This window comes from Haliotis rubra, unplaced genomic scaffold (assembly GCF_003918875.1).
Source record: "Haliotis rubra isolate DU_JTF1 unplaced genomic scaffold, ASM391887v1 Scf1960, whole genome shotgun sequence".
NCBI classification, from domain to species: Eukaryota; Metazoa; Mollusca; class Gastropoda; order Lepetellida; family Haliotidae; genus Haliotis; species Haliotis rubra.
This window is the reverse complement of record NW_025765959.1, coordinates 1-62,500: the sequence shown is the minus strand read 5'-3', so window position 1 is coordinate 62,500 and position 62,500 is coordinate 1. Positions and strand designations below refer to the sequence as shown.

General features: G+C 43.0%; 4 protein-coding genes across 4 annotated transcripts in view; 1 reads left to right on the top strand and 3 right to left on the bottom strand.

Annotated features, from left to right (window-relative positions):
• Nucleotides 1-15,903, bottom strand: part of LOC124274938 (endoglucanase 4-like) — a 19,693-nt gene extending 3,790 nt beyond the window's left edge. Inside the window, exons 1-10 of the mRNA XM_046710315.1 lie at nt 15,723-15,903; nt 15,050-15,323; nt 12,487-12,650; nt 11,810-12,014; nt 11,164-11,334; nt 5,983-6,167; nt 3,311-3,490; nt 3,003-3,115; nt 2,422-2,572; nt 562-709 (exon numbers count right to left, since the gene is read on the bottom strand). Of these exons, the coding sequence (XP_046566271.1) occupies nt 562-709; nt 2,422-2,572; nt 3,003-3,115; nt 3,311-3,490; nt 5,983-6,167; nt 11,164-11,334; nt 11,810-12,014; nt 12,487-12,650; nt 15,050-15,323; nt 15,723-15,896 (1,765 nt within the window). The 5' untranslated portion in view covers nt 15,897-15,903. The remainder of the gene's footprint in view (nt 1-561; nt 710-2,421; nt 2,573-3,002; nt 3,116-3,310; nt 3,491-5,982; nt 6,168-11,163; nt 11,335-11,809; nt 12,015-12,486; nt 12,651-15,049; nt 15,324-15,722) is intronic.
• Nucleotides 15,904-25,471: 9,568 nt separating this feature from the next.
• On the bottom strand, nt 25,472-35,203 carry LOC124274936 (endoglucanase 4-like). Its single transcript, XM_046710313.1, has 14 exons — nt 35,105-35,203; nt 34,391-34,572; nt 33,159-33,435; nt 32,375-32,535; nt 31,662-31,866; nt 31,218-31,388; nt 30,274-30,458; nt 29,195-29,354; nt 28,938-29,049; nt 28,671-28,821; nt 28,215-28,362; nt 27,710-27,875; nt 25,885-26,075; nt 25,472-25,560 (listed from the first exon to the last, which is right to left on the bottom strand). The coding sequence occupies exons 2-14, from the start codon at nt 34,565-34,567 to the stop codon at nt 25,505-25,507; spliced, it is 2,160 nt and encodes a 719-aa protein (XP_046566269.1). The 5' UTR covers nt 34,568-34,572; nt 35,105-35,203; the 3' UTR covers nt 25,472-25,504.
• Nucleotides 35,204-37,490: 2,287 nt separating this feature from the next.
• On the bottom strand, nt 37,491-49,074 carry LOC124274935 (endoglucanase 4-like). The gene is made up of 15 exons (XM_046710312.1): nt 48,995-49,074; nt 46,754-46,809; nt 45,251-45,448; nt 44,426-44,726; nt 43,801-43,961; nt 43,286-43,490; nt 42,882-43,052; nt 42,322-42,506; nt 40,570-40,729; nt 40,016-40,127; nt 39,744-39,894; nt 39,222-39,369; nt 38,340-38,505; nt 37,993-38,183; nt 37,491-37,591 (listed from the first exon to the last, which is right to left on the bottom strand). The coding sequence occupies exons 3-15, from the start codon at nt 45,422-45,424 to the stop codon at nt 37,539-37,541; spliced, it is 2,178 nt and encodes a 725-aa protein (XP_046566268.1). The 5' UTR covers nt 45,425-45,448; nt 46,754-46,809; nt 48,995-49,074; the 3' UTR covers nt 37,491-37,538.
• Nucleotides 47,630-57,045, top strand: LOC124274937 (endoglucanase E-4-like). The gene is given in 13 exon segments (XM_046710314.1): nt 47,630-47,684; nt 50,098-50,273; nt 50,815-51,022; nt 52,192-52,365; nt 52,939-53,126; nt 53,357-53,429; nt 53,432-53,515; nt 54,139-54,250; nt 54,501-54,651; nt 55,205-55,349; nt 55,992-56,163; nt 56,571-56,761; nt 56,942-57,045. Coding segments are annotated over 13 exon segments (1,779 nt in total). The 5' UTR covers nt 47,630-47,644; the 3' UTR covers nt 57,007-57,045.
• The last annotated feature ends 5,455 nt before the right edge of the window (nt 57,046-62,500 follow it).

Sequence of the window (62,500 nt, the reverse complement as noted above, 5' to 3'; positions counted from 1 at the left end):
AACAGTAGGAACCGTGACAATATGTAAAACAGTACGGAACAGACATGTATATACCATCCCAGTATGTAACTGTGTAACTATTTCACCGAAGAAAACAAACACAGAGCAAATCAAATATCCGAAGCTTTTGATTAAATTTTGAATTAAATTAAAGAATTTTAGATGTACTATGATGGATGACACATTTCTGACAGATTAGCCATTACGCACTCAATGTGAAAAACAACAGTATTGACAGATTTAACGCCGCACCTTCAGAAAGTTATTCAGGAATACTGTTGGATTAATTGGTTGGTTTGTTGTTCAACGTCTCTCTCAGGAACTTTCCAGCTGTATGGCGACGGTCTGTAAATAATGGCGTCTTAGCCACACAATCTACTGGTCAACAGTTGATATATCCAGCCTGACCACCGGATCCCGTTAGTCGCATCACGACAAGCATTGGTTTGCTGGCCATTAGTTTGAAGTCTGATCGTTTAGAGTAGAACCTTCTTAAAACATTTGACATGCTTAGACTCAGTATGGCTGTCAGTACGGATATTGCAGACAGTAATTACTTACACGCATATCTGAGCGATCCCCACTGCAGCCTCCACGCCAGACCTTTGGGCGTGTATCTGATGACTTGGTTGGGGAACCAGTAATGCTCGAATGTGTCTATCATGTCCTGCTTGTACTTGTCGTTCTTGGTGAACTTGTAAAACAGAACCTGTAACGAGAAGGATTTATGTACTGTAACTGTGTGAAACTCGGAGAAAAGGAAAGATAATAAAATTACATTCTTCCTTTTTCTGGACGACAATTCAAATGTTGGCATATGAAAAAAACAAGATTACCTTGCATATAAACGCATATGGACCGGATTGAACTCTATATATGGTAGGTTCAATGAGATTAATCCTTGCTTAGACCAATACCTAGGTCGCAGAGGAGTATTATGGATATAGGTGAGGTGAGGTGAAATTGGGTTTAACGTCGCGCTGGAGAATATTTCGCTCATATGACGACGTGCATGCGTGTGTATGTGTATGTGCGGCTGCTTGTACTAGCCCAGACTTAAGCTGGTTTTATAGTGCTAGCCCGGCCACGCTGATTTTCACTTTCATTTGTTCATGTTTTTGAGTTCGTTAGCATGGCATTAACTATGGTGGATGATTAGGGCCATCGCTTTCTCGCCTTAAAATTCGGAGGCGAGAAAGCGAGAAAGTGATATCACGAGACGAGAAAGCGATAACACGAGACGAGAAAGCGATAACAGGAGATGAAAAAAGCGATAGCGTGAGACGAGAAAGCGATAACGCAAGATGAGAAAGCGATAAAGCGAGACGACAAAAGCGATAACACGAGATGAGAAAGTGATACCATCACGCGGGAAAGCGAGAAAGCGATAGAGCAAGAAAGCGATAGAGCAAGAAAGCAATAGAGCGAGAAAGCGATAGAGCGATATACCATGGCAAGAAAGTGAGAGTGAGAAAGCGATAGAGCAAAAAAGCGATAAACCAAGGCGAGAAAGCGATAAAGCGAGAAAGCGATAGAGCAAGAAAGCGATAGAGTGAGAAAGCAATAGAGTGATATACCAAGGCGACAAAGTGATCGAGTGAGAAAGCGATAGAGGAAAAAGCGATAAACCAAGGCAAGAAAGTGATAGGGCGAGAAAGCGATAGAGCGAGAAAGCAATAGAGCGAGAAAGCGATAGAGCAAGAAGCGATAGAGCGATAGAGCGATAAAGCGATAGAGTGACAAAGCGATATACCAAGGTGAGAAAGTGATAGAGTGAGAAAGCGATAGAGCAAAAAAGCGATATACCAAGGTGAGAAAGCGGTAGAGCGAGAAAGTGATAGAGCGATAGAGCAAGAAAGCGATAGAGCGATAGAGCAAGAAAGCGATAGAGCAAGAAAGCGAGTCAGCCCCTATAATTAACAGTCTTCGTATTGTTGAGGAAACGTTCTTGTCTCTGGCATGGAAATGCCAGCAATTCATAAAGGTTCAGAGATATATGAACTGCACTCGACAAGACTAAAAGATTAAAACCCTCCCCACCCCCCACCAGATTTCGACCTGCACAGACAAGAGCGACTTTCAGGGCTTTTGTAATCAAATTCACTCTGGTTAGAACCTATGTTTCTGTGATAAAACAGAAACACTCGGAATTGAACTGACGCACACATAGTTAGATCCGAGTCCGTTTTACATCGACCACCGACGTCCGGTTAACTTTTGACTCGGGAAGAAGGCCTGTGAATTGTAGTTTGTAAATCCGTCTTGAGGAAGGCAGGTTAGAGTTAGCTTCCTTTTGTTAAATACTTCCTTTGACCATAGGCATCTTACATTTTGATCCTCACTCAAACAAGATAGAAAGCAGGAATGCATACATATGTCAGACATGCGCCCTGTCTCAAGTGCATGTAAAAAATAACGTACATTGTTGGCCGCCTGGTTGTCGTCCCAACTCATGCCCCACGCCTCGCCAGGTTGGTGATATTTCTCGGCCTCTGTCAGATATTTAGAATCTCCAGTCGCCTGATACAGCCATAGTCCGGCCCAGGCGAGCTCGTCCGTAGTGTTCGTGGACCTGCAGTTCAGAAATGTCATATCCACAATCATACAAAAACACAAGGCGTTTAAAATCCACAGTACTTCACAGGTATGTTAACACATTCTTCATTAGACTAATGCTTAGTCTCTGAATATATATATAAGTTCAATAGTAACAAACAAGTCCATTTAAACTGAAAAAGAGACCCAGGGAGACCAAAGATTCAGAACCTGGGGAAATCAAGATTTGCTTTATTTAGGGCTTTAGCATTGCAGAGAGGGCTAGGCAGTAGGGAAAATAATGAGGTTCAGGGACTGTGAGACAGACTAATTCTACATGTACGTTAACACATACTGTCGGTTGCCAATGTGGCTATTAAAAGACAACGAATAAAAATTGTATAAAGCAAATATTTCCAGCATTTCTAAAGCACGTCTCCCTGCCAATGCTTTAGTTTACAACTTACGGGTAGAACTTGGCGGCAGCACTGACACTCTGACTGTAGCGACCTTGGTGCTGCATCGCAAAGTCATATAGTTCCTTGGCATGAGCGAGGAGCTTCGTGGAGTAGGCGGGGATCTGTCCATATTTGCAACATAAGAATGGCTTTCTTATGACCTGTCCTGAAGACTTGTTGATACGCCTAGCAGTTTCACTTCCTACCACTTCAATAGTCTCTTCAGGAGATCCGGCCTATGTTATACATTTACACAAACGGCAAGTCTGTTTCATTTTTGTTTTGTGGTATTTGCATTTAGACCAACAATGGGAAACAGAAAAAGACATTAAATTACCTTTGTCCTCGAAAGCCATTGAGCCAGCAGCCATCGCAGCAGCAGTTTGTCCAGCTACGTCACTTCCGGGACTGCTTGCGGTTATTTTATAAGCGGGTCTGGCCATCGTCATATCTTCGGGTCTTCCCCAGTAGTTGTGATCAGCGTCTCCGTTACCGACCTTCAGAATGACGCACAAATGAAAATATGGTATACATGTTTCACAATTGAGTCCTCGATGAAATTTCTCCTTATTCAGAATGTGGTGTGAAGCCCACTTCTGGAGTCCACGCCGTGATATTGCTGGAATATTGCTAAAACGGCTTAAAACCATACTCACTCACTCACTCTTTATTTCAGAATGCATAGCTACAAAATAGCATTCGCTAACTACTCATTATATGTAAGTACATTATTGCTTGTTTAACGCTGTATTCTGATATATTCCAGTTGTATGCCGGTGGTTGGTAATTATACTACAGTCCGTTTGAGTAAGAAACGGACCGATGAATTGCAAATTTTATCATTGTACGAAATTGCCACATAAATATAAATAGTAAACATGTTTATCATTTACTAATACCCAACAGCTTTCTTATATTTGAAAATTTTCCAGACTCCACCACAAAAGTTGTTTAAGAAACTATCATCATTGAAAATGCAAAAGTTGTTATCTGTCGCGGTGGGGTGAAACCGCAGAAACGGAACAGCAACTATCTCGTCGTGCACAGGATACACATGCCTGACGAAAAATGAAGTTGAATGCTGACGTGAAACAGTTGATGATTAAAGTGTACGATTTTTTCCGTGCTGAAGCCGAAAGGGGCAAACCATTTTATGCAATTAATAAATTCCGTAAGCGGGCAGCAAAAGCTTTGGGAGTATCAGCAAGGGTGCTGACAAATGTTCTGGAACACAAACATTGTGAGGGTGATGCGAAGCAGGTAGGCTCGTGTCAAAATCACACCAATTAAAACATTTGGACAACTTTCAAAAGAACCTTGTAAGGCAGTCTATCAACAAGCTCTATTCTGGAAACAAATACATGTCGCCGAAAACTTTTAAAAAGCATTTGAAGCAAGAACACAACCTCAGAGTTTCAAAGTACAAACTCTGGCAACTCTTACACTCTTCCGGGTATCGTTATAAAAACCAAATTCCGGGGGAGAATAGGTCAGTACTCTGTGAACGCCCTGATATCGTTCGCTTGAGAAATAATTTTCTCAGGGTTATAAAGACAAAGTGCGAGGAAGGGTTCGAGCCAGTGTACTTGGACGAGACCTGGGTCAATGCCTCTCACACTGCCAGAAGTCAGTGGGTACCCGATGGGGGTGATAAGGGGTCACGTAGAAAGCTGCCTCTAGGGAAAGGAGAGAGACTAATCATTCTTCATGCTGGTTGCTCCAGCAAAGGCTTTCTCCCAGGCTGCTACTTGGTATTCAGGGCAAAGTCCACAGATAACAGAGACTACCATTCCGAGATGAATGGTGCGGTTTTCCTCGATTGGATTAAAACAAGTTGGTACCAGCTCTACCAGAGAAGTCTTTTATCGTAATGGACAATGCCCCATACCACAGCCGCAGGACTCCGACAGTAAAGCCCCGCACATCGAACAGTCGAAAAGGTGATATGATATCATGGCTCGACAAATTTCAGATCGCACTGTCTTCAAAGACAACGAAGCCTCAGCTATATGAGATCATAAAAACCCACAAAGGTGAACCTTTCTACAAAGTTGACAGTTACATAAAAAGTAAGGGTCACGATATTCTGCGACTTCCACCCTATCAATGTGACCTTAACCCCATTGAAATGATATGGGGTATTGTCAAAGGAGATGTTGCCAGATCAAACACAACTTTTAGATTACGTGACGTAGAGGTTTTGGTTAAAGAATCCCTTAACAAAATCACGACTGAAACTTGGCAAAACTGTGTCAACAAGGTAGCTAACGTCATTGTACAAGGTGACTGGTCTCGGGATGGCTTACAACAGGCAACTGTGGCACCACTTGTCATCCCTTTAAGTCGTGACTATGACACCACGACGGACGACGAACCGACAGGTCTCCCGGAATCGATTTTGAGATGTCCCCGGCCATGACTGGCTGTTCCGTTTCTGCGGTTTCACCCCGCCTCGACAGATAACAACTTTTGCGTTTTCAATGATGATAGTTTCTTAAACAACTTTTGTGGTGGAGTCCGGAAACTTTTCAAATATAAGAAAGCTGTTGGGTATTAGTAAATGATATACATGTGTACTATTTATATTTATATGGCAATTTTGTACAATGTAAGAATTTGCAATTCATCGGTCCGTTTTTTACTCAAACGGACTGTAGTCTGAACAGACACGGGAGTGATTGACATCATGGTCATCGATGAAAACCATTGGGACATCAGGATGCCGTCTATCAAGACACTGGACCTGACCACCCTATCAATTTAGCCGCCTCTTGCGACCATATAGGTTACTTTAGACCTATAGGAATTCCCATGGTAAACCACTTGCCTACTTGTTGAGTTTGGTAGCTTCTTAGCAGTTTGGGAAGTAAGGGTGTTATAGCTTGGTCTGCTGTTGTACATATGCTCTCAAAGGGACATTCGAAAAAATACACAGCCCCATCACATGGAATCGATCTCGAGGGGTTGAAAACGACCAGCGTCCACTGACCTGCACATACAACTCATTTTTCCCCGTGTGGCACTTCAGGAGGTAGTCGAGCGGCCACTTGATACAGTCGTACATGTAGTCCAGCTGACCGGACTTCTGGTAGGCGTCCTTCCACTGCAGCAGGCTCCAGGTCAGGATGGTGGTCGAGAAGGCCATGGGAAAGTTGAACTTGACATGATCTCCGGCTGAAAATATGGAACATTGAGAATATTGGGAATGAAATGAGTGAGTGACATTTGTAAATGACGATATGAACAGGCGAGGTTTCAAAGTGGTTTTATTGCAGGTATTGCAGGAAGGATGCACACACTAACAAATGTCGTTAGGCCTTTGTACTTTCGTGTTGATATGTACAGTACGTGGTACCCATACCCATGTTCTAGTTCTTGTGAGGTCCTGCCCATGTTTTGTCTTGTAGGCCTAAGGTGGAGAGTAGTAGTATATACAATGATAAGAAAAAGACGTATAGGTACACCTTGCTCAGAAGCTTCCATACAGGCTAGTTCTGCTACCAGCCTAGTAAAAATGAGTGTTTGCCCCAAACCCTTCGACAAGACCACTTTTTGGCTGCTCCCAATGCAGTGCACTCCCGATTAGAGCTATGTGGGTGCATGGATATAGAAACATGCCAGGAACCAAGCTCTCGCACGAAGCCTATACCGAGATCCGATCGGGTCGTTTGTCCCTTCGAAGCTTAAGAGGAAGTACCACTTATCGCAAGCCTGATACACGCGAATCCGAGGTGGTATAGACCCCGAAGCCCCAGACGACCTTAATAACTTCCGTCATGGCCAAGACTTCGAGGCCCTGGCAGAAGTATCGCCCCACGTTGCTTTCCCACCGAGAGAAACAAATCCTGAGCAATCGGGGCACACCTTCTACGAGCGCTACCAGATCCCCTTTCAAAGCTCTCGAACTCTACTTGGCTGTGCTTTCGCCCACTCAGTAGAAGCCGGCAAAATAGTCCATTTCGTCTACATCTACCCACCCAACCAATTTCGTCCCTCGGGCAAACTCCGGAATCATTCTCGCCACGACTGCTATCCGGGTCCCAAGGACAGACACAACTCGATGTACCACTGCCTTGCTTAATTTATCGAACTGCCTGCTCTCCTTCGACCCGACAACTCTATCGCAGTAAGTGTGGTGCCATCGATCACCGCGCCGACAGCAAGAAATGTGTTCTCTGAGAAAGAAAAGCGATAGATCACACACCTAGGAGCGACTCCCACTCGAGGTTCCAGAAGAGATCGTGGTCGACAGCTGCTTCGTGAATATAGAGAACCTGTACGACAATGCCTGCGCTTTCTGGAGCATACGGCGCCGCCTCACCAGCAAATTGCGGACCATTGTCCGTGGCAAGGAGAAAGAGTCTTGCATCTTCCGCAGCTATCGGGGAAAGCAGAGGTACTACAGGACGGGGCAATATTTGGTATACCCCATTGCCCAACTATGGTGGACCCAAGGATATGGAAGTAGCACCCTCCCATTGCAGCTTAACACAGAAAAGCCGCGACGTCCAAGAAGGAGTCTACTTGTGCAAAAAAGTTTGCTGTAGCGGTAGATACGAAGGGAAGAACCGGCTGTTGTTGCTACTCGATCCCCGACTGGGGAAACAATTCCAGCTCCACGGGCTACAAGATTTACAGAAACGATTCGGGCCGCCGGTGGAATAGAACGCCTACGGTTGGGAACCGTTTCTGTGCATGCTCGGCAAAATCTGCCCCTCGCCCATATCGAAAGAGAAAGATGATAGAGAAGTTGAATTGCTGCTTCCAGACCTTGGGCGAGAATAGGTTCTATGGGTCCTTCCAGACACCGCAGGGCTAGGGAGAGTAGACCCTCCGACAGCTCGCCTAGTATTTTTTGCAGATGCAGTCGCGGGCTGGGGGTTGCAAAGACTTGAATGGAGTCGCGGCACTTGTCTAGGCCCGTTATCGTATTCCAACTGCTGTTCGTGGAATTCGTGGTACGGAAAGTATACCCTACTGCAATACTTTTTTTCCCCCAAAACACTGCATTCCACTCTACTCCATATGGAAGGGATCCCCACGTTTGGTCTTGGGTGTTTCTACCATCTTGGTCGGTGTGTGGAGGGGGTGCACGAAGGGGGAAACTGGTTTGCTGTGCTTCCAGGTCTTGTAGACGACCTTCCAGAGAAAAACAGCGGCTAGCGAAAGGTAGGTCCATCTTTGGGCTGTTTCTAGCATCTGCCGCACCTTCTGGATATCCAGACGGGTCTCTTCTTGCTCCTCCTCGACGTTTTCTATTTCCTCTTCCTCGTCGTCCTTGTCCAGCATCGACAAGATGTCGACCAACAAATTCGTTGTTTGCTCCACACGAGCTGGCAACGTATTCGTTGTTTGCTCAACACGAGCCGACATCGCCACTGTTTGCTCCACACGAGCCTCTAGCCTCCCCAAGCGGTCGTAGAAGTCCTGGACGGTGGGCGCAGTCGGCTCTGCAGTAGGCAATACGCTGCTGGTAAACGGCTCGTTGGGGGGCAAGATGGCCGCAGGAAATGCTTAGCAATGCTTAGCAATGCTTAGCAAATGCTTGGCAAAACAAGCAAACTTCTAGGTTCTGTCTAGTGTGCCCCAGTTTGTCTAGTCTGCACCTAGTGTGCCCTAGTTTGCCTAGTCTGCACCTAGTGTGCCCTAGTTTCCCATATAGACAATTTTTTGTGAATGTAGATATATAGCACAACCAAATGCCTCCCAAAAGACAACTATCGCAAGACCAGGTGGAGGAGATTCACAAGATGCGTGGAAAAGTCCCAGCACAAGAAACTAGACAACGATTCGGCATCGGTTCCAATCGACTACGCAAAATATGGAATACGACCACGGAACTGTCTAGCGACACCACTGGAGAGGAAGCGTTGGCCCCCAGCACAGACGTATTGCCTGCAGCTATCTCGCCCGCTAGCGCAACGTCTACCAGCAGCGTATTGCCTGCGGCCATCTTGCCCCCCAGCGAGCCGTCTACCAGCAGCGTATTGTCTGCTGCAGAGCCGACTGCGCCCACCGTCCAGGACTACGACCGCTTGGGGAGGCTAGAGGCTCGTGTGGAGCAAACAGCAGCGATGTCGGCTCGTGTTGAGCAAACCACGAATACGTTGCCGGCTCGTGTGGAGCAAACCACGAATTTGTTGGTCGACATCTTGTCGATGCTGGACAAGGACGACGAGGAAGAGGAAATAGAAAACGTCGAGGAGGAGCAAGAAGAGACCCGTCTGGATATCCAGAAGGTGCGGCAGATGCTAGAAACAGCCCAAAGATGGACCTACCTTTCGCTAGCCGCTGTTTGTCTCTGGAAGGTCGTCTACAAGACCTGGAAGCACAGCAAACCAGTTTCCCCCTTCGTTCACCCCCTCCACACACCGACCAAGATGGTAGAAACACCAAGACCAAACGTGGGGATCCTTCCATATGGAGTGTGGAATGCAGTGTTTTTGGGAAAAAGCATTGTAGTAGGGTATACTTTCCGCACTACCTAATTCCACGAAAAGCAGTTGGAATAATTCGAAAACGGCTCAGACAAGTGCACGACTCCATCTCGTCCTTGCAACCCCAGCCCGCAACTGCATCTGCAAAAATACTAGGCGAGCTGTCGGAGGGTCTACTCTCGCTAGCCCTGTGGTGTCTGGAAGGACCCATAGAACCTATTCTCGCCCAAGGTCTGGAAGCAGCAATTCAACTTCTCTATCATCTTTCTCTTTCGATATGGGCGAGGGGCAGATTTTGCCGAGCATGCACAGAAACGGTTCCCAACCGTAGGCGTTCTATTCCACCGGCGGCCCGAATCGTTTCTCGTATCTTGTAGCCGTAGACTGGAATTGTTTCCCCAGTCGGGGGATCGAGTAGCAACAACAGCCGGTTCTTCCCTTCGTATCTCGCTACAGCAAACTTTTTGCACAAGTAGACTCCTTCTTGGACGTCCGCGGCTTTTCTGTGTTCGCTGCACGGAGGGGGTGCTACTTCCATATCCTTGGGTCCACCATAGTTGGGCAATGGGGTATGCCAAAAATATTGCCCCCGTCCCCTGTGGTACCTCTGCTTCCCCGATAGCTGCCGGAAGATGCAAGACTCTTTTCTCCTTGCACGGACAATGGTCCACCACTTGCTGGTGAGGAGCGCATACCGTATGCTCCAGAAAGCGCAGGCGTTGTCGTACAGGTTCTCTATATTCACGAAACAGCTGTCGACCACGATCTCTTCTGGAACCTCGAGTGGGAGTCGCTCCTAGGGTGTGTGTAGTCTATCGCTTTCTTTTCCCAGAGAACACATTTCTGCTTGCTGTCGACGCAGTGGTCGATGGCGCCACACTTCTGCACGAGTTGTCGGGTCCGAAGAGAGCAGGCAGTTCCGATAGAGTGGCAAGGCAGTCGGTGCATCGGTTGTGTCTGTCCTTGGGGCCCGGATAGCAGTCGTCGGCGAGAATGATTCGGAGTTTGCCCGCCGAGGGACGAAATTGGTTGGGTGGGTAGATGTAGACGAAATGGACTATTTTGCCGGCTTCTACTAGTGGGCGAAAGCACAGCAAGTAGAGTTCGAGAAACTGTTTGGCGATCTGGTAGCGCTTGTAGAAGGTGTGCCCCGATTGCTCCAGGATTTGTTTCTCTCGGTCGGAAAGCAACATGGGGCGACACTTCTGCAGCAGGGCCTCGAAGTCTTCGGCCATGATGGAAGTTGTCGTCGTCTGGGGCTCGGGGTCTATACCACCTCGGATTCGCATGTATCGGGCTTGCGATATGTGGTACTTCCTCTTCGCTTCCCGAAGGGACAAATGACCCGATCGGATCTCGGTATAGGCTTCGTGCGAGAGCTTGGTTCCTGGCATGTTTCTATATCCATGCACCCACATAGCTCTAATCGGGAGTGCACTGCATTGGGAGCAGCCAAAAAGTGGTCTTGTCGAAGGGTTTGGGGCAAACACTCATTTTTACTAGGCTGGTAGCAGAATTAGCCTGTATGGAAGCTTCTGAGCAAGGTGTACCTATACGTCTTTTTCTTATCATTGTATATACTACTCGGAGACATACCTCAAACCCATATTTCCATATAGTGGTCCACACTGTCATAACTATTCCCTAGTTTTTGTGACGTCCTGCTAATTTCTTCCCCGTCACTTAAGGTGGGGTCTTTCCCAATTTCCATCTTTGTACACAGTGGTGCTTACCGTCATACCACCCTCCAGTGAGGTCCTCCCCCTTATCCCCCTTGTCCCCCAGGGCGGAGTCTCCTCTCCAGGAGATCCTGTTGGATGGTGGGAGTTTCCCGGATCTCTGAGCCTCGTAGAACAGGATGGACAAGAACAAAACTTCATCATAGTTGTATTTGGTGCCTCCAGCTGTTAAAAGATACCATTGCATTCTCCTAGAAACACCATCCATCAGGTCAATAGTTCAAGTATCAATACATGAAAGAGGACATATATAAAGGCCGTCGAAAAAAAGTAAAGGGTAAGACAATTAAAGATGTAATAACATATCGACATAGACTTGGCAGTTATTTTGCTCCTAAGACTACGGCCATTTGTAAGGGGAGAAATAAGTGGCAAAGATTTCCTTTTGTTAAAACTATGCGTTGAAGAACAAGTTGCCCTTTGTAAGATTGGGTGTGGTGTGGTGTGGTATGTACACTGCCAGAGTAAGTGAGGGATTTACAGTTTCAGGTCTCATTCACCTCAGCATCACCTCAGTCATATAGCGACTACACAGCATTCTACATTCTCACATTTTCATGAATACATTAAACATATCATTTACTGTAAAACTTACCAACCTACTCTTGTGTTAATTGTACAAGACAGAATATGTACTGACTGTTCTTGATAGCTGGGTAGTTTCCATCGTCGTGTCCCAGGTTAGTCAGAGTGGCAGTGGCAGTAGGAGTCTTAGTGCCGGCGTGGTTAGCGAAGAACCGCAGCTGGAGGGTGCTGCCTTTGGTAAAGAAGACCTTGTCTTGTCTGTTGATCAGGGTCCACGACTTGCCATCAGCTGATTTATGCCCTATGACAGCACCTGACACCTAAGGACGTAATATACATGTATATATACGTATCTCGACGTGACGAAGTCAGTTACGGATTTTGCCTAGCCCGTAAGTATGGAAACCTATTTCGTTAAGTTAGATACGTGCACATATCTATCTAAGCAGAACCTGCGCAAAACAGTTTGAACAAAATGCCAAATCAGCAATCCTGTCTGTCTGTGGCCTGTAGAAAATTGAATATGAACCTGTCAGTCCAAATTAAAGTAACGGATTGTGCACAATCTAGTGATAACAGGTACGGGCAATCCTGTGACAGCGAGTATGGATACTCCAGCAATACGGAGTATGGACAATCATTTGAATGTAGGGTGGACGTATTTAGAAGTAAGATGCGTGAAATAGCGTTGACTCATGAGCTCAAAGGTTCGGTTACCATTCGCGCTACTCGTCTCCTTCTCTCGGAAACACGGATCTGATGATTATATGGTGAGACAATATTGCTACTTACGTCCATCTTGTCAACTGCAGTAGACCAATGAATGTCCACTTTCCATCCTTCAATTTGCTCAGTGACCGGGAACTCGAACTGGGCCTCAAACCTGTTGCCCCAGTCGTTGAAGACCTTCATGGTGTTAGTTGTGGCAACCTCTCCGCCCCCGATACCATTGTGAGCTGATGTGAATATTGGACCATGTCAGTATATGTTGATGTAAGTAATAATATAACATAATAATATGTCGAAATTAGCCGCACACAATATTTTCTTTCTGTAGGTCATTTGGTTTGCTACAAAAATATTTCAATTACAATGCGGCCGAATGAACGCCACAACTTCCCATGTACATATGTAGGGGCATGGTGTAGGACAAAATAGACACAGGGCAAGGCTCTGCTCATAGTTAGCATGGAGATGCAATGCCATACTCACACAGACAGACGCACACAGACAGACGCACACGGAGACGCACAAACACACACGCACCTAGGCCTAAACACAGTGACACACACACTAACACACACACCCTCAACCCGCTCTCTCTCTCACACCCACCCAACCCCACACCCTCACACACACACACAAACTCTCTCAAACACATACTCTCTCACCCCCTCACACACAATCCTCTCTCACACATACACCTCCCTCAAACACTTCTCCCAAACGCGCACACACACCTCAAACACATCTTCACTCTCTCTCTCACACTTCACACTCTCACACTTCACACACCTCACTCTCACACACACTCACTCTCTGTTTCTCACACACACACCTCACACACACCCTCACTCTCTCTCACACACTCACTCTCACCACCTCACTCTCTCACACTCACACACACCCTCACATTTTTCTCCACACACACACACACTCACCTCCTCACTGTCTCTGTACACTCCACTCACCCTCACTCTCTCACACACTCCACTCACACATCCTCACTGTCTCACACACTCTCACTCACACCCTCTCTCTCTCACACTCACTCACCCCTCACTCTCTCACACTCACTACATCACCTTTCACTTTCTCACACACACACTCACACTCTCACACCTCTAGACTCTCACAACTCACTCCACCCTCACTCTCTCAACACCTCTCTCACACCTTCACTGTCTCACTCACACTCCACTCTCACACACTCACACACCCTCACTCTCTCACACCACTCACCCTCACTCTCTCTCACACTACATCACCTTCACTCTCTCACACTCACCTCACACTGCACACACACCTCACTTCTCACACCCTCACCTCACTTTATCTCACACCCCACACCCTCACTTCTCACACACACTCACACAACCCTCACTCTCTCTCACACTCACACACCCTCACTCTCTTCACACACTCACACACCCCTCACTCTCTCACACTCACTCACCCTCACTTCTCCCACACACACTCACTCACCCTCACTTCTAACTCACTTCCACTTCACCCTCTCTCTCTCACACCTCACGCACTCAATCACTCACACACACCTCACTCATCCTCACTCTCTCACACTCCCACACCCTCACTCTCTAACACTAACTCACCCTCACTCTCAAACACTCACACACCCTCACTCTCTCACACACTCTCATTCCTCCTCATTCATTCACACCCTCCTCACACACACTCCACTCACCCTCACTTCTCACCTCACTTCCACCCCTCACTCCTCACACTCACACACCCTCACTCTCTAACACACTCACTCACCCTCACTCTCACACACACTTCACACCCCTCACTCTCTCACACACTCATTCACCCCTCATTCTCTCCTCACACAGCTTCACTCTCTCTCTCACACACCTTCAATCTCTCACACATTCACTCACCCTCACTCTCTCACACTCACACACCCTCACATTCTCCCTCACACACTCTCATACACCCTCACTCTGTCACACACCCACACAACCCTCACTGTCTCACACACCCTCACTCTCTCGTACACTCACATACCCTCACATTATCTATCAAACCGACTCACACCCATCCTCACTCTCACACACCTTCACCCTCTCACACACTCCCTAACGCTCTCACACACTCACACACCTCTACATTCTCACTTACACACTCAAACACCCTCACATTCTCTCCCTCACACTCACACACACCCTCACTCTCTCACACTCACACACCCTCACTCTCTCTCACGCATCCTCATATTCTCTCACACACACCTCACTCTCTCACACACACACACACACCCTCACTCTCTCACACACCCTCGGTCTCTCAGACACTCACACACGCTCACATTCTCTCTCTTACACACACACACACACACACCTCTCACACACACTCTCTATCTCACCCCTCACACCCTCTCACACACGGACTTACACACTGTCACACATGCACACACACCCTGACATTCTCTCTCACACACTCACACACCCTCTCACACACACTCTCACTACACACACCCTGACATTCTCTCACACACCCTCATATTCACACACACACACACACACACACACACTCACACTCTCTCTTTCACACATGCACTTACAAACCCTCACACATGACGACCTACAAACAGGTCCTAGCTGTCACTACTTACTGACTTTAGTTGATGTTGGAATCTTGACGGTGGGATCTGGATGGCCGGAGTTATGATTGTTACTGCCGCCAGTAGAGGTACCGCCTGTGGACCCACTAGACCCACTGCCAGTCATGCCTTCTACCGTCACGGTAATCTTGGGAGTTGTATCTCCACTGGTCGACCCCGTGAAGTCCAGACACAGCTGATCACCCACGTGCTCATCAGCGTTCCATTGTTTGTTCGATAAAATGAATTCCATTCCAGTCTTCTTTTGAACGTCAGCTGTGCCGCACTGTTGTTGACAATATATATGTGATGAGTGTAATATCAAAAGGCCCACTCGGTTTGTTCGTGGCCTATTTCAGGAAGGCGGTAGCCTGGTGATTGAAGTGTTCTCTCGTCATCCGGATTCGATTCTCCATATGGGTACAATGTGTGAAGTTTATTTTTGGTGTCCCCTGCCATGAAATTGCTTAAATACTGCTAAAGGACACACATAATTATACTATTTCACTATCGTTATATTATTTGCATTTAATAGTTCTAGAATGGATCTAGGCTGCGTTATTTGATGCCGCACATTGGGTTTCCTCGCGATAGTTCATCTTCTCCGACTCTATCATATGATAAAGTTGAAAGCGACACAGAACAGTATAAAAACCTTGTAACAAATGATCCAAACGTTACTTACATTTAGATTGGAAACTTCTTTATCAAAGTTCAGGTGCACCTTCCACGAGTGAAGCTCTTTTGTTATGGGGATGCATGTCTTGGCTTGGAAACCTCCGTTCCAGTGGTTGCCCACAGTGACTGAAATGTCTGCCCCGCAGAGGGCGACATTAGTTGCCAGCAGCAGTAATAGCATCGTGAGACTACAAAAAGAGGTTGGCCATATCATTGTATCACTTGAAGCAAAATGCTCAGTAGTATTTCGTCAATAAAGTATTAAGGTTTGAAAATTAATATATAACATCACCTGTCCCCACATGCTTCTGTTTGTAACATGACATATAATAATTTGATCAATGATCAATCAACCTCTGAACCTGTATTAAGACATTTAATGAAGTGCACATATGGTAAGGTCTATCGACAGTTTCCAAACAACGAAATTGTGACCACATGCTTCTGTTTGTTTCATATACATACTGGAATTCAGAAAATAGAAACAACAGAATCCTAAAAGATGGGGACAGTTATCGTTAGTTCATTACTTCAGAAACAATAGCATTTCTTTACCCAATTTGTTTAATTTTCCACCCTTTCATGGAGCTTCTCTTACCTTGTCCAGTCCCGTGTGTGGCACCTGGCCAGATGGTGTGGTCTACTTTATGTAACATTTACAGATAAAGAAGCTATTTGCGTTATTCCTTAATCACGGGCTACTATCATGGCATTCTTATAACAGAAGATAACCGTATTAGTAATAAACTATTTATAAAGGTACTTGGTCGACATATGCAAGGTAATACTAGTACTGTCTAGGAAAAAATGTTTCAGGTCAAAAGATTTCAAGACCATGTGTTTAGTTTGTAATATAGAATGTTATATGTCAGTGTTTTACGTATAATTGATTTGCCGACCTATCTGTTTTCTTTTAAAATATAATGTATGTATAATAACATATCATAATACAAAAACGCGGTTGTCCATTCGTCTGAAGTATCACACAATCACTGTTTTAAGGGAGTGCATGTATCTAGAAATGTAATATGCATTACAGTGAATTCATCGTATTGGGGTTTGTTTAACATTGGAAGAAAACTATGCTTATCCTCAAAATACAGTGTTTCTAAAAGACTGAGAGTTTGTTGGGCATGAGCACGCCATTTCCTGGTTTGGAAAATCGATGGCTTGGGTGACTTGCCTAAATACAGGTAATGCCCTCTGCACCTACCTGGACATCAGGGTATAGATAGAACAAACAAACACCAGGAGCACTGTGTACAAGCACACCAATGGGGCAGCTTTGTTTGTGATCAGGACTTTGAATGTTGTAACCCTGATCATGCACTATAACAAAGAGTCACTTGACAATCTTAAGAATAATCGGGTAAGGCTACTGGACCATAAGGCAAAAGTTAACGTTTTAAAGTTCAAATCACCCCTCTTGTCACATAGTCTGGTGAAGAGTTTTCACCGTTACACATCTCACAAACGAAATACTTCAAAGGCGTTTAGAAGTGAGGTGAGGTGAGGTGAAATTGGGTTTAACGTCGTGCTTGAGAATATTTCTCTCATGTGACGACGTACATGTGTATGTGCGGCTGCTTGTACTAGCCCAGACTGAAGCTGGTTTTATAGTGCTAGCCCACTGAGATACCATGCCGCAGTGAAGCATGAATACCTCACTCAGACACATTATACTGACTCCGAGCCGACCAGTCCTTGTTGTACCCATTAATGCCGAGCGCCAGGCAGGGACCAACAAGTACCATATTTTAACGTCTTTTGGTATGACGCGGTCGGGGATCGAACCCGCGACCTTCCGCTCTCCGGGCGGACGCTCTAACCACTACACCACGGAGGCGGCCCATTTAGAAGTTGTGAAGACTTCTTCAGGTGGACAATGTCATTATACACTTGAAGAAGGGACAAGAACTAGCTTAGGAATGTCGTGGTTAACAAATAAAGAAGTTGTTATGCACAAGATTTGTCTTGTACATCTACAAACATTCAGAACGACGAAAACTACACATACGCACGCGCGCACGCACGCAGAAGCTTTTCTCGCACACGAAAATAGCACGCCGTGGCATAGGTTGAGAAATAACGTCAGAAGTTACGGTACATCGAACTCACTCATTCACTATTTCATTAGGAAATTTTGAACCAGTTCATAATCTAGACGTTCCAGAAATAACATCTGGTCATGTAACAGAAATGAATTGATTCTAGAAATACCTCATATCTTGTTTTGTCTGTGTTTATTGTTAGGTGTCTGCGTCCTGAAAAAGGAAACTGATAGGCAGCTGTTGAGTTTTTGTACGACTGTTTTAGCGTTTTTTATCACTCAGTCCATAAACAGTGTCTTCGGACATGGGCTTGGTTTACTGGTACAGGGTCAGTCGTTTCCAGACTTCCTGGTATCCACAGCGAAGACACTGAATAGTATTGGGGTCACATGTCAGTAATATTCCGCCAGTTCAGTCATTAAATATTGATCTGATCCAAGCCGTGCACTCAGTGACCCGGGGATAACATATAGAATTGGGATAGGTGACCAACTGAGGACATGAAGCACTGCAATCAGTGACCCAGTGCTGACATGAAGCATTGCAGTGAGTGACCCAGGGCTGATGTGAAGCATTGCAGTGAGTGTTCCAGGGCTGATATGAAGCATTGCAATCAGTGAGCCAGGGATGATGTGAAGCATTGCAGTCAGTGAGCCAGGGATGATGTGAAGCATTGCAGTCAGTGAGCCAGGGATGACATGAAGCATTGCAGTCAGTGATCCAGGGCTGATATGAAGCATTGCAGTCAGTGATCCAGGGCTGACATGAAGCATTGCAGTCAGTGATCCTGGGCTGATATGAAGCATTGCAGTCAGTGAGCCAGGGATGATGTGAAGCATTGCAGTCAGTGATCCAGGGTTGATATGAAGCATTGCAGTGAGTGACCCAGGGCTGATATGAAGCATTGCAGTCAGTGATCCAGGGCTGATATGAAGCATTGCAGTCAGTGAGCCAGGGATGATGTGAAGCATTGCAGTCAGTGATCCAGGGTTGATATGAAGCATTGCAGTCAGTGAGCCAGGGCTGATATGAAGCATTGCAGTCAGTGAGCCAGGGCTGATATGAAGCATTGCAGTAAGTGAGCCAGGGCTGATATGAAGCATTGCAGTCAGTGATCCAGGGCTGATATGAAGCATTGCAGTCAGTGAGCCAGGGATGATGTGAAGCATTGCAGTCAGTGATCCAGGGTTGATATGAAGCATTGCAGTCAGTGAGCCAGGGCTGATATGAAGCATTGCAGTCAGTGATCCAGGGCTGATATGAAGCATTGCAGTCAGTGATCCAGGGCTGATATGAAGCATTGCAGTCAGTGATCCAGGGCTGATATGAAGCATTGCAGTCAGTGATCCAGGGCTGATATGAAGCATTGCAGTCAGTGATCCAGGGCTGATATGAAGCATTGCAGTCAGTGATCCAGGGCTGATATGAAGCATTGCAGTCAGTGATCCAGGGCTGATATGAAGCATTGCAGTCAGTGAGCCAGGGATGATGTGAAGCATTGCAGTCAGTGATCCAGGGTTGATATGAAGCATTGCAGTGAGTGACCCAGGGCTGATATGAAGCATTGCAGTCAGTGATCCAGGGCTGATATGAAGCATTGCAGTCAGTGAGCCAGGGATGATGTGAAGCATTGCAGTCAGTGATCCAGGGTTGATATGAAGCATTGCAGTCAGTGAGCCAGGGCTGATATGAAGCATTGCAGTCAGTGAGCCAGGGCTGATATGAAGCATTGCAGTCAGTGAGCCAGGGCTGATATGAAGCATTGCAGTCAGTGATCCAGGGCTGATATGAAGCATTGCAGTCAGTGATCCAGGGCTGATATGAAGCATTGCAGTCAGTGATCCAGGGCTGATATGAAGCATTGCAGTCAGTGATCCAGGAATGACATGGTGCATTGTGTCTTAACCACAATCACTGGTACTATGACAGTTCAGTAACCCGTACCATGATCTTTGCACGAGGTTGTCACACCTCCTTTCTCATTCACTCACTTATATTTTCAAAACCGAAATGTAAATGTCGGGTGCTAGCCTTATGCCGGCCTGCCGCTTGCACGTTTGTTCCCGCATTGCCGCGCAAGGCGTGCCATTTCGATTGCACGTAGCGGAGCATGACGACGTGTTTGCGCCGTGTACACGCATAAGTTACGCACTGTCTACGCAATGCGCGGCCCAAATATGGTCCGCACTGGCACGCATTCACATGCAATGGCACGACTTGCCTACGCATAGGTCAAGTTTTGTTCGCGCATTGTTCACGTCTGCCGTATCGAATAGTCTCTCAATGTCACGCACAGTTCCCACTGTCTTTCCGTATCGCCACCCATTACCCCGACGACCTCGCGCATGCGGTATTTTTTGGTCCCGCTCTGTCCCGCTTGGCGGCACGCTATGTATATTAGCGTGTGTTCACACCGAGCTTCATTCCTCGACTCGCTGTGGGCGATACAGCATGCTGAATGCCAGGTACATTGTTATTGCAGAACACAGAAGGTGTCTATATCTGGCAGCTGCAGGACTAGTACTTCTTGAAGAGCAGGAGAAAAGGCAGTAAGAGCACGAAAAAGAGCATGAGAAAGAGGAGACAACTAGAACAAGGAAAGCAAGGCCAGTTTGGGTTAGAGAATGGTTGTCTAGAAGACATGAATTCGGACATTGTGTTCAGCCACTGACAGAGCTCCACAAGGAAGATCAGGCTATGTACAGGAATTACCTGAGAATTTCACCTGAGCTAGTCTAAGAGATGGCGACGAAGTTAACGCCTCACTTTAAGAAACAGACCACATTCATGAGAGAACCGCTTGAAGTTGGACTCAAGCTGGCTGCCACCCTCCGCTTCCCAGCCACTGGAAATTCCTATCCAAGTCTACAGTACAGCTTCAGAGTAAAATCAAGTACAATCTGCAAGTTCTTACTAGAGATGTGCAAAGCCATTATTGAGGCCTTCAAGGACGAAGTGCTCAGCTGCCTCAAAACTGAAGAGGAGTGGCAGGAGGTTCCTGTTGTTCTCCAGCCTTCGTCCATAACTGGGATTTGGCAGCCAGATTGAGCTAGTCCTTCTGTCTCTTGTCATATATAACTCTCTGTAGTCTTTTACATATTCTACTATTTTTTCGTTTTGGTACCATCATCTGTAAACTCATATTCAGGAATTTTTTCTTGGACACTCTGAATATCGTCTCCTGTTTTACTGCGGGCTTTTCTTCACTTGACAGTTCAACTTCAAGTTGTGTCTCTGGAACAACATCAACACTTGAGGAGGAGGAGCAAGGAGAACGATCCCTCTCCCTGTTTGCAACCTCTGTCCCTTTCTCTATCTATGTCACTGGCCCGTCTTCTTCCTGTGTTTTCCGCACTGGTCTTCCCTTTCCTCTACTGGTTTTCTTCTTGGGAGGATGATGGATGTCCGCTGGCAAGTTGTCGTATTGTCTGTTTGTTGGTGTTCCACAACAGTGATATCACATGCTTCAGGAACGATCCTTCCTGTTGACGACCTGGACACGGGGGTTTCCTTACGCCAGCTGGCCACGGGCTCGCTGACGCGAGAGTTGTCGTCGCTAATTGGTCGTAAACGATACGCGGACAATGCATGAACACTTCGTGGACAATTCATGCCCTACGCGAATGGTTCGTGACGTGCGCGAACATGCGTGAGCTTGGCGTGCCATGACGACCGCACGGCCACTCGCGACACACCCGAATGCGTGAACAATGTGTAACATGGCGTGTTAGCGCATGAAGTGGATTCCCATGACATGCATTGACACGCATCGTCGGCAGAGTTCGCGCAGTATTCACGCATGGTTTACGCAAGTGGCACTTACATTAAAGCGTGCCGAATATTTGAAAATTCTCTCTACGACATGACACGCACCCCCACACTTCTCACATAAACCTCACGCTCGTTCCCGAAGACTTTAATTATTGGCACGCCGAAGTGCGCGCCATTCCGGGATCGAAGATCGTGCAAGTGTCAGGGTGGCATTAGCGCAGATCATGCTTACCAATTTAGCGAAATCTACAATCACTGATGTTCCGTGATCCGTCACTACTGTGTTGTTCACGTTTAGCTGCATCTGTTTTACATACATTCGGGTCTATTTTTCTGTAATGTTGACCTTTAAAGAACCACTAAACTTTGTTTTTTGTTACTCTTTTAACCATTACATATGAAAGATTTGTGGTTAGTCTTATGCGGAACACCAAATTTATTCTTTAAAAACTTGTGGTTAATTAATACCGAGCGATTAAAAGTGGCCAAAAAGTCGCCTGCTTCCCTCTCGCCCGCCAACGAAACCACAGACAGGTTACGTAACTCTGTCGCCAGAGCACTGCAGTGACGTCATATGAGGAACGATTTTCAGTTAGTTGTATAGAAAATGTGCAGCACGCTCATCATTTTGATGATTTCTCGACATCAACGACGACATGCCGAATCGTTGCTTTGTCGTCAATTGCTCCTAGGGGTCGGGCGATGGTGTCCCCATGCACAGATTTCCACAGGACCCCGCAGTTCGTGCAAAATGGGTTATGTTTGTGAGTGCGAAGCGAGCGTTGTGGAAGCCTGAAACGATATCTTGTGTTCAGATCGCTTCACGGAAGTTAAAGAATCAAAACTACTTACTAGTTGTAGTAAAATATGCATATGATTGATGACCATAAAGATTTTCTATGACACAACTTGTAACATAAGGATTTCTTCCTCGGAAGTGAGGTTGTGGTCGAAGTAACAATAATATTGTAAGTAGTATTATATTGACACCCACCTCGCTGCCACGAGAGAAATTGTTATGATATACGCTATGTCATGCAAAATCCTATTGGCCATCAATAAAATACATATTTTACTACCAGTAGAAAGTAGTTTTGATTTTGTAACTCGGTGAAAACAAACCTAAATACCATTTATCCTCAGACTGGCGGATGTTCCCGATAGGGCGCTGCCATTTTTAAAAATAAAAAAATCTGTTAGAATTAATGAGATTATAGTTTGTTTTCATCAAGTTAAAAAATCAAGACTACTTTCTACTCGTAGTTAAATATGTATTGGAATCATAACCAAACGGATTTTGCATGACACAACTTATAACATAACGATTTCATCCACGGAAGCGAGGTGGGGGTCGAAGTCACAATACTGCGCGATCAATTTCTTGCTACATTCCCATGGTTAATGTCCACTCACCAGTATGTAGATACTAGTCAATGTGCGTCTTTATATTTGGTCTTATAATCCTAATTAGTTTATTATCATACTTGTATGCATTTTGAAACTGATGCTTATAGTGAATTTATAACAGACCTGTAATATCTAGACATTTTATAGTTTGCCAATGTGAATCATAATTCGCACACACACCCTAGTGCATGTTGTCTGTCTCATTACACTTCACGGCGAAAACAATGATTCTGTTGAATGCTACGACAAATGAATAAAAACAAAATGCAAATATTAAAATTAAAACAGATTAAAGTTATAGGAACAATATCAGGCCATTACCTTGTTCGAGGAATGTATCCATCAATATTCACAAAACTGTTCCAAATGATGTGTCTTTTAACAGTTTAATATACGAAAAAGTGATAAATCTTTTCAGGTATTGGTGTATAGTCTCATTGGTCACCCAAGATAGCACACCTGGCAACTAATTGCATAATGTCCGCCTTTCTTTAAAAACAGTAATTGAGTTAGCTAATAATTGGCAATCAATCAATGTATTGCCGGTTAATCCTTTGAAAGAAGGACGTTGTTTTTACGCAGACACCGACACGACAGAGTGTATTCAGTATAGATTAGTAAATCTACATACATAAACACTACCTTTTGACAATTCCGCTGTGTAAGATAAAAGTAATTAATCAATCAGCGTGTTATCGGTTAATCCTTTGATCGATGTTTATAATGTTGAATATTTACTCCAGACACAAGAAATGAAAAATGGGAACCTTTGTCGGGTAATATAAGTGTGTTACCACTAATTATACCTGTTATAAATTCATTAACTGACCATCAAGTGAATGATGACAAATAACATGTGTAGGTTTATACCACCTAACACGGGTTACAACAAGGGAGTATTAATTGCTGTATTGCATGGGAAAACTTATGGGCCGACACTGTTTTGAGAATACAAACAGAATTTTACATGACATGATTAAATATCGAGGTAAAAAAACACAGAAATGGGATCAATTTGGATCAGTCATTATACAAATAGGGCCTAACGACACCAATCGATTTTGACAGAATCGTCTATGAAAACAAGTTGTAACTCGGAAACTAGGCAAAGCAGGAGACAAAATTAAATGACAGTAGATTGTGAGAACATATAGCTTTCATTTTCCACAACAATTGTCACGATTTCAGGTTTATACAAGCCTGTAAACAAGATAATTTAACCCCTAAAATGTAGATGAATTCTGCATCGGCCCTCAAAGCTATTCCTCATAACACGTCACAGAGGCGCGCCGCTCTGATTGGTTGAAATTTCGTTCGCGGGTGAGAATTGTGCACTGTTGTCAAAAAGGTCGATTTAATTCAATTAAAGATCGAAATGAGTAGTTTTAATGACGGGGTTTCATTTATAACGATGTCAGTTATTGATTTATGTATTTGTACCCCCTAGGGTTTATGTGACCTTTAAAAGTTTTCGTGGGTGTCGATAACAAGTGTATGCTGCTTTTGGACACTGGTGTGTACATTCCAGTAGTGATTTAAGATATAGTCGCCAAGGTTACCAGTACGCTGTTAAGGTCACCTGTCCTCTTATGTACTCCACGTGTAATGTGGCTGCCGTTAGATGTATGACCCTGACCTTGGAACAATTTGTTGAATATTTAAATACTTGGAGTAAAGAAATATTTTTATAGGCAAGCCTTCGTAGGTCAAAAGAGCATGTTTATCACATGCGTCAAGAGCATGAATCGCCTCATTTCAAACACACGCGAGTTGAATATAGGGAACGAAAGTCTGGGATATGTTGAGATTCAATGTAAGACACAATCATATTTACATTTGTCAAATGGACATTAAGATACAATTTACAAAGCCCCTTATGACGTAACTCAAAATGAGATCTTGCTTACATGCTACAGTACACTCGCCGCCTTTGATCTTTTTCATCTTAGAACAATAGAGAAACCCAATAACCGTACTATTCCTTTACGAATTCATTTCGAATGTAGAACAGATTTACAAACTAAATGATAATATTAAGTATGAACCTGGAGACAATATGGAGAAGACTGCTTTAGCTGCAGCAATTTGGGCACATTGTCAATCTCCTGTACAAGTGGGAGGCGGTGGGCTAGCCTAGTGGTTAAAGCGTTCGCTCGTCACGCCGATGAATTGGCATCGATTCTGCATATGGATACAATGTGTGAAGTCCATTTCTAGTGTTCTCTGCCGTGATATTGCTGGAATATTGCTAAAACGGCGTCAAACTAAACTCCCTCACTCAGTTGTTCACGTGGCATTGCGTTGTGACGTCAGTGTTGTTGTGACGTAATGACGCCACGCACTGTAACGAACTATCCGCTGCGTATTGTTTAAAGAGAGTAGCTGAAGCCATCGGTCGATGTACCCTGAATGTTTGTTTATATTCCCTGAGCCCATGTTCCCCTCGAGAGCAGTGAACAACTTATAACGCCGCAAGTATTTAATTACGTTGAATCACGGCCAGGTGTAACGGAAAAACACAACTGTATGCATTCAGTTCAGTTTATTACGAATATTCAATTTAGGGCTTCGTCAGCTGTTCTGGATGAACCTTTCTTGTGACCAGGGACCTCAGCCCTACAACAAAAATAGTAAAAACGTTTTAACATTTTTCTACTAAATTTTCACAGTTTCTCCTCATATTCCAATCAGGAGAGGTGCGTCTGTTCAATCTGTCAACATCATATTACTTGGTGGTCTTGTTCCACTCCGCCGTAACAAGATTTCAAAACCAGAAGTAGTTTGGTTATGTAGAGGTAAACATTTAAATTCGATTATAAAATGAATTGTGATCAAATTGTTTGTACTCAAACATCAAATATAACACAACATAATTTTCACATGGTAATCCAACATAATGCTAAGTAACAGGGTATGCATTGCTACTAGAACACCACGCACCTGCCACAGCGGCTTGGAAGCCGGCGTTGTAGTCACAGGCCACCTCGTTATTGACGTAGTTGGATCGGTCGTCCTTGTAGCCGTCACTGTCATCTGGCCCTCCGACCAGGGCACCGTACAGAGTGTGGACATTAGGGGCGTGGCTGGACATCACCTGGGGTCCACAAGGAGCCGGTGGCCAGGGACAGGAGCTGAAGGGGGAATGCATAGTCTTAGTGCCAATTATACACAATGAGCCAGTATCTAGGGGCTACACAGTAGCTGACATTATAGCTGTGCGTATCACGCTCAGTTCCCTTTCATGGAAATCCATGCTTGTCGTAAGAGGCGACTAACGGGATCGGGTGGTCAGGCTCGCTGACATTGTGGTCACATCCCAATTACGTAGATCGATGCTCATTCTGTTGATCACTGGATTGTCTGGTCCAAACTCGATTATTTACAGACCGCCGCCATATAGCTGGATTGTTGCTGGGTGCGGCGTTAAGCACTAACCAACAAACCAACTAACCAAACAACCAGTCAAACAACCAGCCAACTCTATAATGGAAGATTCAGTGTTGAACTACGTGTGAAACAGAATAAGGGCAGTATAAAGCATGAAGCGATGGTTTAAATAAATACATGGTACTCAAGTGGAGTCAGGGAGCCGCTGATTCTGTGTCAGTATTGTTTATCAGTCATGGCACTGTCATGGGAAAACAGGATAACAAAGAATATGGAGTTCTTTAACTCTTTTGAGCAGTATATGTTGTAAAACATGACTCACGATAAAGCAAATCCTGCTCAGTGACAATGCGGTTTTCACCTGACCTATCTGATAACGTCACAAATATGCAGGCATGGTCCCAGAATACCAAGTGCCCGCCAGACAAAAGTTGTCTGGAAACGCGCCTGTTCATCTTAACCATTTAAAGTAGATTTCATGTTAAAGACGTAAGTCAGTACTTTATTTCTCTGATCTAATGGTGACTGCAAACTAAAACTGAAATGCCAGGTGACAACATCAGACATGGTCTGAGATTAAAGCGTTGTCTCTCAAAATATATTACCTTTACAGAAACACAAAACTATAGAATAAATCGGAAATGAATGCCAGTGCGCTGGTGGTCCTCGACGTGCTGAAAAGCCACACTTTCTTCATTTAGGTCTTTTATAGTACTGACTGGGTGGAAGGACAAGTACAATGAATTGGGCGCTTTGAGACATCGCTTTGTGTTGAATTCCCTGTGTTGGAACATGATTCGTATGGCTAACTCTCTATTTGGAGATGTGACCACTTGCGCCAGAAGGACATATCTTAATGTTAAACGTGATTACACGAACAGTTGAGAGATCTGACAACCTGTAACTGATCCTCTGGTTACTGGACACAACTTCTTGATGAAAGGAAACGCCCACACAGAATATGTGCATGTCGACCTACTCAAGCAGCAAATGATTTTTACCCTGGCCACACAATGTCTTTCGTGTCCTAATGCAACACGTGTGTGATGTTTGAGGCCTGTCTGTGCCAGACATCCGGTTGTGGAGACACCATGCAGTGTTACAAGAGAGATGTCCACGTGTTCTAATAGCCACAACCCGTACAGATCCTGGCTTGCTGCTGGTGTCATACAGTATACTGATGATATTAACCACGTATTTCATTCCTGGTTTATAAGAAATTGGGTGTTCCTTTACTTTTTTGTTTGGCCACATAATATCTTCCTATTCTGCTGGGGATCCACATATCTGACGTTTACTTATATCGGGAAGTGTATCAGTACGTTTTAAGAAATATACATCTATGTATGATCAGAATACTGTCTGGGGTTCTGCCCACCTTGATCTGTGATGGGGACTGTGTGGGTAGTTCTTGCCGAACCCAATGAGATAGCTGAATCCAGTGTCTCCCAGAGCATAGTGGATCTGACTCATGGCCCACTCTCGGTACTTGTCAGGGTTCACTCCTGCCTCTGCAGCCATCAGAGCTGCTAACGCCATGTTGGCTGAAAGTAGACCCAATCATAGGAACAACTGCTTGAAACGGCGTTCTACGGCTTTTGTGTAGTAAGGCAACGGTTCCGAAAAGAATGATGAGTCGTAAGTTCAAAGAAGCGGTAAATACAACCGAAACAATAAAAAAACCTCAGTTCTTACGGGTGATATAGATACACAGCCTGAACAGGAGAAACAGCACATTAGAGTATAAGACCAGCAGGCACATCTGAGACTTTCGACCAACGGCCGTATCTGAGACAATACACGTATATACATTCTGAGACATTACATCTACATGCACATCTCGGACATTACACAATCATGCATATCTGGGACATTATACCTACATGCATATCTGAGAGATCCCCACTGCAGCCTCCATGCCAGCCCTTGAGGTGTGTACTTAATGACCTGATTAGGGAACCAGTACTTCTCGAACGTGTCCTCCAGGTCCTGTTTGTAGATGTCTTTACGGGTCAGCTTGTAGAACAGAACCTACAGAATGCATTAGTGTTGAAATAGTGTGTAAAGTAACAGACAAACAGAACATTGTACAAGATTCGGCAATATAATAGTGAATAATCTCAACGAATAACAGATAAACCAAAGCTAACGTCACAATTGTAAGACACAGTTCATCTCTCTGCAACTGAAGATGGTTACTAGTATTTTACAACCCTAAGACATTGTTAAACGTACATTGTTGGCCGTCAGGTTTAACGTACATTGTTGGCCGTCAGGTTTAACGTACATTGTTGGCCGTCAGGTTTAACGTACATTGTTGGCCGTCAGGTGTAACGTACATTGTTGGCCGCCTGGTTGTCGTCCCAACTCATGCCCCACGCCTCGCCAGGCTGGTGATATTTCTCGGCCTCAGTCAGATATTTAGGGTCTCCAGTCGCCTGATACAGCCATAGTCCGGCCCAGGCATGCTCGTCAGTGTTGTTCGTGGACCTGTGTGCAGGTACATGTTTGTTTATTCTCATTAAATGGTACACAGATACACTGTATCGATAGCCATTACATCATCATTAGTATAACCCAACTTCGATAAGGAATATATGACATACGGATAAAACTGGGCGGCTGCTGGAACACTCTGGCTGTATCGACCCTTGTTGGCCATGGCGAAGTCATACAGCTGTACAGCGTGGTCCAACAGTGTCGTGGAGTAGTTTGCGTCTGTGCAGAAACAAAACAAATGTCCAAGAAACTGTTCTTATTTTGGAGTATAATAAAAAAACAAAAACAATCCACACAATTATTTGAAAACTATAAGACATACGTTCTCTTTTATTGCAAAGTTGATGAATGGAGATATGACAACCTTTGTCCTTAAATGCCATTGATCCTGCGGCAAAGGCAGCTGCTGTTTGTCCAGCTACGTCACTTCCGGGTTTTGAAGGAGTGATCTTAAACGCGGGTCTGGCCATTTTCATGTCTTCCGGTCGGCCCCAGAAACTGTGGTCTGCCCCTCCGTTTCCAACCTAAAATAAACAACACACACTTGTCAAGGTAATGTAGCGAAGGACAAACCAACGATACACAACATCCGCCAAAATAATGGAGAACATATGAATTCTTTCATCATACTGCGATGAAGTATAAGTAACCTCCCTTTTCATGCAATAACGGTATGATATTAGTTTCACTGGCTTAAAGTATGTCTCTGCATTATGTATCTAGAGTAAGCATGGGACTCAACTATACTATCGTTCCTGGTTTAGTAACACTTCAGGAGGTAATCGGGTGGCACCTACGAGACTCACCTGTACATAGGTTTTTGGGGGGATTCACCTGTACATAGAGTTCTAGGAGACCCCCCAGTACATAAAGTTCCGATGGACTCACCTGTACATCATCCTCGATATCTCCAGGGTATACGTTACGATCACTCTGCACTATACCCTGGATGCATCCACGCCTTGGCCCGATAATTATATTACCTCCCTTTGCTGGCTCCGCATTCTCACAGTAGCCAATCAGCTAAGCCGCCGTTACACCCGAGCTTGCCAGTGTCAACAGCTTGACAGCGGTCGCAGTCGCGAAGGTTTGTTTGCAGTACCACTCAGATTTGAGAAATAATATAAACAAGTTGACTGATCTGAAACTTTAAAAATTATGTACAAGAACTCCTTCCACATCTTCAGAGTACCCTCTGCATCAATTGTGTTGCCAAGTTTAAACGGTTAGATAATTTAAGAAGTGAAAGTGAGTTGTGACTGGTTCGCTCAACTTCCCAGCGTAGACACCTGATTGGATAAAAGCCAGCCAAGGGAGGTAATAAAATCAACATAAAAAGCCGTGGATGAATCCAGGGTATAGTGCAGAGTGATCGTAACGTATACCCTTGAGATATCGAGGAGGCCTGTATATATGAAATACACAAAGTTCGAAGGGGCTCACCTGTACATAGAGTTCGTCCTTCGCTGTGTGACACTTGAGGAGGTAGTCGAGCGGCCACTTGATGCTGTCCAGCATGTTGTCGTACTGGCCGGACTCCACATACGCCTCCTTCCACTGCAGCAGACTCCAGGTGAGGATGGTGGTGGACCACGACATGGGGAAGTTGAACTTGACGTGGTCACCAGCTAGGAAGACATGGACAGATTCACCAACCGTAGACTTTTACTGCTAAACAAGTTCCTGAAGTTGGATCAGGCAAACTTCGTTCTTTCTCCGTTTTGTCTCATATGATACACAGTCAGGATACACCTCGGGGTTTGCTTTTTGTTTAACGTCACATCTTCAGCTATATGACCACTGTTTGTAGATAATCGAGTGTAGACTAGACAATCCAGTGATTGGCATCATGAGCATTGATCCGCGCAATTGGGATACGATGACATGCATCGACCAAATCATCATCCGTGTCTAAGTGATCACGTTATTCGCCCCTAAACCACAAGCATGGGTTGCTAAAGATCAATCCCAATCTTCACGGGTCACACGGCGATTTAATACCTTGGGTATTCCTTATTGTAGGGCCGATGAGACAAAATTGCTTAATGCTCTTTTCTAGTTTCATAACTCAGCATTTGAAAGGCACCATTGTATTCAATATTATCAAATGTGCCAACATTCAAAACGTCATCCTTTCCCTTGAAATTTGTGGTTAAACCCGGTGTAAGGTCGTGATAGGTTTACGAAATATCTACTTCCATTGACACAGATTTATGATACACCTGCCGGTTCTGCATTATTCTTACTGTTTTCATTATGTATACGAAACGTTGAAAGAAAACGTCTGTGTGGCCAGACGGACCAACAAGTAGACAAACGTCACTGCCTACCAAAGATGGAGACATTTTTAGTTTGATGTCGCCAAAACATTGTGAAACTGCACTTACCGTCATACCATCCTCCAGTGAGGTCCTCCCCATTATCGCCCTTGTCTCCGAGGGCGGAATCTGCTCTCCAGGGGATGGGGTTGTTGGCCGGAAGTTTGCCTGACCTCTGAGCGTCATAGAACAGAATGGACTTGTAGAGGACCTCATCGTAGTTGTACTTGGTGCCTCCGGCTGTTAAGTGTATGGCAAACACTGATTTCATGTGTGTTCTGTTGACTTACATAATCAAACTACAACATGATCATTTTCCTACTTTCAAGTGGTTTGCAAACTCTGTGCAAGCTGTTTATTGAGTCAGTGGACTTAAGAGGGAAATGAAATCAGAATACTGAAGCAATGAATTTCTCGACATTGGACGTTTCAGCTGCAACAGGAGAGTAGCCGTGAGTGCTAACCAAAACAAGGCTTTTATTCTGATGCTCCCTCCCTCCTCCTCCTACTTACTGTTCTTCACGTTTGGAAATCCATTGTCGTCGTGACCGAGGTTGGTGAGTGTTGCGACAGCAGTTGGAGCGGACGACGCCTGTGTGTTGCCAAAGAAGCGGAGTTTCACAGTTTCCCCCTTTGAGTAGAATACCCTGTCTTGCTTATTGATGACCACCCAGTTTTTGCCATCCGCAGACTTTTTGTACACATCGGCTACCCACAGCTGTAACATGACATTAATCAATTTGACATATAGTCACATGAAGACAAGGAACCTTTATAGCAATAATATACAATGTACTTAAGTACACTCGTACATTCAGGAAAATCAACTTGGAAAAACTCAGCTTATCTGGATATAAAATATGTTTCGATCAAATGGTTTGCCAAAAGCAACCAAAGGATACAACGGACATAACAAAGAATGGCCATTCATGTTAGTGTAGGCAACTTGTTTGTGGTCCCAACAGATGATGATTAAGGGGCAAGACGTAGATTGGTAACGTTCCATCATACGCAATACAGAAACTAAACTCCATGGCATCTCTACGTAAAGTCGTTTAATCAATCTGTCTATTGATAACATAAATATTTGTGTTTTTTAAAAGAAAACTTTCGATTGACTGACGTATAATCAGAAATTCAGCAGGAAACTGAAGACTGACAATAATCAACAATACGCCATGTTCCCATGGATATCCTCAAAACGATGAACGTGGGGTATAACTTACGTCCAGTTTATCAACCGGCTCTGAGAAGTTAATGGCCACCTCCCAACCTTCTATGTTTTCAGTAGCAGTGAAGGAAAACTCGGCTTCAAACCTGTTCCCCCAGTCATTGTAGATCTGCATGTTGTTTGTAGTGATCTCTTCCCCACCACCAATACCTGTACCTGAAACACACAACAGAGTGGTGGAAAACCTCAATTATGTACATGATGCTGTTCAGGGTAACGTGCCGCTAATGTATTGTGGAGTACAGTACATCTAGGCATTGCTGTGACTCGTGCAACCCAAATACGGAAGAGGCTTTAGTTCCGACAAGAATTTAGAACTTAACTCTTGCCTGTGTCAGCGATGATCAATTCCAAGTGGAATTAGTTCCACATCGAATATGTCTATTGCCAGTGTAAATGTATCGTGGAAATCTGTGGCCTGGCAATACTCATTATCCAGGAGAACATAATGAAACAGGAGAAATTGCACTTCAGGAGCAGATAGTCTCTGACACTTAGAGATATCTAGAGAACTGTATGTACTGGCTATATGATAGTAACGTATCCAAACGTGCCTTTTACAGGAAGGTAATCTTAGGTTTGTCACGGATATCTGATGTCATCACTTACTTTCAGTAATCCATGAATATATTATGTAATTTGTCTTCTTGCGCCTATGGAATCTGCTTCAGCAGAAGTTCAAGAGTGAACGTCATTGGCATTGACGTTTTGAACAGTAACTGAAACTAGTATTTAATTTGTGGTTGCTTATAGGTATGTAGAGTGCACATACTACTTACTGACATTCGTAGATATTGGGACAGTCACTGTGACACCCGGTGTTGCAGCAGTCTGCTGGTTGTTGTTGTTATTGTTGTTGTTAGAAGGGTTTCCTATGGTCCCTGTGCTGTTCATCCCTTCTACAGACATCGTCACTTTAGGCTGAATGTCCCCAGTAGTTTTGGCCACTAAGTCCAAACAAAGTTTATCTCCTACATGTTCATTGGCATTCCATTGTTTGTTGGAGAGGACAAACTCCATCCCCCCGTCCATCATATGGACATCTGCAGTACCCGTCTGAGGACAGTAAATTATTATAGTTGATATGTATATGTTCACATGTTCCTGCGATAATCTGTGTTTTGGCCTAACATCGTTTTGTGCAAAACATGTATTTCAGCTATGTCACGATATGTCAGCTTTGGATGGCAGGCATCAAGCTGGTGATTAAATCGTAAACAGGTGTTCCCTTTCGCACATCGTGATGACAACAGGTGTACTCGAGCTCACAGTCACTGACATGGTCTGACGAACAAAGGATTCTGACCAGTCCGATATCTTCATGAACACGGTATGTGTCAAAGACAGACTCAGAGGAAGCAAGTACCGGTACATTCCTAGGTGAAAATCCTGGTCTGAAAGGAACATTTTCCTTCCGAAATGCCACTTTAACATCTCTGCGTGGTGACTTTAGGCTAACTATTAAAATTTTATACATATAGGAGAAAAAATCGTATTGGAGCATTATTAGTTTGTGTGTTCGTGCGTGCGTGCGTTCGTGTAAAAAAATGGATTTGCTAAAACATTATTAGAGTACATTTTGAACTCAAACCCAAACAGATCGAGGTAAGAAAAGCTTTGACGAGTGGTCGGAGCTTACAGTGATTCGAGTCAACTCAGAGGTCTGTTTGCAGCGGAAATAGCTGATTGTGCTCAGAGTGCGAGATTCAGATAACTATTTGTGTGTCTCAAACTAATTTCGTGTAATAATCTACTCGTAATATTTCAGTTTATCCAAGAGGAGTTTTATCAGTTAAAGAGATACGTATTTCACTGAGAGGTTGCCACAGCTACCTGAACAAAAACCTGTACTTTTTTTCGACATCTTAGCTTTTACTGTCTTTTTCAAGCATCGCTGGGATTTTTATCATTTTGTAATCTTTCTGTAACGCGCAACTGAGCTGGCAATAACCTGGATATTAGGCGCGATACAATCAATTGTCATTCATTCATTCATCTTTGATGAACAAACCTCAAGGCCTTCGACAGCCTGGTCAAACTTGACGTGGACTTTCCACGTGTGCAGCTCTGTAGTGATAGGTATGCAGGCTCGAACCTGGAACCCCCCGGGCCAGTGGTTGCCGATGTTTACGTTAAGATCACTCACTGAAAGGGCGACAAATGTCGCCAGCAGCACCAAGACAAACATGTTAACTGCAACAAATGGAATACGGTGGATGATGCTCAAAATGTTTATTGTTTATCCACAATATCCTGTTACTGGCGAAAGGTTTTACACGTATCACTACAGGTACATGTAATAGTACTGAGAATGAATGAACGAACGAACGAACGAACGAACGTCATACATGTTATGCAGGACACAGAGTCAGCCGTCTAACCCTCTCAGCCAACGTGGAAGCTGGCTTCGTATGCTGGCGATTAGGTGCCTGACCCTGAGCATATAGCATATGTTACAGGTAAAGTGTTTGACAATCCACAAGGTATTACTTACACTTGTCTAGAATACTTTAAGGGAATATAACTCCCTTTTCTCATATTATGAAGCATATATATTTGAGACAATGATTTCATGGTGCCTGTGTTGAAGCCCGCAATGATACATGACAGTGCCACCAGAGTCCAGATCCACTGCATGACCTGCCACCCACTACAATAACACATCACACTTAATGTCAAGTCAATGTGAATCTATTGAAATGTAAATAAAAATCCATACATATACCTGTGAATGCCGTCGGTCATGTCATATGCTACACACGTTTGCGATTTTTATTTATCAATCTAATTAAAGGTGTCACCTCTGATAAGACGGACACACTTCTTGTTCAAGAAAGACACATGCTATATATGGTATGACACCTTGACCTGATTTAGTTTCAGGGGCATCACGTATATATTGTATGCACCGCGTATATATTATATCTATCAAACATAAGTAAAATGTAATGCAAGCACTAGCATATGGCAATGACAAGATTCAAAATAGAAAATCTTAAAAATCCCCACTCTAAATACGCTTTATTTAATTTCTTTTCCTGATGTGAACCACAGTATGGTTCACTCTTATCTGCTGATAGGAGAACATGACTTGTTCTGTGTTTTACCTTGATAAAAGACAAGTTTCAAATCTTGAAGACGTCTTTGGTAAATTCAAGTAAAGCAAATGAATCTCAAGACAATTTTGATATTTTGACACATGTTCGCTGTGCTTGCTGTTTTGTACTGTTGAGGCATTTGGTGATCATAACAAGAAACATCTAAAGAGGCGTGTATATGTTTGATATTTCTTTCGGGAACCTATGTGTATTTAGAATTACAGATTTCTAATCTAGGGGTAGCCTAGTGGTTAAAACATTTTCTCGTCACGTGGAAAACCCGCGCCCCTTTCCCCACATGGTGTGAAGCCCATCCTCTTGGAGTTCCCTGGAGTTCTATTGCTTGACTATGGCTGAAAGCGTCGTAAAAACATACTCACTCACTCCCTGTGAAAGAATATGAAGCAACGTGTGCATCGTTTAGCTTGTAAGTACACTTCACTATTATGACGTCGTGATGTTGTGAATAATGACAGAATTGGGAACCTAGTCAAGGAACAATGGTCAAATCAAATCCTAATTGGAAGATATTGCCAAACTTAATGTAATACTAAAATGTAATTACCTTTTGAAAACAATGGGTCAGTGTATGTGGTAACCACGTGGTATATCGGTTTCTTACAATCAGGTTACAAATGGGATGGAAGTAGCATGGGAGGTTTCAGAATGTTGTGTGTCAAATTCCAAGTTAAAACAATACTTTAACCAGAAACCAGTCAGTTCATGCAATAACAAAGAAACCAGTCAAACCATTTAAACAAGGGGAAGAGGTTTCAGAATGTTGTGTGTCAAATTCCAAGTTGAAACAATACTTAAACCAGAAACCAGTCAGTTCATGCAATAACAAAGAAACCATTCAAACCATTTAAACAATAAAATAACAAAGAAAGTTTGTACAATTACCAAATGTAATCTAATGTCAACTAAGTTTACAAACCAGTATGTATTACTGCTAAGGAATTACAATGTACAGTTCAAGATATACTGGCAGTATGAATCCAGGAGCAATCCAATAAAAAAGGCAGTGATTATAGCAATAGAGAGAGTGATGCTATCATCCATCTCGGAACAACAGTGGTAAAGTTTCCTAGAGAGCTTGGCTGGGATGCAGGGTGAACAGATACTTCAGCTTCACAGACATAGTGCTGCTCTCCATGTAATGTCGTAATGTCAGGTGATAGTCACGAGTGTGCTCCCAGTCTAAATAGAGTAACATGCACCCAACATCCCTCAAACTGAGTCTTCCTTGTGATACAGTGAAAACACTGTTTACAATGAATTACTCTGCCACCTAACCTTTGGTTTCTTGAGATGACTGAACACATTCTGTACATTCTGGGGGAAACAAGCTCCATGGTTTGTCTGTGGACCCTTTAACGAGTTCTTCTTTCCATGGGGAAAAACAAAATGCATTCTGAATAAACGATGCATGTATTCCGATTTCGTGGCTTTCATTTATTTGTATGTAAAGGGATCTGTCTGTTTGTTTGTCCGGTCAGAACGCCCAAGACCCTGGTTCGATTCCGAAACGTTGTGTTCATCATAATAAGAAGTTGACATCCATAAAAACTCTCTCTCTCGTTTGGCTGGAAACTCCTGAATAGAATTTCTTGCCTTGGATAAGTAAGTTAAAACGGACAGCAAATACAATAACTTGTCGACTGATAAACACCATATCAACTGATTTCATGAGGAAACAACCCACGCCTGTGTAATAAATGACTGATTTGTCACATATCTGTTCATCAATGCCAATATGAACACAAATTCATGGTTGATTTGTTCTCCTTTACAATCAGAAAGGCTAAATAGCAAAGGTACGTAAGCGTTTTACGCTGGTTTGTCAGTCTGTTCAAACCCATTACAAATTGGTGGGTTCAGATCATCTTAGTTAAGTGTTCCGATAACCACATGCAGTGTACACATCGTTCTTTGATTAGTGTCTGAAAATTTTACCAACGATGCTCGTGATTTCAGTCACTAGATTCAAGTGAAAACAATATGAAAACGCAGTAGATGTCTCTGTTTATTTTATCCAGTAATGATCCGAACTCTGTAACTCTAGGGTCCCAGCTGTTCCGGGTGGATGTTTCTATTGGCAAGAGATCTCAGACCTGATCGAGGAAACAAACACATGGCGTGTATTGAGGACATATTGGTATGGTGTGGGTCAGCAGACCTCACAACTGAGGTATAAAATGCACATGGGCTGTATTATGGACTTATAACTCAACAGAGGTACTACCATTACACTGAAGTTATATAATATCACTAGTTTACATAACTGATGGTGAATCGAATAAAGAATTTAACACATTTTAGTCATGAAAACATGGAGATTGTGAAATGTCGATATGCTTCATCTTTGTTCAAACTCTGCTGTAAATGAAATGGAAAAAAACAGCTTGCTAACATGTAAGTACCACACATTCCCTGGTGCAAATTATTATTCAGATAAGTCTTAGTTTAATTATGTTTGTGACACTTACTGGACGGGGCAACAAGAAACACACACCTGCCACAGCGGCCTGGAACCCAGCGTTGTAGTCACAGGCCACCTCGTTGTTGACGTAGTTGGATCGGTCGTCCTTGTAGCCGTCACTGCTATCGGGCCCTCCTACCATAGCTCCGTACAGGGTGTGGACATTAGGGGCGTGGCTGGACATCACCTGGGGTCCACAAGGAGCCGGTGGCCAGGGACAGGAGCTGAAGTTGCACCGTGACTACTGAAGTTCCGTCATAACTTGTAATTATTCCACACAAGAAAACTCTCAAGATATAATCCCTAAGCATATTGTTAACCAAGGTCGATATCAATTCCTACTTTCGTCACTGTGATATCATCATTATGACAGTTCCTACCTTGATCTGTGATGGGGACTGTGTGGGTAGTTCTTGCCGAACCCAATGAGATAGCTGAATCCAGTGTCTCCCAGAGCATAGTGGATCTGACTCATGGCCCACTCTCGGTACTTGTCCGGGTTCACTCCTGCCTCTGCAGCCATCAGAGCTGCTAACGCCATGTTGGCTAAAAGTAGATCCAATCTAATATTGAAGTGAGTTTCTACAATTGCGGCTAGCATTTCAGTTAAACATCAGTTGTGGCTGTAGGTGAATGTAGAAGCCAATGGAGATGAAACTTTCTTCACATCTTCACGTTAGAATGATGTATTCACTGTGCCACTGTTTACCATACAAAATCATCATATTGGCAAGACATGGGAGCATGTGTTGTGGGGTGAAATACATTTGTCTCGAAGGAATGTTGACGGACCTTCATACAGACATTCAACCTTTAGACACATACATTTGCAAAAGCAAAGAGATACCAATATACATATCTCAGTCAATACCCCTACATTCATATCTGAAACATTAAAGCAACATGATATCTGGGACATTACACCTACATGCATATTTGAGACATTACACCTACATGCATATCTGAAACATTAAAGCAACATGATATCTGGGACATTACACCTACATGCATATTTGAGACATTACACCTACATGCATATCTGAAACATTAAAGCAACATGATATCTGGGACATTACACCTACATGCATATTTGAGACATTACACCTACATGCATATCTAAAACATTAAAGCAACATGATATCTGGGACATTACACCTACATCCATATTTGAGACATTACACCTACATGCATATCTGAAACATTAAAGCAACACGATATCTGGGACATTACACCTACATGCATATTTGAGACATTACACCTACATGCATATCTGAGAGATCCCCACTGCAGCCTCCACGCCAGTCCTTTAGGTGTGTACTTAATGACCTGATTGGGGAACCAGTACTTCTCGAATGTGTCCTCCAGGTCCTGTTTGTAGATGTCTTTACGGGTCAGCTTGTAGAACAGGATCTGCCCAAATTTGAAAACACCGACTCGTATGAGAAAAACGTGAAATTCCTTAAGCTGAAAAACTTAAGTTCACAGTAGATAAATGGTAAACATATAGTTTCCCCATGAATTAACTGCCATCAAATGTTCGTAATTGTAATGTAGCGCATCAATGGTACCATCCGTCAGGTTTAACTCGGGAAGAAGGCCTGGGAATTGTAGTTTGTAAATCCGTCTTGGGGAAGGCAGGTTAGAGTTAGCTTCCTTTTGTTAAATACTTCCTTCGACCATAGGCCTCTTACATTTTGATCCTCACTCAAACAAGATAGAAAGCAAGGAATGCATAAATATGTCAGACATGCGCCCTGTCTCAAGTGCATGTAAAAATATCGTACATTGTTGGCGGCCTGGTTGTCGTCCCAACTCATGCCCCACGCCTCGCCAGGCTGGTGATATTTCTCAGCCTCCGTCAGGTATTTCGGGTCTCCAGTAGCCTGATACAGCCACAGTCCGGCCCAGGCGTGCTCGTCCGTGTTGTTCGTGGACCTGTGTGCAGATACATGTTTGTTTTTTCTCATTAAATGGTACACAGAGACACTGTATGGATATCTAGCCGTTACATCACCATCAGTATAACCCAACTTGCATAAGGGAATATATGACATACGGATAGAACTGGGCGGCTGCTGGAACACTCTGGCTGTATCGTCCCTTGTTGGCCATGGCGAAGTCATACAGCTGTACAGCGTGGTCCAACAGTGTCTTGGAATAGGCAGCGTCTGATGATGACAAAAACATAGCTGTTGCCATCTCAATAGAAGCTTGGTTTATTTAAAAGGCACTGCAGTAGTGAAAACGTAAATAGATTTCAAGTGACTATTTTACCTACATATTTATACACGTTAAATCGTATTCCCATATAAGCTATAACCAATCATGCCACAGCAAGACGTGGGATGAAAGTGGGTCTCAAATGTTACCATGTGCACTGCAAGAGCTGACAAGTTCAGATCTCACACAACTACCTTCCACAACGAAAGGATCATGACAAGATCTATACAGAGGGTCTCGATTCTCTTGTATCGTGCTACATAATAACATATACATATTTTATTGTAAAACATATGATTGGGATGATCAGGTGAATGCTTTTGAAACTATCTAACCTCATAATGCATATTCCGGCTGAACAGAGAGATCTGGATCAGTGTTATTCTCTACCTTTGTCCTTAAATGCCATGGATCCTGCGGCAAAGGCAGCTGCAGTTTGTCCAGCTACGTCACTTCCGGGTTTTGAAGGGGTGATCTTAAACGCGGGTCTGGCCATTTTCATGTCTTCCGGTCGGCCCCAGAAACTGTGGTCTGCCCCTCCGTTTCCAACCTTCGATATACAGCAGACACTTGTAAACGCAATAATAAACGTATTATTACATAGCATTAATTTTTTAAACTTAATGATAGTTGGACTTTGATCAAAATTTGGTAAATTTATACTACGCAACCTTACATATGCATCACAGACAAAAAGAAAATGTAATTCATCCTCTGGGACATTACTGTTACACATTTTACATATTGTTGAGGCATAACTATCATCTTTTGTCTTACATTACAAAGAAGGGGTAGATGATGAAGTCTAAGTAAGCATAAATATCGTCTATATTTTTTCTAATGTACATTTGTACATAAAACTCTACATCTAATAAAGATTTAATGGTCTTGTAGTAAGCTAAATGCGATGATTCATTAATTCTACTCAATATGCTTTGCCCCTTTACATCAATAAGCCTCTGTTTGAACATGGATATAAAATGATTAATATTGCCAACATCATGACTAAACCACACAAATCCAAACCCGTTGATGTTTAACAAACTTTTTACATATGATGCCCAAGTATATCTACCAGCTGCGTCGAGATTTTTCATCAAAATATAGCATTGCTTAGGATACCTGTCTTCAGACATATGAAGTAATATACACCAGTAACGTACACATTTAACATAATAATCAAGACTTATACAATATCTACCACAATCTGCTAATATAGCATTGCTAGAAACATGTTTACCTACGCCAATAACATATTTACAGAAATTTGTATGAAATTTGTTAATTAACTGTCGTTCTTGATAACCCCACACTTCTGCACCATAAAGTGAAATTGGCTTCACTTTGGTATCAAAGAGCTTAAAAAGAATATTAACTGGAATATTTGGATACATGTAGATTAACTTCTTTATAGAAAATAATGCCTTGTTTGCTTTGGTCGATAGTGTCTCTGTACATTTTGTCCATGACAGACGTGTAGAGAAGAGAATTCCAAGATAGTTGTAGTATGTAGAGGTTTTTAACTGTGCTCCTTGAAGAAACCATTTTTCATAGTGACGTAATCTACCTCCGTTTCGGAAAACCAATATCTCTGTTTTATCCATGTTAACTTGTAATCCCCACGTTGTACAGTAGTCATTTAGAATGTCAATTTTTCTTTGTAGTCCAATAACAGAGTCATCGAAAATACATAAATCGTCAGCATAAAGCAAAAGTAATATTTCTAAAAACTCAGATCCAACAAATATTCCTCTAATTTCCGCGTTTTCTAGCATCACCTGTAAATCTGATATAAACAGATTGTGGTGTGTGGAACTTGAGGAAGTAGTTGAGCGGCCATTGGGAGACTCATCTGTACATAGAGTTCTAGGGGACGTCCTGTGCATAGAGATCCAGAAGACTCATCTGTACATAGAGTTCTAGGAGACTCCTCTGTACTGTAGTTCACATGCCCGTGAGTTGAATTAACCCAGCAAAAAGGCGACTAACGTGATCGATTGGTCGTATCCTAATTACGTAGATCGATGCTCATGCTGTTGACCACTGGATTGTCTGGTCCAGACTCGATTATTTACATATAGCTGAATATTGGTGAGTTTGGACGTAAACAACAAACCAAATAGCAAGTTCTAAAGGACTTACCTGTACATAGAGTTCGTCCTTGGCTGTGTGACACTTGAGGAGGTAGTCGAGCGGCCACCTGATGCTGTCCAGCATGTTGTCGTACTGGCCGGATTCCACGTACGCCTCCTTCCACTGCAGCAGACTCCAGGTGAGGATGGTGGTGGACCACGACATGGGGAAGTTGAACTTGACGTGGTCACCAGCTAGGAAGACATGACAGATTCACCAACCGTAACACTTCTGCTTAGTTAAAATTCAACAATCAGTAGCAGGACAAGACCAAACATCCATTCCTTCCCCCTTTCCCTTGACACATTTGAGGTTGTCACCAGCTCAGGGCATGATGGTGTTGATATCACATGTTTAGGGACGCAATTTACTTGACAACGTCTCAGCGACGCTCCCTTCAACAATCGTTGACGTCATCTGATGGCCTTATTTATAAGATACTGACAAATTGCACGCCTTTGATGTACAGTTCAGTGGAGATACCTCCTAAACGACAACATAACCTGGATGTGAATTCGACTTGATAGAAAGAGACACATGGATTGTAAAGTGACAACAGAACTACGTACCGTCATACCATCCACCAGTGAGGTCCTCCCCATTATCTCCCTTGTCTCCTAGGGCGGAATCTCCTCTCCAGGGGATGGGGTTGTTTGCTGGCAGTTTGCCCGATCTCTGAGCGTCATAGAACAGAATGGACTTGTAGAGGACCTCGTCGTAGTTGTACTTGGTGCCTCCGGCTGTTTATAGGATAGGTAAGCTGTTAAACATGTGTTTACTTTTGAAAACAGGAATCTGTAGATCACCTGCAATTAAATAATAATTTGCATAACTGACATATTTGTTTGAAATTTGCCTATTCTTACTTCTTTATATTTACTTCCTTGGTACTATTGCTGGATTGTCATATAGGTTCACTTATAAACATGCCTCCCTTCTTAAACATTCATGGGTTATGTGAGAAGGCACTTGCTGTTTTTGACATTAGGGAATCCATTGTCGTCGTGGCCGAGGTTGGTGAGTGTAGCAACAGCAGATGGGGCGGACGACGCCTGTGTGTTGCCGAAGAAGCGGAGTTTGATGGTGTCCCCTTTGTCAAAGAAGACATGATCCTGCTTGTTGATGACCACCCAGGTTTTACCATCGGCAGACTTTTTGTATACATCGGCTACCCACATCTGTATATCATACACATGAGTTAAAAGAAATACGTTCGCTATAACATTGACTTTCACCCAATAAAGTCATCATCATCATCATAATCATCATCATCATCATCATCATCGCTACTCAATCATTCTTTTGATATCATTATCACTACTTAATCTTTCAATAATATAATCCCCATGAAGAATGATTATAACAGACAGTTGGGGAGAACATGCATCTTCATGTTACATCGTGGGTAGAAATTTACAATGAAAGAGAACCCATACACATGTTGTTACACTACGAAACTCTATACGGTTATTGTATCCACAAACTTACATCCAGTTTGTCCACAGGCTCTGAAAAGTTGATGGCTACTTCCCACCCCTCTATCCTCTGGTGGACAGGAAAACTAAACTCGGCTTCGAATCTGTTACCCCAGTCGTTGTATATCTGCATCTTGTTGGTGATAACTTCCTCACCGCCACCAATACCGGTGCCTTATAACAGCATGCATGTATTTTGAAAGATATATTTTCTTGACAATGTTCAAAGTCTCACACATGTCAGAACATAATTATAACGACTGCTATTCTGTGTTAGCATAGTATGGAAATAACATAGTTAAACGCCACAAATCCTATCAAAGTTATGAAATGGTTATTTCATAAGAGACATTTTAATTCGGATACTGTGGATTGGGTGGCTGGTTGTGACTTGCTGGTATGTCAACCTCCTCTGTCAATGGATCTGAACTACAAGTCTTACTTCAGGTTAAGCTACACGACACCAATTAAGCCCATTTCTGGTGTCCCCTGCCGTGATATTGCTAAAACATTGCTAAAAGCGGCGTAAACGTAATCTCACTCACTCACTCACTCTACGCGACAACAGCTACATATAGATGGAGGCAGATATTGAAGACTGATTATTTCCCTGAACTTCGGGAGACATTTTTTGATACCTGATGTCACAAAAGGAGCTGACGTGGCACCGACGCCGGACGTTGCACCGATGCCGGGTGTCTGCCCACTACTTCCTGGAAGTAGGGAGTTCTGTGGTCCAGCCGTAGGCGGCTGATCAGTAGGACCGTCCATACCGGCGATGTAGACTGTGGCGGAAGGGATAATATTGCCATCCGTTTTTCCCAGAAGGTTTATACAGATCTGGGAGCCAACATGTTCTTCTTTGTTCCAGTCTTTGTTGTGCATGATGAACTCAGTGTTGTTGTTTCTGGTCTCCACAATTTCAGCAGCTTGTTGCACCTTCAGATATATATATATATAGCATCGCTAGTCCGGATAATCATTGTGGGTAGGATATCAATATAGCAAAATGTCACCCCGACGTGACCTTGACATGTTATTATAGGTATTAATGTTTTTTTATAGTTTATAGTTTTAGTAGTTTATATCACAACTAATCTGTCTGAAAATAATTTCATCAGGACCAGACGATCCAGTGGCTGACTTCGATCACCACAACTGGGGTACGATGACACACATCCAGCGAGCACGGTGTCCCGATCCTGTTAACCGTCTCTTACTACAAGCATGGGTCCAAGCCTGTGCATTTTTACTTGAAACGCTACTGTCCAAAATACCATATTTCCTCTAGGTACCTAGACGCTTCTAATCATATCCACATGACTATTTCACCCTAAAGTCACCACAGTAATCAATAGCACCAACATGTTTTGCGCCCGTACTTGTGGAACACAATAATAGCTGGTCAGTGTATATTAGACGTTGAATGCGCCTTGTTTCTGGTGCAAATTGATAATACGTACATCAAGTGACTTGATTGACTGGTCAAAGATGACATGGGCTGACCATCCGTGCAGGTCTTCCGTGACAGGGATACAAAACTGACCATTAAACCCTCCTTCCCAATGTCCAGTTATCTTAACCTCTGATTCGGCGTGCCCATTCGCCAGCAGCACCAGTAGCAGTAACAGTCTCATAGTAGAGTTGAATGTTCTGATGACCTGCATGTAACCATATACTGTGACACATGTGACATATAGCTGCTTCACATCATAGTGGTGATACAAATTTTATTCCACCTCTGACAGGTGCGTATATTCAGAAAATGTCATTATTTTTCATATGTAGTATAAGTATTTCTTCCTTAAGTGGCATTTAGAAGCTGGTATGATGAAGTGAAACACTTTTATGGATATACACCTTCTTTGTTGCAGTAGTAGTTCGGTGTAGATCCTAACACCGTTATCAAGCAAATGATCATCATGTAGATCCTAACACCGTTATCAAGCAAATGATCTTCATGTAGATCCTAACACCGTTATCAAGCAAATGATCATCATGTAGATCCTAACACCGTTATCAAGCAAATGATCATCATGTAGATCCTAACACCGTTATCAAGCAAATGATCATCATGTAGATCCTAACACCGTTATCAAGCAAATGGTCACCATGTAGATCCTAACAACGTTATCAAGCAAATGATCTTCATGTAGATCTTAACACCGTTATCAAGCAAATGATCATCATGTAGATCCTAACACCGTTATCAAGCAAATGATCTTCATGTAGATCCTAACACCGTTATCAAGCAAATGATCATCATGTAGATCCTTGTACATCCTAACACCGTTATCAAGCAAATGAATCCTAACACCGTTATCAAGCAAATGATCATCATGTAGATCCTAACACCGTTATCAAGCAAATGATCATCATGTAGATCCTAACACCGTTATCAAGGAAATGATCTTCATGTAGATCCTAACACCGTTATCAAGCAAATGATCATCATGTAGATCCTTGTAGATCCTAACACCGTTATCAAGCAAATGATCATCATGTAGATCCTAACACCGTTATCAAGCAAATGATCATCATGTAGATCCTAACACCGTTATCAAGCAAATGATCATCATGTAGATCCTAACACCGTTATCAAGCAAATGATCATCATGTAGATCCTTGTAGATCCTAACACCGTTATCAAGCAAATGATCTTCATGTAGATCCTAACACCGTTATCAAGCAAATGATCATCATGTAGATCCTAACACCGTTATCAAGCAAATGATCATCATGTAGATCCTTGTAGATCCTAACACCGTTATCAAGCAAATGATCTTCATGTAGATCCTAACACCGTTATCAAGCAAATGATCTTCCGAAACGTGGCAACTACTACTGCAACAAAAGTTGTCTATCCATAAAAAATGTTCCACTTTCGTATAAGTATAACGGTTAAAAAATTATTGTCCTGTTTCATAACACGGATAGCTGTTTCATGACAAGCATATGGGTCCTACCTGGCTCAGCGTTTCTCGTGACTGTCTGTCTGCGTTGTCAGTTGTTATCTCTTTACCTAAATAATCTTTAACTTCAAAGACGTATGTCAACAAATTAAAGAAACAAGATCAAATAACGTTGTATTTTACAAACACAATCTGACCTCAATGACTTGTAACATGACACTAATTTGAACTGCGTACTTGTGAAAATCAACTCATTTACACACAGGATTGTTACGCAAGAAACTGGCATTAACTTCTACTGACGGGGTCTTAACGGTATATAAAAGGAAATGGGTGTAACGAAGCCAATATAATAAGTTCGTTTCAGGGCGAATTCAACAATGCTCAGTGTATATACTCACTTAAAACCTGTATGCGTTTCAAGGCAACCGATTCACCAACAACATGAGATATAGATCACAAAAATCGAAGCCGTATTTTGGGAGCTAGGGTCTTCGGAAGCTCGAAACATCGTTATTTCATCCTATACACTAATAACTTATGTTATATTTGGGATTACAGTTTCTTAGTAAAGTACAAATTCTAGTACTTTTTGGGTTGCGTCCCATCCGGGATTCGAACCCACACCCTCAGAGTCTGTAATCATATCTATACACTAACGATATCCCCCAAAACATGCTGCATTGATGGCACCTGTCAGCGCACTAATCTCCATTCTTTCGGGGACACATACACCTAAGTGCCATAAAGAATTTACACACATTTATTCATCGCTAGCAGGCCTGTGTTGTGCCCGTGCATTGTCACATCACCTTGGCCTTGACCTGCCCCGCACTGACAAGAGGCAGCGATCTGACTGGCTATACATTAAACATGTCCCATCAGATCGCTGGTAGAAGTATCCTATTAAGAAAAATCTGATCTTTCCATACCGTTTAATCTGTCATGGCACGAGGGATTAACTTCAATAACAAGAAATTATCAGGTGATCATTAATTTGTTGTAGTATCACTGAAATTTAACTTATTGTTTTAGTTACAGCAAAATCAGCAAAAGCGCTATATTGTCACTGACTTATCGGGCTTCGATTTGCTTTCACAGGATTGAATTGACCAAACATGATGGGGTAAAGGGCCACCGTCGCAGGAACAACGCTGGGTTCATGAAACACCACACGAGATTGAAATGACGATTCTCTGTCCGTGAATACGGAATTCCTTGGGGAGAAATGGACTGTCTCAAGTATGCACATATATGGTATTTTTGGTAAACAATCGACTGTTCGACCTGAGGAGCGGATGAACAAATGGCCTGGGGTTCGGAAATGGCTGTATACAAACGTACCTCCCTTAGGCGTGTCACAACCATTTGATCGCGGGTTCAGATATGAGCTTCACGCTGATGTCAATTCTCGTGTTGTTTTTCTAGTGGACGATGTTCCCTTAGCGCCAATCTTTTGTGTCCACATTTTATAATATGTTTTAGGTTCAATCAAACATTTTCTGTCTACGAAGATATCATAGACGTCTACTCTCTAGATGAAAATGTGTTGGGTCAAGGTTAAAACATTCACGACCTTCAAGTGTTTTCATGGAAGATGTAGGAGATCCAGTATATTGTTATCCTCCATAGCAAATTGTCGTTCTCAGCTCCTTGGGGAGTATACGACCCAGCCTAATGTTTCGGCGCTAGAAAGTGAACGTATCTCATTATACCGGGTACCCGTTCACTTGTTAAAGTAGACACATGTGCTCCATGCTCCCAAGAAACTCTCAGGAATCAAGCAGCCGAAGGTAGTCCCCAATTCAACTATTCTCTGTGACAAAGGTTTCTTTATTTCACCTGATTTCTTACTCATCCACAGGTTCACATGCAACAACTTTGCCGCAGTTTTCATTTTGAAGACGATTAATGACTATATTTTGTCTCAGTATCATACGTTTAAAGGTTTCTATTTTAAGTGCGTGTATCATGACTATTGGTGTATGTAAAGTAGGTTGCAAGATAAGACGGGTGATAGGTAACTATTTTAGGCGAGGCTGGACGACTACAGTGTCTTTTGTAGCCTTGCCACAGTCAAGGAGTCAAGAGGTAAGCCTACGTATGTATTGTACGTCGTTCAAACAGTCAGGTTTTCGTTACTTTATCCTGATGTCTAAATTATACATTCCTGAAGATATTTCAAGAATATATCTATATACATTTTCATATTTGTGAAGTAGAATTGGTTTATTGATCGTTGTACGTTTTAATGGGTTTGTTTGCTTGTCGACAAACAACAAGTGATAATCTTACCTGCATGTGATTGACATGACCATTCAGGATTAACATCCACGTTACCCTTCAAGGCCACCCGTCTATGGAGATAAGGCTGAGATGTGGGTCAACTTGACAATGAAGAAATGTGTGAGCGTTGATTTTAAATCGCAGAAAAAAAATTCAAAACGTGTGCAACATATTCTAACATCATATCACGTCATTTCTTTATAGGATAGACCTATTTTGGATGTACATTGATACAGACTGCAGATAATATAGCAAAGGCTTTCCAAGAAGTTAGATCACTGCATGTTTGGAATGAGCGAGTTAAGCGGAAGGTTGTTTTACTCTGTACAATATATTTTCTTACTGATAATTACTCTATGATCTGTTTCAAACATGTCCCCCCGCTGTGAGATTGATGGAATATTTGCTATATTCACTCGCTCACACTGTTTCAAATTCGCAAAGGAGAATCCGGGTGATGACAGCATGCGTTATCAAGCGTTTCGTGAGAGTGAATCATGTGTTTTCCTAACATTCATTTAGTTGTGGAACATTCCTTCCACGTAGAGCGCAGAGTGGCTCATATCTCTATTAATATGGGTTCTTAAGTTGGTGTTACATATGTTACAAAGTCCACTACCAACTGAACACGAACCTTGTGAAGATCCGGGTTACACCTGGTCTTCAGCAAACAACACTGGGCCCCGTTCCTGAAAGCAATTGTAGCGCTACGACTATCGTAAGTCTATGTTAAAGTATAGGAGTTACGATCAACTTAGCGCTACGATTGCTTTGAGGAACGGGACCCTGGTCGTAAGAGACGACTAAACATTTAGCGGTTCAAGGTGGTCGTCAGGCCCTCTGACTTGGTAGATCGATTCTCAACTACATGGACATGCGTCTGTGGTTGTTCATTTAAGCAATAACCTTGCCTTTGCCAAGAATCTGTCTGTTCCCCTTTCGGCGAAGGCCTGGTATAAATGTTTTTAACATATTGACACATAAACAAGGGTTTATGAATATGAATCGTTCTATGGCCTCTTTTATCGCTTAACGGAAGAAGACTTTGTCGGTCTTGTTGTAATATCATTGCAATTTATCTAGATACTATTGCTATTTTCTGCTCTTATCAGACATCATGCTGGTGTTGGTATTGGCGGCTCTAGCGGCTGCGGCCTCGGCGGCGGACGTCACCATCGGTAACCATTGGAACGGCGGGTTCCAGGCGAAGGCCTGCGTCCCCATCACCACTGAGCTTCACAGCTGGAAGGCTCACTTGAAGTTCTCTGAAGCTGTGGACACCGTAGAAGTGAGGATATAGTGTGTTGATCTTTAATAGTCATCGATTGAATGGGTCATACATAAGGACCCTGCTTGTAGCAAATATGTCTCTTCAGGCTTCAAACTTCAAGTGTATGGAGTGGATGTTAATAAAACGGAGGCAATGTTTTTTCTTTAAATAAAAAGAATCTAGATATATTATGTTATTCCATATTCAGATTCTATCACTGTTCCTATCCAACTTACTGCAGCAAATGTTTTTTCAATATTTCTTACCTAATTTTACACAACCAGAACGAGTAATGATCTAAATTTATGTAAAATTTGCTTGCCCATCTTGTGCTAAAAAGGTAAGGGTAAACGGTCGAGCGATATGATCATGGTCCCAATCCGTGCTCGGGCCGGCTGGTAGTCGGGTCGAACTCAAGATTCACCAAAATCGAGGGCTTGTTTCTGATTGCTCCGTGGTATTACTACTCAACATGCACCTGTAACCATTACAGTGTAGGAGCCCAGTCTGTTCAGTAACGTCGGTCGCGTAAAACTCTATACTGAAACCTTGTTGACAGGTCGGTACAGCCGATGTCCAGAAGTTGAGTGGCGGAAAGGAATTCGTCCTGACGAACAAGCAGTGGAACGCAGATGAACACGCTGGTGACACACTGTGTCTGGACATTGTCGGCCACACCACTGGTGACATCAACCCTAAAACAACCATCACTATAGAGGGCAATGTGGCTGGCGCTACTCAGGCACCCCCGAAGGTGGTTCACACAGGTGCGTTCTGTAGTTTGTGATTGCACACAGGTGAGTTCTGTTGTTTGTGATTGCACACAGGTGCATTCTGTTGTTTGTGATTGCACACAGGTACGTTTTGTAGTTTGATGTTTGCACACAGGTGCGTTCTGTTGTTTGTGATTGCACACAGGTGCGTTTTGTTGTTTGTGATTGCACACAGGTGCGTTCTGTTGTTTGTGATTGCACACAGGTGCGTTTTGTTGTTTGTGATTGCACACAGGTGCGTTTTGTTGTTTGTGATTGCACACAGGTGCGTTCTGTTGTTTGTGATTGCACACAGGTGCGTTTTGTTGTTTGTGATTGCACACAGGTGCGTTTTGTTGTTTGTGATTGCACACAGGTGCGTTTTGTTGTTTGTGATTGCACACAGGTGCGTTCTGTTGTTTGTGATTGCACACAGGTGCGTTTTGTTGTTTGATGTTTGCACACAGGTGCGTTCTGTTGTTTGTGATTGCACACAGGTGCGTTTTGTTGTTTTTGATTGCACACAGGAGCGTTCTGTTGTTTGTGATTGCACACAGGTGGGTTCTGTTGTTTGTGATTGCACACAGGTGCATTCTGTTGTTTGTGATTGCACACAGGTGCGTTCTATTGTTTGTGATTGCACACAGGTGCGTTTTGTTGTTTGTGATTGCACACAGGTGCGTTCTGTTGTTTGATGTTTGCACACAGCTGCGTTTTGTTGTTTGTGATTGCACACAGGTGCGTTTTGTTGTTTGTGATTGCACACAGGTGCGTTCTGTTGTTTGTGATTGCACACAGGTGCGTTCTGTTTATGGTTGCAACAGTACTATATAGCTGTACACATATCCACCAGTGGGATTGGTCGAGTTTGTTACCATGTTTGTTAATTAACTTTGTTGTTGAAGGTGGTACTTAACGATCCCAGCTGTATGACAGTAGCCCAAACATCCTGGATGACAGATAATCCAGAGACCTGCTTCGGTTTCTCAGCGAGTCTGACAAACATATTCATTTGGCCGCCAGACAGTTCTTGAAACACAGGCTCGTCGAGGATAAGCCGCTGGTTCGTCAAAGGGATGCAACTCTGCATATCAAATTGTGACGATGGAAGATTAAAGAATAACCTATATCCGAAATGATATGGAGATGCACAAGTAATGTGTACGGTATATTCCGTGTTGCAGGAGGCGGTACAGCCAGATACAACTATGGCGAGGCTCTTGGCAAGTCCATCCTGTTCTATGACGCTCAGAGATCCGGCAAACTTCCGGCCAACAACCCCATCAAGTGGCGAGGTGACTCCGCCCTGGGAGACAAGGGAGATAATGGGGAGGATCTGACCGGAGGCTGGTATGATGGTCAGTAGTCGGTTCCCTGGACACTATTTGGTTATATTTAGAACCCATAAACACTTTCGAAATTGCCATTGGGAAAAAATGTGTACATTATTGTTAAAATTGTGAAATATGCAACATCCATGTCACAGAGCAATCTTAAACACGATGGTCAGATGTAACAGATAATTCGTTACCACCCACAAAATATTGTTGTGTATACCCCATTTACAATTTACAGTGATGATGTTAATTCAGCGTATTGATGCACACCGTTTCAAATTGTCAATAAATCATTGTCTAAGTCCCAATTACGACAAGCATAGCTAAATGTGAGTGGAAAAGTTGACACCAGAAGTAAGTTTACATTCATATATTGTACTGGTCCATTGATCTTGCCCTCGAGTGACGAGCGAACGTTTCAACCAAAGTGCTATGCTCTTGTGCTAAAAAGCATTGTGATGAAAATCTGAGTATAATGACCAAATGTGTACTATAATACATAATTATTACCGCATATTCCCAAACGTATCATTGTTCTTTAACACGGGAACCCCGTTGCCTATCTTTGCTATGAACTACTGACTTTCTCTCCAGCTGGTGATCACGTCAAGTTCAGCTTGCCCATGTCCAGCTCCTCCACCCTCCTGCTGTGGGGCTACTTACAGTGGAAAGATGCCTATGCCACAACGAAACAAACAGACAAATTCTTTGACATGATCAAGTGGCCCTTGGACTACTACTTGAAGTGTTGGATTCCAGCTAGTCAGACGCTGTATGCACAGGTGAGATGTCGTTTTGGTATGTTTTCCAGGAAATGATTTGAGTGAATGTTAGTTCCCTACATCTATGGTCAGGATCATATTCCTTGTAGAAAGAAAGTAATGTTACTATTTTGCCTTTTATGCCTAATGGTATGTGTTGCGCAAATAATCGAGACGTTTGGAACAGAATTTGGAATTGTTAATCACCGTATCCATTCATGTTTTCAAACATAGCTTCTGATTTCCTCAAGGTTGGAGAAGGCAATGACGACCATCACTTCTGGGGCCGTGCTGAGGACATGAAGATGGCCAGACCCGCCTACAACTCACACCAAGCAAACCTGGATCAGATGTTGCTGGAGAGATTGCTGCCTCCCTAGCTGCTGGGTATATGGCATTCAAGGAAAGAGGTGAAAATAGCAAAGTCGACAGGCGAAAGAATGTAGTTGTCAGTAGCAGTTTTTATGACATGACCAAATGTGAAACATACATAATTGCGAGTGGCGGATAAACGATTGGAGAAATCTCACTTTGAAAACCCAATCAAAAATAATAGCGACCACACACATTTCTAGAATCATAAGGAAATGCACATGACACTAATACAAATAGGAAATTTCATCTCACCTCATTTTTGTTACTGATGAGCGAGATTCGTTTTATGCTGAGACATAAAAGAAGAAGGTGAATTGTACTGGAAAGTCTGTAAAGTGTAGGGTGTATAACAAAGGGTGTATCTGCTGGAACGTTTACAATTAGAAAGATGAAGAAATACCTCTTGTTGGGGAGAGTTAGTCGAACATCTACAAGGTTATTCAACATTATTCATGTTTTGCGGCACTAGTCGTAGTAACGTTGATCGGGCCATGACCTTGGATATCTCGTTCTAGATTAAAGCCATTACTTTTACATTCACATTGCAGCAGCATTTGTTGTGAAAATTTCAAACCACTGTAGACATATGGACCCCGGAGTTATAATCAGTCAACCCTTGTGTGTATATTTTATGCTGACAAAATATTTCCCATGCCAGATAAGGCCTATGCCACCAAACTTCTGACTGCATCAAAGCAGATATATGAGTTCGGAAAGAAGTATCCTGGAAAGTACAGCCAGAGTATCTCGGATGCCGGCCAGTTCTACTCGTACGTATGTCCATTGTCAGGTGTAAATCTGTTCATGTGTCAATTCCAACATACATCTCTAATCATATGTACATATTTCTAGGCAGCTTCGTGATAAAGTAACAAATGCACATTGTTTGGTCTAAACGTGACAGTTCTGGAAAGAAATATTCAAGAAATTACTGCCATGATCGTCATAAAGTATACCGTCGTGATGATGCCACATGTCAGAGGTGAGAAACATGACTCAGCCATTTATGTCTTGATCCAGATCCAGCGGATTCAAGGACGAGATGTGTGAGGGCGCCATGTGGCTGTACAAAGCAACAGGTGACAAGTCCTACCTGGCCGATGCCAAGGGATACCACGAGAATGCCTGGGCGTGGGCTCTAGGATGGGACGATAAGAAAATAGCTTGCCAGGTGAACAGGTCTTTTCCCTGTTGAAGTTATAGGGGCACTAAAGAAGGCCAGTTATGTTAAATGTAAATATGTCAGAGCCTACTTTCATTGTCAGCCGACCTATACTCGTGAGGCATGGAAGTATATGGATACCTAAAATACGCAAGGTGATATCTTACATACATTTAGCATATATTAAATGCTACATCTGGGTGTATATGCTAACACCGTTATCAAGCAAGTGATGATAACGACGTTGCATCTACACCATTGCTATAAAGAAGTTGTCTGTCCATAAAGTCGTCCCCGTTCATCATACCAGCTTCTAAATGTCACTCAAAGAACTACATATATTGCCGACATATTCAAATTACGAATTAGTTCAAAATCATTACTATTTCTTACACAAATACTTTAAAAAAATCAGTGTTGACATCTTTTGCTTTGTAGAATTTTGAAAAAGTATTGAATGAAGTACTATGGCTTGTTGGAAATATTTAATGTGACGGCAGGTAACGGAATTTCACTCAGTTGTTTTTGTTTCATCCATGCTAACACGTGTATCTGCATTCAGCTGATGTTGTACGAGGCTACAAAAGACACGGCCTACAAGGACGAAGTGGAGGGTTTCTTCAAGGGCTGGCTCCCTGGTGGCTCCATCACCTACACTCCATGTGGACAGGCGTGGAGGGACCAGTGGGGATCCAACAGATATGCAGGTCAGATGTTACATATTACGGCGTTTTTCTCTTAAAACAAACAAGGGATATCATAAAATAAAGGGCAATCCTTTTTGACAGATCTTTTAGTAGCTATTGTAAATCATACTTTTCGGTAAAATATCGTTTTACCAAAAAATGCATTTGACAACAAATATATGATAAGCGACTTACTAAAGTACTTTAGTTTTGGTGTAAAAAATCTACCCCGTTTATCACTGCGCTAGCACTCAAGCTATGAGTGCCGTTTTTGGCCCTATTATCACTTTTACACCCAGTGGAATTTGACCTTGCACATAACCATAACTGACAATATCCGTTCATAGTTGCATTAAAGTTGTATCCCAATCAAACGTGTTTGTAGTAAAACAAAGTAACTACCAGGTATAGGTAAAGGTCTCTTTGGTTGTACTAGACAGGAAGATGGACAATGAAATATTTTGTGACAAACTATCTCTTTGACAGTGTCTAACGCTTGTCTCTGCTGTTAAGAGGAACGTCCAAATGCAAGTCGTTATAGTTGATCATTTAAACATGAAATCACCAAATACATTGCTGTTCACTGATATATGACGGTAAACTGTTCATCGACAGTACATAATATGATAATTGAGTAATATCAGCACCTTTCTATGCTCTCAGGTGATGCAGCATTCGCCGCTCTGGTGGCTGCTGATGCTGGACTTGACACTGCAACCTACAGGAAGTGGGCAGTTGAGCAGATCAACTACATCCTCGGTGACAACAACTACGGCATCAGCTACCAGATCGGTTTCGGCTCCAAATACCCCAGGAGTCCTCATCACAGATCCGCGTACGTTCTTTCACCTCAAGACATACTGGCAGTAGTATCATTTTGAACATTTCTGAACACATCATTGTGAATAATAATTGATGAGACAATTATGTTTGTTTGTTGCACACCCACAGGAAGAATCGTGGGTATAGTTCCTGTAACTTACCATTGACCTTCTTCTCACACTCTCGATGGAACACCATCGTTGTATGAAGGAAATTATCTTCTTGCAAGATGAACAATACACAATGGCTACAACTGGACAAGACTATGAAGAAAAAACTACTTAATTAAATATCCAATTAAAAAATTATGATTGTCCAATCATCACATTCGTATTCAAAACAATATTGTATGTCACAAAATCTTCATGGACTCAAAGCTGTCATTCGACAATAACCATTACACGACGATCTTCACTCCAGTTCCTGCCCCGACCGTCCAGCTCCCTGCACAGAGGCCAACCTACACGCTTCCGGTCCTAGCCCCCAGCTCCTTGTGGGCGCCATAGTGGGAGGCCCTGGTAAAGATGACTCCTACAAGGACAACAGGGAGGACTACGTTCACAACGAGGTGGCCTGCGACTACAACTCAGGCTTCCAGTCTGCTCTGGCTGGTAAGTATGTCGACTCAGGTGTGAGGTGCAACCAGAATTGAAGGAAATCGAAAAGTTCATACAAAGATTAAGATTTTTTAATGTTGGTAATTTATTACAATTTCTGTAATAGATCGTGATTATTAGATTCAATCATTTAGGTTAATTATGTTTTTACCTAACACAAATATTTTACTTCAGGTCTCACTCATCTTGTCAACACCAAGGAGCTGCCAGCCATTCCCGCACCAAAGTGTCATGGTTAAAAATATTATTCTTTGAATAAAAATAGTCATTGTATTGTCCATGTACTGTTGTTAAGTTAACGTCGGATGGTATAAATTTGAAAAAAATAATGACGTAAAGGCATGAAAGATCACATAAAAGCTTATTTCATAGATTCTGGTAAACATTGCTATTGTACCTGCGAGTTATGTTTGCTTTATGTCTTGTATCTGTTTGTTTGTTAGTTGTTTTACGCCGCACTCAGCAATATTCTAGTTTTATGGCAATAATCGAGCCTGGACCAGAGATCAACAACGTGAGTCAACATATGTTATATTTGGGATTACACTTTCTCAGTAAAGGTACAGAATTCTAGTACTTTTAGGGGCATTGAGTTTAGGCATCTGTCTCTTGTGTCCGCTGTCGAGTAGGTGCCTGACTCTGAGGGTGTGGGTTCGAATCCCGGATGGGACTCAACCCCCCAAAAAGTACTAGAATCTGTACTTTACTGAGAAAGCGTAATCCCTTCTAAAATGGCATTGTGTATTTCACAACATGAGTCAACCAAATCAGTGAGGTTGACCAATCGATCCCTTTTGTTGCCTCTTACGACAGGTGTGGGTTGCTGAAAACAATGCGGAAATCGAGTTTTCTATGAATCCCTAATTGGTCAACACATATACTGATAGAGAAACGTTAATAAACTGATACACTTTCAATTCAAAACAATTTTACACATAAAAAAACACACTTGTACTAGTTCAGTGCATAATTTTGAATTGCAGAATCGGAAAATCCATTCCATTTTTCGGTAGCAACCATTAGCTTTACTGGAATTTATCGAAAAGCCGACTGGTTTCTGAGAATCGGTTCGAAAGGCGTCTTCAGTAACAGGAACGCGAGTGGTGAGCGCTGAGCGTACATGTTCTACCGTCTTTTTAATCACTGTGCGAACCCACGCGTGCATATATACGCTGGCCCGCAGTGGCACTATATAGGACCATGTTTCCTCCGTCCACTCGTACTTCATTTCCAGACAATAGCTGAGCAATAGCGCTTACATACATGAGTTACATAGCGCTGAGGTGTATCACTATTTCAGTAAGGGAATCCCGACGTGTCACAGGTCACCTAATTCAAAATGGCGCCGCTCACATGCGAGAGATCGACTTAGATGTTTCATGGCTTGCAAATATGGCTATTTTGATAACGACAATAGTGCACATTTGTAGGTTTAAGTACAAAGAAGTGATACATATAAGTTTTTCATGCGTAATAATCGTAACGGGTGCGGGAAAGTGTGACAAAAGATATCCCCTATTGCGGTCTATAGAGGTGCTTCATAGCATATGTGAGCGCTATGTATCTTAGCTAAGACATGGGTTGACAAGACCTTTGATGTGAAATGGTATATACTGGAGACGAGAGTAACGTATAAATAATTTACGATGCGAGTACCGATCTCCGACAGAGGTATGGTAACCGTGATGCTCTTGAAATCAGCTTCACACGCACGCACGCGCACACACACATCATCTCACGTCCATCTCATTAAAGTTCTCAGGTGCCTTCAAGGTTTGGTTTTAAAAGGCTGTTCTTGTTAGCAAACAACACTAAAGTTCTGTAACATTTCAAGTTTGCTTGTATGCTATAGGCCTTCATCGTAGACATCATAACGTTTTTGTTTTGAAGCCATTTTCTGCAGCATATGCTCAGAAATTTGATATCTGATTTCTCTAAAACAAAGGCGTATTGTGAACATGTACATAATGAGTATGTGTCACCCACTCCTTAAAAATCCAGTTCTGTTCCCTGCTGTAAATATACTGAGTCAAAAAAGAAACTTCACAAAATGTAATTTGAAAATAATGAATAATTTGTCTCTGATGATACATCTATGTATCCGAAATGGGATCCTATCCTTCGACTCTAGAAAAACGTTAGCAAAACCCACTCAAACCCATCCATTCGTCGTGCAAATGACGTTGAGTGCCAAATCAGGTTTTGCACGTGCAGTCGATCACGTGATCTTCGCATCGAAGTTTTCGTCATATGCACGTGTTGCATTGGTCTCAAGAATTGAAAAACACTTTTAAACCACAGTTCTAACGGTACTTGAAATGCCACGATTGTCAAATGTGCGACGTGAACGTGCCGTTGGCATGTTGCAAGCGGGAAGATCAGTTATTGACGTCGCAAGAGCAACGGGATGCAGCCGTCGTACTGTGTATGACTTGCAAGTTCGTCTACAACAAACTGGCACCACTTCTGATCGCCCAAGGTCGGGTCGTCCACGTGTGACGTCACGAGCAGAAGACCGTCAAATCGTCCTACGTCACCTACGTGACAGATTTGTGCCGGCTACACGAACAAGGGCTGAGATGTTTAGAGGTCGACTGTCCTCACAGACCATTCGAAATCGGTTGCGGGCTACCTATCTCCATTCTCCATGTCCATATCGTGGGCCAATATTGACGCCGTTTCATCAACGTCAACGTCTGCTGTGGGCCCAACGTCACCTCCGATGGACCCAGAGAGACTGGAATCGAGTCGTCTTTAGCGATGAATCCAGGGTTACCCTCAGATTCGCGGATGGCAGGCATAGAGTCTGGAGACGACGTCGTGAACGGTATGCCCAATGTTGTGTACAGGAAGTCGACAGATTCGGGGGCGGAAGTTGCATAGTGTTGGAATGCTTTCTGTGGGAACAACCGTTCCCGACTTCTGGTCATCCGTGGAAACCTCACAGCTGCTGCTTACCGCAACCAGGTGCTCACCCTGAACTCGTTCCTTTCATGGCGGCTCATGGCCCAGGTCTACAGTTCCAGCATGATAATGCTCGGCCGCATACCCGATGTTGACACGAAATTTCTTCAAAACGCTGGAATGAACGTCATGGACTGGCCATCGAGGTCCCCTGACCTTAATCAATAGAGCACGTTTGGGATGCACTTGGGAGAAGGCTTCGTGGTAGGAACCAACCTCAGAGTTTGCAGGAACTTGGCGCAGAATCCCCAACCACGTGTTCACAAGCATCAGGCAGTCGATGAGGAGATGGTGTTTGGCAGTGGTGAATGCGCAGGGCGGCCATACACGATATTGGACTGAGAAATTTCGCATTTATATTCTTGTGACTTGACATTCTGTATACCCATGTTTTGGAACGGCGGTGTAGTCTAATGGAACTGATTATGGCACTGTAAGTGTATCGAGTACATCACACAGATCTCAGCAATGAAATAATAACAATTTCACCATCTTACCATCTCTTGTTCTTTTATAGTGCCCTGAAGAAAGAATGTAGAAGTTTCTTTTGACTCAGTATATGAGACTTAGTACATTAAGTACGGCAATGTGTCTGCAGTAAATGATGGACAACATTCCATCAGTAAATGCAAAGGCTACCTTATTTCAGTACATGTAATGGATATGTCCTTTCAGCAAAAGTTATTTCAGTAACTATATTCCAGGAATCTCATCAATTCTTTTTCGTATTGGGAAAGTGGGCTAGGTGAACTAGCTACCACCACTGCATGAACAGATCTGACCTGTCTATGGCACATATGGCCTACATTTGTATTGATAAAGTACATCTGGACTCACAAAGGCTTGGAATCATCCGTCAGTGGAATTTGCCAATACCCTTTCATTAGGTTAAAGTTTCTGATGTACTTAACGTGACTGATCGTGACGTTATCGATTCTTGGGAAAGAATCAGTTTGAGAAAGAACGATCACTCGTTCCATGTCTGAACAGTGTTTGTAGCTGCCATCATGTTTACGCACAAAAATAGCGGAGGAACTATAGTGTGGTCCAGCATCTATTGACCTTCCTTCATGGAGGTTTCAAGCTGATCGGATCAATAGCATAGGGATGTTGTTTCACATGGCGTCACCCATATCTACATCATGACACACTCAATCTGCACGGCCAGATATAACCATACACAAGTAAACAAACTCTTAAACGAATCTCGAAGCTTGAAGAAGATGATAAATGATCTGTACTAATTTCTCTTCAGAACTGATTATCTTAGTCAGCTTAGTCTAGAAAAGACAGAAAGTTATTACAATTTTTTACATAACAATTCTCAGCCCTATCTCAGTCTGATACATTAAGTACAGATGCAATAGTGGCAATACTCTGAATAGAAACATTCTATTTCTTTCTAGTTATATTGGCATGTCAAAGTTGTATCATTTTTACGATAGCCTAGTGTTAGCACAACATAGTCAGTTACATAACTTTCTGATAAAAAAATATATGGCCCGTAGCAGTCGTAGTTGACCGGGAGTGCCAAAACGCTAGGAATTTGTCACCCGGCTGTCATGTTTACCTTTATCATGATGATTAGACAAATAGCTGGCATAGTGCTGAGTGTGACGTTATCATTATGAATTCTTTTCATTTTGTCCATTTCTATTAAATTACCCATAGCAGCCTCACAAACTCCAAAAGCCCAAACCAAATGATAAAACATACACTAACAAACCCATCTCAGAATTATCATGAGGCAAGGCCAAAAGGATTATAAACATAGTCCTTCACAGCAGAAAACACATGAAGACCTTCACCCTAATCCCACCCGGTAAGCATATTTCAAGGGCCAAGATCACTTGAGGGATCAAAATTTGATTATTAGCTTCAACATGCTGGGAAAACAAGAACCATATATCAAAATTGTCTTTAGAATTACCCTATAGGTACAGGCAATATATGTTCATTACCGAATGGCGTGACTGGACATGGGGTCGCACCTGTGGTCTTGGACGCCATGTATTACTGCAACACAGTCACAATGGAAGTACAAACTAGATTCAAGGGAAAGTACTCAGGAATTCGGAAAGTATTTGACAAAAGTTTGATTTGGATTTGGTATTTGAGATAAAGAATCCATTACTAAATCGCACAACTTTCTCTGCTACAAGAGATATGTTTATACATGTACTTGCTCTTCTAAGAGTGTTGAAAGACATATTCACCACTGAAAAATTCATTTCAGAAGAAATAATGCTTTTGAAAGCTTCTCAACCAAATGGTTGCCTCTCTTACCAGTATTTAATAATGAATAACTATTTAATGGAATAACTGTTCAAAGGTCAAGCTTGCTTTATATAGCTAGCTACTCATATTCTCCTAGCAGCACCAATGGTCAGCATCCTTGGCTGGCTATTCATATTCTCCTAGCAGCACCAATGGTCGAGCTTCCTTGGCTGGCTATCCATATTCTCCTAGCAGCACCAATGATTCGAGCTTCCTTGGCTGGCTATCCATATTCTCAATAAGCTTGTGTTAGGCACCAATGGTCAGGCTTCCTTGGCTGGGCTATCCATATTCTCCTAGCAGCACCAATGGTCGAGCTTCCTTGGCTGGCTATCCATATTCTCCTAGCAGCACCAATGGTCAGAGCTCTAGCGGCTGGCTATCCATATTCTCCTGGCACCGGTATTCAGGCTTCGCCCATTTATCCATATTCTCCTAGCAGCACCAGTGGTCGAGCTTCCTTGGCTGGCTATCCATATTCTCTACTTGGCA

What these genes read in the sequence shown, in the direction of transcription:
- LOC124274936 (XM_046710313.1), bottom strand. Translation starts at nt 34,567, where the DNA reads ATGTTTGTCTTGGTGCTGCTGGCGACATTTGTCGCCCTTTCAGTGAGT. An exon ending in AGGCTGTCGAAGGCCTTGAG is followed by an intron (nt 33,436 to 34,390) that starts GTTTGTTCATCA and finishes TACTGTCCTCAG; the next exon opens with ACGGGTACTGCAGATGTCCA. An exon ending in CACTGGAGGATGGTATGACG is followed by an intron (nt 30,459 to 31,217) that starts GTAAGTGCAGTT and finishes ATGTCTTCCTAG; the next exon opens with CTGGTGACCACGTCAAGTTC.
- LOC124274935 (XM_046710312.1), bottom strand. Translation starts at nt 45,424, where the DNA reads ATGAGACTGTTACTGCTACTGGTGCTGCTGGCGAATGGGCACGCCGAA. An exon ending in CACTGGTGGATGGTATGACG is followed by an intron (nt 42,507 to 42,881) that starts GTACGTAGTTCT and finishes ATGTCTTCCTAG; the next exon opens with CTGGTGACCACGTCAAGTTC. An exon ending in GCAGCCGCCCAGTTCTATCC is followed by an intron (nt 39,895 to 40,015) that starts GTATGTCATATA and finishes ATCTGCACACAG; the next exon opens with GTCCACGAACAACACGGACG.